The sequence below is a fragment of the Helianthus annuus genome, chromosome 1 (assembly GCF_002127325.2).
Source record: "Helianthus annuus cultivar XRQ/B chromosome 1, HanXRQr2.0-SUNRISE, whole genome shotgun sequence".
NCBI classification, from domain to species: Eukaryota; Viridiplantae; Streptophyta; class Magnoliopsida; order Asterales; family Asteraceae; genus Helianthus; species Helianthus annuus.
In genome coordinates, this window is record NC_035433.2 from 145,572,681 (window position 1) to 145,644,769 (window position 72,089).

The window sequence follows — 72,089 nt, forward strand, 5'->3', positions numbered from 1 at the left end:
TTAAAACTTTTACATTGGATAGCCCAATGTTTAACTTATTGATACACTTTTTCACTTTATTATTTTAATCGTACATTTTCAAAATTTTGTGTAACAGGGAGGTGATTTATACACCACTAAATATGATTGTACATATTTAGTGATGAAAATATAATATTACCTGAAGTTAGTTTTAAAAGACCTTTTGTTTGTTTTGTGTATACTTGGTGTAAATAAATGAATCATGTAGTAAAAGTTGTAAATGTTATTTGAAAATCATATGTTGTAACTTGTAAGCGTAAACGGTTGACTATGTTAATATTATCTTTTTATAACAAACTGAAGACCAAATTTAACCTTTCAAGTCGATGAGAGAAAAAACTTTCAGCAAAGAGAAATCTTCCCTCCTCCATTTCCACCAAGGATAATAATTATATTTTTTGAAAACCGTAAGCCTAAACCTCCTTCCCCAAAATTCTCCCCCCAAATTCAAACCCCTACAATCTAACCCCACGTCTTCCCTCCTCCATTTCCACCACTTCCCACATTCAATCTTTCAACCTGCCATTTGCCACACTCCATTGCAGCCCTAATTCTCAAAAAAATTCACCCCTCAAACGCCCCTCTCCAGCCAACTGTTCCGACGCCTCAACCCCTCAGACGCCGGCCTTCGTCACCCCTCAAACGACATCTCCAGTTCCGAAACCACATCTAAGAGGTGATGAAAACCCTTAACCTTCTGTTTGATAAATTTTATTATTTATATGTTTGGGTCTTACATTTGATGTGGTTGAGGGTATAAACATAAATATAGTTTGTGGTCCAGATTCTTGTTTGTATTGCACGTGTAGTTTTATTCGGAATATGATTTTTAGTGTATTGCACGTGTAGTTTATTCGAAAAAAAATATATATTTATTCGAGCAAAAAGTACTTCAGATGAAAACAATTACTTCAGAACCTGGACCCATGGAGCACTTTGTTCCTCTTCTTGGAACGCTATAATGTTTTGTTTTCGAGCCGAGCCAGCTCGTTTTTTAATCGAGCTGAGCTCGACTCGTGGCTTAGCTCAACGGCTCGACTCGTGGCTTGGCTTGACGGCTCGAATCGTGGCTCGGCTCGACGACTCGACCATAGAATATTTTTCAAGTAAAGTCAAGGTAGCAAGACAACACATCGAGTAGGTTGGGTAACAAAAACTTATTGGTATGGGCCGCAAACACCTTTTTGTCGATTTTTGAAGCTCTTTATTTGCAATGTATATTGAGCATGACTACAAAACCCAATAATAGCTATATCAATTTAAATAAAGTAACTCTTTCAACAACTTTAAACCTGTTTGGCTTATTCCTTTTTCAGCTGAATTCTTTCTATTCGACTCATTCTAGATATCTAATCGTCCAATTTTAAGTGAATTAAAAACACAAACCTTATGATTCGTTAGATTTCTGATGCCGGCCCCCAATACCGCCATGCTTCTGAAATGAAAAAAACGAAAAGTTAATGTAGTATATGTATATATGTATTTGATCTTTTTTGTCGAAAAGCTCTAATAAAGTCAACTTTTTTCTTATGTATGTGAACTTTAGGTATGGCAAGAAAACAATCTCAAGAAGATACCCGAGAACTAGGAAAAGATACAAAGAAAGCAAAACGCGGACGTGGGATTGCTTGTTTCTCAAAGAAGATACCCGAGCACAGGAGGCATATATATTTTGATAGAAATAACAAACCATATGGTGACCTGCTTTCAAGAGTGAGGTCATGGTATGGGATGATGGTTCAACATATCTTCCCAGTTCATATTCAGATGGAAGACCAGGAGGACGAATACTTTGATCGTCTATGGTTGGAGACTAAGGTACGTATTATACTTTAACATGTTAGAAATCTAAAATAGCTATAAATTAAATTTTTTTGCCCAACCCAGAGAATAGAACTTTATTCACAAACAAAGACACAACACAGACCCTTAGCAAGCTGCTAAGGGACACCCAAACAGACACTTATGTCCGCACTCTCCCGGTTTTCCAGGTCCAACCCATAGTTGTCAAAAGCGCAAAAGGCGCGTGCCTAGGCGCTCGGGCTCAGCGAGGCGCGCCTATAGCGCCTGGTGGTAGCTTAGGCGCAAAAATGGATTTTTTTTTTGTAAAAACTGTGCTCAGGCGCAAAAGGCGCGCGCCTAGGCGCTCGGGCGCAGCGAGGCGAGCCGAAGCTGAATATCCAATTGATGTTGATGGAAGTTTTGATGACTTTGATGATGCTCTTGATGATTGATGGTGAACTATAAATTTAAATGTTTTAGTAACCGCAAACGTTTGTGTAAGTCCTAGTAACTTTTGGTATCACTACGTGTGTATAAGTCCTATACTTTTGCTACTAACTATTAGCTACATGATCTTAAATGGCATATATAATAGTTTTTTTTTTTATATATATCTGAAATCTTATTTATTTTCCAAGCATAACATATTTTTTATATTTTATTTCTCTATATGCGCTTTTCTTAAAAAAGCCCACGCTTTTTTGCGCCTTGCGCCTAGGCTCCGGGCGAGGCCGATGCGCCTGGCCTGCGCCTTGCGTCTTTGACAACATATGCACTTGACAGTAACCTGAAGCATACATAATATTTGTGTATGTATGCAACTGACAGAAACCTGATGTATATGTAACATGTGCATAAGTTTATTTAACAAATAAGTTGAAAAACAGTTGGCAAGTGACAAAGTTATCAAACTTCCTGGTTGCCGTGTTCAAAACATGCTTACTTTGCTTTTATAATTAGTCTGTGTCTCACTGCGGATTGATTCAACGCTGCGTGTTGCTTTAAATGAATAAGGGTCATCCATCTGTAAGCTCATTTGTCTAAATGAGAACCCATCTCTCATCGCTGGTTGCTTTCATTTCTTTGGGTTCTTCCAGCTTTAAGAACATGAAGTGACAATCTTTACTTAATCCGGTTCAACCGTGTTTGTTTAAAAACCGTACGGTTTGTTGTAGCGCGTTTCAGTTGAACCAGTTCGGTCTTAATAAGAACACTGCTTTGTATTTATTAGATCTGACAGTTTTTACCCATTTGCTTTTTAACTTGTTGATTTGGGTTTAAATCATTGCCACAGTTCTTATATCTCCACCACCACTTAGCGATAAGACCTAAGTTTAAATCTCTGATGCTTATTATGTTTTACACCGTGTTTTCTAAATTTTAGAAATATTGGAAGATTACTACCGATGAACCTAGAGAGTATATGAGGAGTTGGGCTATAAGACTTGGCACCAACTTTAGATCTCGACTTGTTAGAGATTATGTAAAGGAAGGACTAAATGCTTGTGACACATATCCATTTATTAATGGTGATCATTGGGATGAATTTGTTGAAATAAAGACTAGCAAGAAATTTCTGGTATGTTTATTATTATTATTTTTTTTTGTTATAAATATTATTATGTGTATACACTTGCAAGTAATGAATAACATTTTGTTTATTTGTGTGAAGGAACGAAGCAAGAAAGCAAAAGCTAGTGCTGCCATGAACAAACACGTGCCCCATACGGGACGAGGCGGGTGGGATCTTATTGAAAAAAAGAAACATATTATATTGCCTCAACTGGAATCAGTATACAAAGAAATTAGAAGTATTCAAAACTCACGTTCAAAGTTGTATTTAGCCGGTAGAGCCAAATATAACATAGAAACCCAGTTGTATGAACTTGAAGATGATGCATATTTGGAGGCTCGTAATTTGGTAAATGATTGTGTTATATAATTATATAAAATCGATTTTGCTTGATTTGTTAATATTATATTAGATTGTTTTAACAAATTTTATAGCTTGAAAAGGAACAAGAGATGATGGCAGATGGAAGTTATTATAAAAATAAATCAGACCCGCTAGTTCAAGTTCTTGGACCTGAGCACCCCGGACGAGCACGAACAGTATCCGGGTTTATAGGTAATGACTATGTCTGTGTATATATATGTTGAATATATTTATAGAAATTGATGCTTTTGTATTGAGTTGTAGGTCATACTAGGGTTCATGGAGGTCTATATAAAAATGTGAGCCAAGACTCGATACCACTAGTAGACACGAGGCCAACCTTTTGTGGCTCTAGCTATGGGTCTAATGGACGAGTCCACTATCCACCAATCATGGTAATACATTTTTTTGCTAAATTTAAATGTTATATATATATATATATATATATATATATATACTAAAAACGTTGAATGATTTTGCAGAGTCACACCGAATGTGAGTTGTTAATGAATATGGCTGATAGGTTAGAGACGGTGGCTTATGGTATGGCATGGCCTAGCATGTCAACGATGATAGATTCTAGCCCAATATCCGAGGGTTGTGTCAAGGTGGAAGTGGATGATATTGTTGATAAACATAAGAAGTCGGAAGTTTATTCAGTCACCAAAACAAGTGAAATTAAATTGGTTGAAGATTTGGTTCTTCGATATGTTCAATGGCCAAGATATGCAATAAAGGTATATATTTTTGTGTATGTATTATAATATAAATATATTTTAGTATATCAATAGTTACTATATATATTTTTTATAAATTGTAGCTTAAGAATGAAGGAAGACAAAGCATGTCACCTAACGCCCCCATTGTGAACTCGAGGCGTGGGTCACAGAGTCATAGAGGCGCCTCACCATTGGTAGCCGACTCAATAATACATGATGATGACACCAGAATGACTCCAGCTTATCATCCATGCTTACAAATGGTAGCTAACCCATTTATTCTTATATCTTTGGTTAATTTAGTTATATTTGTTAGTGTCCTAAAACTTTGTTTGTTATTTTAGATTGGCGAAGATGATCACCAACTTCCAAGTCAACTTCAAATCGAAGATCAAGATCTTTTTAAAGATGGTTTTGTAAATATGGTAAGTTTTCAGAAACTTGTTTATATAACAACTTGTATATATAGATGTATATTTTCTATATACATATATACGTGTATGTGTGTATACATATATTTACCTACTAATGTTTTTATAATGATTTTTAGTTGCAGCAACAAACTGTTACAAATGCTCCCATACAGGTATCCGAACCTGTAAGGGTACCCGAACCTGTACCCGAAACTGTACCCGAACCTGTACCAGCACCCAAACCTGTATCCGTACCCAAACCCAAAAAAGTACGCAAATCCAAACTTGTACCCAAACCCGTATCGGTACCCGTACCTAAACCCGTACTCGCAACTGTACCCAAACCCAAACTCGAACCACATATAAAACTCATAACCGGTTCTCAAGGCGAAACATGGGAGGATCCTAAGTTGAATTCGATCAAGCAGAATTTACGAAACAAAACCGGTCTCATTCGAGACGTAGTTGATAAATTAGACAAACTCTTTAAGCACCGCACTCACATTCGTACTTCTTCACCGCAAGGGATGTATCCCATATCGGTTCAATATCTAATCCCATATTCAGAATTGTTAAACTTATTTCTAAGGCGGTGGCTTGATATTAGCGTAATACATTCGTTTTCCATGTAAGTTGTTTTAATATTGTACAATAACTTTTTAGATATAATTTAATTTACTAACTTTATCATTTATATATATGTATATTAGGTATTTTTTTCTGTCTCCCAATTCCCGGTGTGCATTTTTTGATCCGTACAAAATTTGTGGTGCAAAATGCGAAAGTGATCCGGATGATGTGATAAAACACATCAAAGAGGTATACGAGCATCATGAAGACAAAAGATATTTTCTTGCACCTTATCATGACAAGTAATATACAATTTTCCTCAATACATACACATACACATACACATATATTAAATTGTTCTATATATTTTATTTTTTAGCGATCACTGGAAGCTTTTAATATTTGAACCAACCACTTCAAGCGTATTCATTGTTGATTCAATAAAAAAGGGAAAGTCGGAGGAAAGTTACCTCATTTCAAAGCTAATTCCCAGTGGTTTCGAGAGAACTTTTACATGGACAGTTATCAATGTAAGTTTTCTTTTTTTTCATGTTTTTTTTTCTGGTGTTTAAAATAATTAATTGTGGATTAACTGTAGTGCTACCAACAACCGGGCTCATGGGAATGCGGTTATATGTTGATAAAACACATGTGGGAGTTTGTTGAGACAATTCAACATGACTTTATTAATCGTGTAAGTGTATTTCATATATTTAAGATATATCAGCCTTTTAATTTATTTGTATACATTTAGATATTGTGTTTTATTTGTTTTTCAGAAATGGAATACACAAGAGAAGACTTCGGGTGAGGAAATTGAATCTATGGTCGTAGACTTGATGGAGCGTTGGATTAAGGAGGTGTTTGGGATTCGGACATGAACTCCGTAAAGGTGTCTCAAGGTTAGCTCAAATTCCCCCATTTAATGTTCATTTAGTATAAAAATATGTATTAATACACAATGATCTTACAGTTTTTGTATCCATTTAAGTGAAATTTTAAATCTCTCTTGAGAAATTTGCTATGTTAATATTTTCACCCTGAATATCAATGCATGGGAATTCATGATCAGCCTCAGGTTCTTAGGTGCTGCATGGTAAATGGATATAATAAATTCTTTGTATAAATTCATACTTTTTCATCAACATTACAGGTGCTTTTAATTAACTTTGTTGGATGTAGCAAATTCGACCAGTTTTCTTTTCTTGAAAATTGAAATGGGGTCAAATCCTATATAATGTGTTGTGTATTTGTAAAGTTTAAAGAAAAATTAATGTAAAGTGTTTTGTGCGTTGGTCTAAGCCGATTCGACACCCTAAAGTATATTGTATTGTGCAGTGTTCAGGTTGCAAATGAATTAGGGAGAGGAAATGCCAAAGCAGCCAAATTCTCAATTAAAGTCTTCTTGGGGACTCTTATTGCAGTTGGATTGTTTTTCTTTGTTCTCTGGTTGGTTTGATTTTTGGAAGAAAACTTGCCTACGCGTTCACCACTGATGAAAGAGTTGCAGATACAGTATCAGACCTTTCTTTGCTCCTTTCTTTTTTGGTCGGTTCAGGAAGTTATTGTATGTCAATTTCATCTTTAGAGTTATTTGTATTGTTGAAGTTCTGGAAAACTTTTGCAATATTGTGTTACTTTGAAATCTTAGTATTTTATGTTCTTGGGTTGTATTACATTTGTTCTAATTAATTTTGTTTTTTTTTATTTTTAGACAATTTGTTAATCATTGGAATTTATTGGAAATTTTTAATAAAATTTCCTGAAAATTATATATATATATATATAACGCCAACAGATGCGGTTCTAGAACCCCATCATTTGAGTATATTAGGAATAGCTTTTTTGTTAATATATCAAAAGATGCGGTTCTAGAACCGCATCTCTAAAGCATGTTATGGAAAAGTAGTTTTTTTGTTAATATACCAAAAGATGCGGTTCTATAAAAAAATGCGGTTCTAGAACCGCATCTTTTGGAACCGCATCTCTTGGCATATAGCCAAAAGATGCCTTGCCATAAGATGCGGGTCTAAAACCGCATCTCATAGCCAATTTAACCGCATCTTTTGTTCAAATCTGTACTAGTGTTAGATCTAATGGTTGAGATTCTTTCTTACCTTTCTCACACTTTTGATCTTTTTTACAATAACTCCATATATATATATATATATATATATATATATATATATATATATATATATATATATATATATATATATATATAAACTCATTCAAGACGCTGTCCAGCTCAATAGACAAAATCTGACGTATCAATTTTATAGGAAATTAAAAAAGCTATATGACCCGTATTGAGAGTGTCGAACATGCAAATAATACCCCTTGAAAAAAAGCCACATTTAAAACTATTTGATCCGTACAAGTTATGGGACCAACTTTATATGTATGAAAAGCTTGCGTGGAGATCTGAATTTTCTCATCTTGACCTTCAATTTTAAGTTTTCTCCAATCTGAATAATTTCATATACTAGCAATATTTAGAACTGGGCTATGGTTATGAGAGTAAAGTTACTGATCAGAAATAATGTTGTTTCTTTCTATAAACTTGTATTCCATCTATGTCAATTGAGCACAAATAAGGCTAGACGGTATGGGGTGCGGCCCCGGTTCGTCCTGGGTCGGCGACGGTCCAAACACCGTACCGCCCCCATCCCGTCCCGTCTTCAGCGTCGGCTTCTAGCCGTTTGCGACGAACCAAAGTTGGTGGGCCCTTCCATTTTTGACCGTTGAAAATAAAAAAAAAATTAATTTATAATTCAAAATATACCCACATTCAAACGGCCATAATTCAAAATATACCCAAATTCACTTCCATTTTTATAAATACTCACATCTTTAACCATTTTTTTCACAACTTTTCACCCACTACCACCCCATCTCTCTCACATTTTATAAACCACTCTTCCCTTTTTATAAAAACTCATCATATTTTGTACCATTTTTTACCCGCTACCACCCCATCTCTCGCTAAAAAGTTATCATGGCTTCACCCGTTTCTTCCATTTCTTCAATTTCTTCTATGTCTTCATCGTCTTAGTCCGCGTGGTATTCATCATCTTCGGAAGAGGATGCTATTATGCACAACATGATTATGAACGCGGCTCAGGTGTTCATGGGGGCCGATGAAGGGTCGTCCCAACGGCTAACTAGACGAGCAAAATATAACCGAGACCAAGAAGGTATTTTACTTTTTTTTCCTTATGTTTTATATAGATTTTAAAATGTATTTTATAATTAATTTCATTTATGTTTTGTTCTAAATTTATAGCCGGCCACGATAAACTAGTAGCCGATTATTTTGCCGACGAACCCGTGTACCCAGCCGAGATTTTTCGACGTCGTTTCCGCATGAGTGGTCCACTGTTTTTACGTATTGCAGGCGACATGGCCCAGTCTGATCCGTTTTTTACATTGCGAAACGATGCTAGGGGGCAAAGGGGTTTCAGTAATTTACAAAAATGTACGTCGGCCATTCGCCAACTTGCGTACGGTTTCGCACCCGATGCATTAGACGAGTACATTAGGATGTTTGAAAGAACCGCACGTCGATGTTTGCACAAGTTTTGCCAATGGGTTGTCAAATTGTATAGCAAGCGATACCTACGGAAACCGAACGCAAACGACTTTCAAAAATTATATCAAGCACACGAACGGAGACATGGTTTCCCAGGAATGCTCGGGAGCATTGATTGCATGCACTGGCAGTGGCAGAACTGCCCAGTTGCATGGCAAGGTCAGTATACTAGGGGAGATCAGGGACATCCGACTATCATTCTAGAGGCTGTTGCGTCACAGGATCTCTGGATATGGCATGCTTTTTTTGGTCTACCTGGTTCGCTCAATGACCTTAACATTATATACCAGTCACAGATTTTTGATGATGTAGTGGCGGGTACAGGTCCAGACACAAGCTTTACGGTTTCAGGGGTGGAGTACAGGCGAGGTTACTACCTAGCCGATGGGATATACCCAACGTACTCGACAATCGTTAAAACTATCCCGCACCCGACCGACGACAAAAGAAAAAAGTTTGCAAAGTTTCAAGAGGGCGCAAGAAAAGATATTGAACGGGCTTTTGGTGTTCTACAAAAAAATGGCACATCATTTCACATCCAGCACGTTCGCAAACACCAAGGAGGTTACGACACATTATGTACGCTTGTATCATCCTTCATAACATGATCATTGAAGACGAAGGGAGAGCGATATGCGAGTACGACGAAAACGCGTCTACTGGAAATTCTGTTCCAGTTAGTGAGGAACAACAAGATTTGAACGCCTTCGCTCTACGTAACGAGTACACACATCACAACCTACAAGCGGACTTGGTGGAGTACATTTGGAACAACGCTCCCAACGAACTAGGCCACGACATGGAAGACGAAGATTAGTAGATTATTTTAATATATTAGGATATTTTTTAAGTTTTTTTTTTATTTTTTAAGTCTATGTTTTTTTTTTAATTTATTTTTTTAAGTTTAATTTTTTTTAAGTTTATGTAATGTTTTTTAATATTAATGAAAATATTTTGTTACTTTATTTGTTAAATGTTAAAAAAAATTAGAAGATCAAAAAAAAAAAAAAACATAAAAGTGGTGGAAGACTATGACTAGGACCATCCTCCCATGCCCCCTAGTTTTGGAGGATGATCCATCCTTGGGAGGACTATGACGTGTCGCCTACCTGACGAATCATCCTCCAAGGATGGTCCATCACCATACCTTGTAGTCTAAGTTCATCATAAAAGAATCATGCCAATTACTAAAATCAATAGTAACCTGAACTAATGTACTGAAACTGAAAGATGTCACTTTTTCATCAGCTATAAAGTGGCTCTTTATATATAGTGACACAAAATACATAGTGACACAAAAAGAGTGTAGTGAGTGTAGTGAGTCTAGTGACACAAAATTTTCACATAAAGTATGAGTAAAAGCCAAACTTTGTAAAATGTTTCTAAAATTTAAAATTCAGTGACACTTTGCAATATTGTGCCAATAATGACACCATTCTTGTCATTTATATAATCAACCTAGAGCTTGAAATTAATTTGGCAAACATATTTTTTAAGTTTGAATCATGAAAAGGTTTCCCACCTACTTTCCAAAACATGGAAAACTTTATATAGAAGTAGCTAGTGTAAGGTTATTGTACAAACAGTTAAACATAAAAAAAAATAAATAAATAAAATACAATGTGAGAAGTGAAAAAGAGATTTCTTTTTGAATTTTTTTCCTATCTTATTAATCATGTATTTTAGTCCCAGAATCCAAAAAACCATGATTTTACAATATTAGAGTAATTATGTATTTTTATAGAGTAATTATAATTACCCTATAATAATTACTCTACTACTCTAAAATCACGTTTTTTTATATTTTGGAATTAAACATCATTCTTAAGTAGTAGGGAAAAAATTTCAAAAAAGAAAAAACAATCCCTCCTTCACTTCTCACGTTAAGGGTATTTTGTATTTGGTCTTTCTACACCATACAACTAAGACGCCATCCGTAGTGCAAGGGGGATAGACTACTCCATGTCCGTAGTGCTCGATTGATCGGCAAATACGTTCATGGGCGTGACCCCTTCTCTCTCCTCTCCTCTTACACGGGCGTGCCCTTCCGTATGGCGCCCCTCTCTCTATCTCGCCAGGCCTGTAGGCGACCCTCCTCTCTCTTCCACCCCCACCCCGCAAACGCTTCATTGTAAATGGTCTAGGTACACAACCAAAATTATTTTTGATATTGGCAAAGAAAAACTCCTTAAATATCTACTTTAACGTTAAAGTTGCTTTTTTGGGATAGATACTTCTATTTGATTTTTTTTGGATATCGGCAAAGAAAGGCACCAAATATTAATAATTCAGTTTTCACTAATCTTTATCCACGTTGCTTTTTTTTTTGGCTAGATATTTATGTTATAAAGCAGAAAACGGTTTTATTGTGACATACCTCTTTTTTCTCTTGTACGTCTTGTGTATAATCTTTACTTTTGTAATTATTTAATTACGTGTACTTGGTATGCATAATGACCCCTTAGATCTACCATTAAAGAGAAGATGTCTTTTTTGTGACAGATTGAGTATGTCATTAAAGTGGTATTACTCTTGTAGAAAACAAGTTAGGGGGTTTTACGAGCCAGTCGATTTCCTCCTGGAATGGTTTGGTGCCATCCTCCCAAACTAATAATGGACGGTTGTAATTCCTTCTGAAATATAGATACCTCAGCTATGAAGAGGCATGCCAGTATGCCATTGAGCCCGAATACGCCGTCGTTCAAAAAACAAAAGTTGAACCGCACAATATGGACCAATCTAAGTATCTAACTACAGAGATTTGGACCTATTCTTTAACCAAGGAATTACTATTCTTTACACATTAAAGTAAACTTATTTAGTGCCCATAGAATGAAACTATCAAATATCTTAGGGAAAAGAAATTTGGCTTTGAATTATTGTAATAATTATTAGTAGAATTCTTGTTTACTCTCCTAATTAATCTCCGAATGCTGACAAGGGAGTTTTTCCATATTTATTGGGTGTTCTCCTGAATTGGTTTATAGGCATTATGCCTACTGGAGATGGATATGATCGGGTGGTTCCACTGATGACACGATGATACTCCAGTGGTTCGTCAGCGATCCAAATTTGTCGTTTAAAAAAAAAAAATCTCCAAATAGTAATGAAACCTCCCATACTATACTAGCTAGTAGCTACTAGATTTTGGTGCCTTAAATGTTCAGAAAATGCATACATGCTAGAGTCGTGCATGTGAAAAAGAACCAGTTTTTAATGTTAATGAATAGTCACTAATATCTCATGTTTCTTATTGCCGAAATATTGGTGCTAACGACATGAGAGAAATCATCTGTCATTTGAATATTCATGAAAAAAACTACTGTGTGTACTACACGCTATAACAAGCATTTACTACTATATTTTGTGATAACACATGTATCTAAAATTGATATGATCGGTCGTAGTAAAAACTGAGATTGATTTTAATGCAATTATAAAGTTAGTAATGAAAATTTATCCTATTTGTGTGCCCCTACCCCTAGAATTGGAGACCACATAAACGTTTTTTTTTTTATATATAACTAGGTTATAACCCCGTGTATCACACGGGTTGAATAAATAAATTTTATATACCAAATAATAAAACACTATCTTTTTAAAAGCCTTCTTTATTGCACGTGTTGAAGAAATGTAATTTTATATATTAAATAATAAAATAAGTTATATCCATAAGAACCATATGTATCGTACGTGTTGAATAAATGTAATATTATATACCAAATAATAAAAAAAATTACATCTTTAAAACCATTGTATTACACGGGTTGAATAAATGTAACATTGTTTACCAAATAATAAAAAAATTATATTTTTAAAAACCCCCGTGTATTACATGGGTTGAATAAATATGATTTTATATATCAAATAATAAAAAAAATATTTGAAAAAACTAACGGATTTTTTTATATTTAAAGTAGGATAAGATTGAATATTAATCTGAACTAACAGATTTTTTTATATTTAAAGTATGATAAGATTCAATATTAATCTTTATCTATTTAGTTAATATAAGATTGAAAAATCATATGATTGAATAGGTGGGAGGTTGTATTAGTGATTGTTGAACAAATTAATTAATCGAATTTAGCAGAAACATTTGTGATGTTAGGCGGATTTTTTTTAATTATTTGAAAGTTAATATCAACTTTGGAATTCGTATGAATTCTTATTAGATTTGATTAAATATTATTGATAATAAAAATTTGTATTAGATTAAATTTTAGATTTGATTAAATATTATTAATGATAAGAACTTGTATTAATTTAGATTAAATATTATTATTTTTAGTATTATTAATAATTTTAATCAATTAAATGAGAGAATGACAAGTGTTTCAAAACAGGTTTCTTTTTTTTATAGAGTATAGATATAGATTTATTATTACTAATTTATTTATATATTTTTTTAATAACGTGAAAAAAAACATATCGTATCTTAATTTATTACGAAGGATTAAATGAGATGCTAACATGATAATAATTTGATGGAGTTACTTTATAAGTTTGCTAGCTTGAAAAAAAAAACAAAGAATGGTCACAAAATCGCTTGAAAAAAAAAAACAAAGAATGGTCACAAAATCTCTTCAAAATATATTAGTGAAAAACCTTTTTGCGACTGAAATATTTAGCAAACCAGTCGCAATAACCTTAGCGACAGATTTGTTACTACTTTTTGCGATAGTAAATATTTGTAAACAAACAAACAAACATACCCAGTAAAATTTCACTTGTACTGATGTTAATTTCCGTTTTATGCATGCTTCTTTGGTGAAAAGAATTATGATGCCATGGTTGGTGACGTTACGATATTGTATAATCGTTCGCGGTATGTGGAGTTCACGCAACCGTTTATCGAGTCGGGGCTGTCGAGTATTGAGTGTTCAATGGATCGGTTTTTGGGTTATTCGGTTTCGGGTTCATTCGAATAACCTGAATAATAAGAAAAAAATAAAGGAAATTAATTTTAAAAATAACTAATTTAAAAAAAGTTATTTGTATCTTTTTATAAAAATATATATCATTTGAACTCGAATTTGAATACAATTCAACATTCGAATTTGGATAAGGACATATTCGAATATTTATTACTCAAATTCGAATTCATTATACAAATGAAATCAATTGATAATAAGAATATTAATAATAAGAATTTGTATTAATTTAGATTAAATATTATTATTTTTAGTATTATTAATAATTTTAATCAATTAAATGAGAGAATGACAAGTGTTCCAAAACAGGTTTCTTTTATTATATAGTATAGATTATTTTATAGCTTGAGAATTTAAGGATTAATTTTAGAGTTAACTCTCATTTTCGTCCTTGTAGTTTGTTCATTTATGCCGGTTTAGGTAAATTTCAAATTTGTACAATTTCCGCCCCTGTCATTACTGAAACATACCAGTTCCTTTCAAAAAAAAAAAAAAAAAAAAACTTGAGGTAACTGTCATGTCCTTGTGGTTTGTCCAATGATTCGATTCAACCTTAAGGGGCGTTTGGTTCACGGAATAAATTGGAATTGGAATTTGTATAGGAATTAGAATGTGAAGGAATTGGATTTGGAATTTAAACATTCCAATTGGAATTGGAAATTGTTGGAATTGGAATCTCAATTCCATTTTTGTTGTGTTTGGTTGTCAAATGAATTGGAATCCATCACCCCGGCACCCACAGCCACCAGTTCGGGTCGAAACCAGTATGGGTCGAAACGGTACGAGTTGAAACGGTGCTGGTCGAAATGGTCAAAGATTCCAATGAATTTACTTTAATTCTTTCACATATAGGAAGGATTTTGAATTCCTTTAATTAAAGGAATTTGAAGGAATTCATGCCTAATTCCAATTCCAATTCCATTGTCAACCAAACACATAAAGATTGGAATTGAGATTTCAATTCCATCAAATTCTGTGAACCAAAATCTTAAGAAATGAAAGTCAAATTCCAATTCCCTTAAATTTCATTGAATTCCTGCGAACCAAACGCCCCCTTAGTTTTTATGGACGGAATTGACATGTTTCAAGAATATCAGGGACGGTAATGGTACAAATTTGAAATTTGGCTTGAACTGACATAATTGGAGAAACGACAGAGACGAAAATGACAGTTAACTCTTAATTATATTTCTTTTTTGTTATTGAATATTCGATATGGTATTTTTCTTCTCAATGTGTAACACTTATTTTTTATGACTTTGTAAAATAATCATTACCAAAATGTAAGATATATACTTATTTGTTTTTTTTTTACCAATCTACACTGAGTAAAACAAAATATGCTAATATAATGACAAGAAAGTGAAAATCACAACTAGATAAGCCAACTGCGACCACTTCATTGTTGCGTAAATTTGAAAGAGACATTCCTACGTGGTATCATTTGGGACCATATGTGAGTAATGAGAAGAGAGCCAAAGAGGTAAATAAAGGACTCTATATGTACGTATATAAGTGGACAATACACACGACTATATTGAAGTAAAACAAGGAAAAGTACAGCCAGTTCGTGGTTGATTCATGTGATCGACTTACTCGACAAGCAGTAAGAAGATCATCTACTCTCTCAACATACTTTTCCTCTCTATAATTTACTACCAAAAAACAAATACTTATTCTTACGCCGGAGAGATAACCCCATTCTTGTGACGAGTCTTAATGGTAACTAACGACAGAATGTTGCATCAGGGTAATCTGGCATACAATCAGTCGATATGTTGTCGATGAGAATTCTGCCGCTTATCTGTCCGTAAAAGGGTCATGATAACAATCGTTACTATACCACATAAATCCATCGTTGCTTTCCCCGTTGATGAGCCCCTACTAATATTCATGGAAAAGTACCACTAACAAATTGTTATCGATAGTCGTCAGTCGTCAACAAAACTTTTTTTACTATTAAACATACCATAATCGCTAGTTTCAATTATGGGATTTCCTTAACTATAATCATGACCTAACTTTGTTTACGGTTAATCGGTTATGATTCAGTTTTGGTTAGATTCAGTTATTAACTAAAATTTTCAACTAAAATCAACTTTAGGCCAAAGTTCAAAATTATAAAGCAATAGGCCTACAAAATAAAAATGAACCCACTATGTTAGATCTAGCATGTGTCTTTTTTTAAAAGACAACCAAGACTATATTTTTGTGTTAAACTTAACTATTGATGTCGGATTTTTTTAATAAGGTAATTTTCAACGAAAAAATCACTTAATCCTTGTATGTGGGACAATGGAATTTTCTAATATCGCAGCCTTTATTGGATGTTCATATGCAAATGCATTGAAAATGATTTTCATTGATAAAGTTAAGTAAAATCCATAACTTAAATCTATTCGTTATGCACTAAGTGTATATAAAAGATCACCTCGATTTTTCATCGAAATAAAGGTCATCTACATGAAGATCATTTTGTCAGTAGCATAATTTTATCTTAGCAAAAAAACATCTACATGGTTAGTCTAGAACATACATTTGTTAAATAGACTTAGCATTACCACGTTCAGTTCGGTTTTGGTGATATCAGTTAACCAAAGCTTGATAATCATAACCATAACCAACTGGTCGGTTAAACAAAGCTCAACCATAACCCATTTATTATGTCTGTTATCGGTTAAAGTCGATTCGCTATATCGGTTATAGACATTTTTTAAAACCATGTCCTTCGTAATGGACATTTTTAAAACCATTTCCTCCATAAACAAGAATGGGAGCATTTGCCCATTATGAGAATTGGATTAAAATTAAGATCTACCATTATTTATGTGAAAAAACACCAAGTATATCCTTGAGATAAGGGTCTCATCAAAAAGGTTAATCCATTATCTTTCCTCGATCAATGACTGGGAATGTAATGTGCAAAAAAATAACATCGTGAAGCTCGTTACAAGGAGAAGAGGTGGGGGGTTCTCCTTGTAACCACCTTTCGGCGTGAGAATAAATATCGTTCAAGAACAATAAACGAGTGTACGTGTGTTAAGAGTAAGAGAGCCGATCATTAAACCTATGGTTAAAGGCTGGTATTTATAGCCGAAAAGTGTGGAAAAAGAAATGGGCTGATGAGCTGGACATCGCCAATAAGGAATATCCGGTTTTTCTCTTCTGACACGACCGTTAGTGCTTGCAGAGGGTTAAGACGTTGGCGCATGGCGATTGGTGCCACGTGGCCCGTCAATTGTCCCTGTTATCGAGTCTGTCATCAGTTGTGAAGATCATGAAGCAGCGAATGGTGTACACTAACTGGTTACACGTCGCTGTCCTTTTGTATTTCTTGTCTCCTACACGATTGATCATCGTGGGTGCTGTGAAGGCAGAGCCTGGCGCACACTGGTTGGTTGCAGTTCTAGCCATATGTACTATTTGTACTTGTAGCAGCCGTCATTACATTGCCTACACAGGCGAGGGCTTGCACATTAGCTCTGATGATAGCTAGGTGTTGTGCTGTTAAGTCTGGGTATGGTCCTCTCCGCGCATGTCTTGTACTGCCTTACGCAGGATTTAGGACCATACCTCTTCAACATATCTCTCTAAATTGTGCCTTGGCCTGTCCGACACGGGACTACGGATGTAAATGAGCCAAGTCAAACTTGCCTAAGCTCGCACTCAACTTGTGTAACTTACAAAAGCTCGATTTCAATCTTGGCTTATTTCAAGTTTTTAGCAAAGCAATCTCGATTAGCTCTCAAGCAGCTTATCTCATATACATCCATAGTCAAGACAAACGCAAATAAACATACATATACGATCATTTTATTTAGAACGTGCTGAATTGTTTCGATAAGTTGGAATAGTTTAACGTTATGTTAATCAAAGGCCCCGCATGCTTAAAGGTGATGTGAAGTTCGATGTTGATACAAAGGGACAGACTTTCCGTTAGATATATGACACGAATAAATAAAATTATTGAAGAGCTAGTAAGGGCCCTTGTTAAACTGTGTAGGGTAAGCTTTCATCATTTAAAATACTTGCTTTTCACACCATCGAATTTAATTATTAGGTCAAGAAGACGTTGCAGGTCATGGAGCCAAGGCTTAGGTTTAAACCCATGACACGTAGTGGTGCACCTATTATGGGACCCAAGTAAGAATGAGACCCATATGGTTTGATGCCTAAAAGTTAGACATAAATGCATACCTCTAGTTTCTAGCTATGCAGCATTCGTCAAATTAGTACAAGTCATTTTCCATTAAATTTATATGTCTAGTTGTTTATTTATATTCAAGTTTGAAGGTCACAAATCATAACAGGTTGTTAATTTAATGGTTCTGAGATAATTCACATGGAGGTTTTAATTTTTAGATAATTGAATAATGAAAATTGTTTCAGAAGTTAACTGATAATTTTCACTTCATTTATAGTCTTGAATGACACTCATTAACATATAGTCAACGAAGATGTTACAGCAATGACATAGCTACACTTAAATTTGAAAAATAAATAAATTTGAAAAACAAATACATATTATTGGCCAAGGTAATCCAATCAGAACACAATAACCAGATAAACTTGAAAAATAAATACCTATTATTGGCCAAGGTGATAAACTTGAAAAATAAATACCTATTATTGGCCAAGGTAAATTTGAAAATAATAATACTCTTAAACGGGTTTACAAAGCTCTATTTAAAATAATAATAATAATAATAATAATAATAATAATAATAATAATAAGGCAAATTGGAAAATAATAATCTCATCTTTCTAAAATTGGCCGATAAAAATCCCAAGTCAATTATTAGCCAATAATAATCCGAACTCGTCTAATTTTTTTGTAAAATAGACCGCCATTAAAATAAGCTTAACGGAGTTAAGTTTTTTTTTTCCGAATTACAAACCGATGTTTTAGGGCTTTTGATCAGAAACGAGGATACGAGTCAATTGATGTAAAACTTACCTCAAAATATTGCCCCCAACCCACGAAAACGGTGCTTCAATTCGGGTGTTTAACTTCCAATTAACAAAATTCAAACCATTTCGAATACAATTCCGAGGTAAGTTTTACATCAATCGACTCGTATCCTCGTTCTGATCAAAAGCCCTAAAACATCGGTTTGTAATTCGGAAAAAAAAAACTTAACTCCGTTAAGCTTATTTTAATGGCGATCTATTTTACAAAAAAAATTGGACGAGGTCGGATTATTATTGGCTAATAACTGACTTGAGATTATTATCGGTCAATTTCAGAAAGATGGGATTATTATTTTCCAATTTGCCTAATAATAATAACAATAACAATAACAATAACAACTAAACCTATTCCAACTTAAACGCACAATTATATAAACTACATAGACAGACCATTTAAACTTTAAACAGTTCAAACATAATCAGTTTTATTATATAAACTACATAGACAGACCAAATAAACTTTAAACAATTCAAACATAATCAATTTTATTAATTCAATAACTCTCTAAATTCATCACTTATTACTTTGCAAAATTATCTTCCTTTTTTTCCAGATGTGAATCAGCCCCTTTTTTCTTGGGGTATTGGATTTTAATAATCCCAAGTTTCACTAATTGGCCGGTAATAATCTCAACTTCAAAAATTGCCTACAACAGTCCCAACTTGTAAGATTTTAGCCACCAATGATCCTTTGCTAACTGGGTTATAACCCAGTTAGTTTTCTGCTGACTGAGTTGCTGATGTGGCACCATCACCACCTCCACCCCCACCTCCTCCTCCTCCACTGCCACCAATCATCTCCGACCTCCTGTAATCTTCTCCGCTTCTCAAAAGTTTAAAATTTCCACCATCTACGCAACTCCGGTGACCTGCAACTTATTCCGACGACCTTGTTTACCCCTGAAACCACCAAAGGAGACCACCACTTGTCATCTCCAACCTCTAGTGACCTTCTCCGCTGCTCAAAACTTCAAAATCTTACAAAAAACTAACAGCAAAGGATCATTGGTGGACAAAATCTTACAAGTTGGGACTGTTGTAGGCAATTTTTGAAGTTGGGATTATTACCGGCCAATTAGTGAAACTTGGGATTATTAAAATCCAATACCCCTTTTTTCTTTCTTAAAAACTAACCAAATTAAGCCAACAATTTCCTTTCTAATTTGGATCCCGATACACTCAACCCCAGATCTTCAATTCCCTTCCCCATAATTTCCTGAGAAAATTACTAAATTAGCCAAGAAAAACTTAGACTTATCAAATTAGCCATTTGATGCCTCCTTGGAGCAGGGCATCCCACATTTAATGTGTCCGCCAATGGTGACTTGACACGTGGCAAAAGTAACCTGATACCTCAGCCGCCAGCGCATCCGGGCCAAAAAGTAGGCTGATGCGTCCGGCTAAGCTGCATCCGGAGACAAATGGCTGGCCTGGCTGTGGCTCGTTGAGTGGCTCCTTGGAGGAGCTGTAAGACGCATGGGGCGCATGGGGGGCATCGGTTTCCGTGCTTTTCTTTTTCTTTTTTTATATTTCACATATTCATTTACATTTTTTGTTAATTCAAACCCTTCTACTATATATAATGACGAAAATCAGATATTTTCAACATGTTCTCTCCAAACCAATTTTTATAAAATGCTTATGTCAATGTATCCGGCTTTTGATACTCTCCAAATAAAAATGAAGTTGTTTAACAGTGTTGAAGATGACGTTTTTCTGAGCTTTAGAAGTCCTAGTGTTTATGGGTGACGGGACCTGCCCCGAGTGACGGAAGTGATCTGTCCTCCCATTTTATGGTAGGTGGTTTAACGAAGAAATTCGAAGAACTCACCTATAAAGGGAACGTTGGATCACTTCGTGTTATCGGATTTCCCCGTCCACGGCCTCTACCGCTCCTCTAAGGCCGCCAAATTATTCAAAAACAAAGAGGAATTGGAGACCGAACTTTGTGGAGGAATTGGATCACTTCGTGTTATCGCTTAAAAAATATCTTTTTTAGTCTGTAAATTTTTTTTTTGGTTTATTTTGGTTTGTTTTTTTTATTAGATTTAATTGTTGTATTTAAAGTAAATAAAAAGTTGTATGTTATTTCTTTTATTTTTATTTGACATTTCTATCCATATCTCCATCTATATATTTAAAATTTGGTAACTAGTATACCACTAAAGAAATAATTAGAAGAAATGGATGGTGGTGAGTTTGAACCATCGGGTGATTGCAACCCACCACCATGCTACCGTTCATCGCCACCAGCCTACTGTGCACCGCCACCAGGCTGCCGTGCACCGCCACCATCCTACTGTACACCGCCACCAGGCTGTCGTGCACCGCCACAACCCCACTGTACACCGCCACCAACCCACTATACACCGCCACCAGGCTGCCGTGCAATGCCACCAGGCTACCGTGCACTGCCACCACCCCGTTTAAATCCTAATTTATTCAACCCGCTGCCTCTGAATACTGATGATGAGTGGGACGGTATCACCGATGAAGAAGCAAGCTTTGCTTACGATTGTGCCATGGTTAATTGTATAAAAGCTGCCCGGTCAGAAATGATTGCCAAATCTGGATGCTCGCCGATGCATTCTTTCAGTTTTGAAAGGAACCACGTCCACGACTCACCGTCTACAGATTTACCAATGCCATAACCAATAGGCAAAATCTGATTGTTTCCCTCCTTGCCAACAGCCAAAAACATTGTTCCTTTAAATTCACCCTTCAAGTGGGCTGCATCTATGATGATAAGCGGTCTTAAATTACGGACAAAGCTCCGAATCTGAAAGCAATACGATAATGTTAGATTTTTGTGGAAAAATTTATTTATTGATTTATTTATTTATATTTTACTCTAACATTTAATATAGTCTTTCACTTACCACCGCACCTATGGCCACAAATAACATTTCAAAACGACTTTCAGAATCAGTGCGTATGTGTGTCACTGTTCCTGGATTAGCCTTCTCCAAGTTATAACAATAGACGGGAAGTTCGGCAAAAGAACTTGACGAACTACCTTGAAAAAGTTCTAATGCGTTACATTTCCCACGCCATGCTTGCATGTATGATAAATTGACTTTTTCTTTAATCCTAAAATCCTTTACAATTTCGGTCGAACGGTATATCCGTCCACAATCTTTGAATTGTTCTTTTAATAAGCTACCCACCACCATTGGGTTTGCTTGTCGCATATGTGGATATGTTTGCGTCTTAGAACATATATGTTTGTTGTTAAAATGTTTCATGTAAAAAACATCACAAGATTCCCGACTCGCTGCCTTGAAATTCCACTGGCAATTCTCATCAATACAAGATACTTCGTAACGAGTTTTGGATGATCTGTCTACTTTATACGAAAAACTTTCGGAAAGACACATTTTTCCTAATTCTATTTTCATTTCCTGCTTGTTACGGAAAATATAACATATGTAAAACTGGCTTTTATTTTCAAGAGGACAATTAACATTATCAGTAACTCCAGATTTATATGATGCGTTACATTCATCTTCAGGAAAAACATTTACGTTAAGATCGGGACATTTAAAAAAATTGGAAGAACCCGCAGATGAACCAACACCAAATTCTTGCACCACATATAATTTAAATAACTCATGAGGGTTTCTTTCCGCAATATTGAAAAAAAAAGTAAGATCGGAATCATCAATTATATCAATGGGATCGCTAAAACTTGACATTTTGTAAGATACACGTGTGATGTTTTGAAGACATGTTGACTCACTAAGATTTTTTAAAAATGTGTTGTAAGAAATTGTAGTAGAAGTTTCAAAACCACGTATAACAGAATCTGGTTGGACCACATACTCTAGCCTCCCATCAACGACTTCCCACTTGCCACCACAGTAAACAACAAATCTGACTGCCATATCAATAGAGAAAAAAATATAAAGATAGATATTTTTTTGTAAAAATTTGGAGATGAAATTTTGTAAAATGTTTAGAGTAATGGTATTGGTACCTAGAATCTAATCTAAAAATAGAAACGTGTAATACATCAAATAAATAAAAACGAAAACTAATTTTTTTTTGTCTAAAGCGTCTCGAGACTCCTCCAATGCGTCTGTCAGTACTAAAGAGTCAAAGGTGTACTTTTCTGATTACCGACGCATTACATGCTTCTAAACAAGTCTTCCGTTTGACATGTGTTGCGTCTCAGCCGCATAAGTAGAGGCGTCTATAAACGCATAAATAAACGTTTTAAGATGCATCCGAAAGCTGACAACCGAAGCGTCTGTAGACGCATACGAAGCAGCTATGAAAACGCTGACAAAGGAAGCGTCCATAGACGTATACGAAGCAGTTGTGCAGAGGGGCATCCAAAAGCTGACAAATGGAAGCGTCCTTAGACGTATACGAAGCAGCTGTGAGGGGCATCCAAAAGCTGACAAATGGAAGCGTCTTCTAGACGCATAAGAAGCAGCCGTGAGGGGCATCTAAAAGCTAACAAATGGAAGCGTCTTCTAGACGCCTTGGAAGCGTCTCTGATCGACGCATAAAAACTTGTACCCAGCCAGACGCATCACACTAAGCCAGACGCAAGCTAAAGTGGATGCGTCTCGTAGACGCCTTCGAAGCAGCAGAATTTTTCAGACCCAATCATTGACACACGTGTCGCTTGACTATTCCCTGACGCATCCTTATAACCTGTAGACGCATAACAACTCTCGAAAAATGTGATGCCCTGCTCCAAGGAGGCATCAAATGGCTAATTTGGTAAGTCAAAGTTTTTCTTGGCTAATTTGGTAATTTTCTCTAATTCCCTTGTCATCTTCTCAAGTTCTTTACCACTTTTCAATCTCGTGTTTGACTCATTTGCAAAGGACCACATTGACCCATGTTTCCTACCCGAAAACTCCTACTGTTCACACATGGTTAATTGTAGAGTTGGCTCACCGTCTTTACTTTGAACTATATGTGCTTCTTCACATTCTAATTTAGGTCCTTTTCCTTATTTTGACATTCGTCCACACAATTTTCGTATTTCTCACACCTGTAACACATAACATGCGACTTATCCATATGGCTTAGCATGATGATCAACAATGTTGTTTAGGTTTCCCCTAGCTCAGCCATTCTTGTCACGGCCAAGTCCCTCAGCCGTATGAATTCACATAACAAAGCCCTTTGATGCGATTGTGATCATCTTGTCGAGCAAACAAAAGTCCTCCTTGTTCTTTACTTGGTTTTCCCATGCTCTAATTCTCCGAATGTAAGCCTCTAATCTTCTTATTAACCCATCAAATCACATCGAATCAAGCAATTTCGTATTAAAAGTTTGGAGGTGAGCCTTCTTTGTTTGATCCACATGATCCTAAGTTAACTAGTCGTATCAGAACCACTCTCAAGATGCCAACTACAGTTGGTAAGAGGAGACAAGAAGTTAAACCAACGAAACTACAACTCCTAGTCTACCTGATTAAGTTCTTACCTACAGGGCCATGATTTGTGGGAAGTGGTGTAGGGAAATGACACCTTGCAACTTACAAGAGATACACAAGTTGGAGACTGAGCAAGTGGAACGTGAAGGTAGGAAAAGCCTTTTTCAATCTATAGATAACGGTTGAGAATGAATTACTTGACCATATCAAGGATTCATCCGGTCCAAAGGAAGTTTCGGACACCTAGGAGTTGTTACTGTCAAAGAAGAATGACGCACGACAACACAAAGAGAACACTACAAAAACGGGTACCTTTAGCGGCGCCATGTGTCTCCGCTAAAAGCCCAATAACTTTATGGTTGATGACTTTCGTCTTTTCATTCTATTACTCCTTTTTTTTTTCTATTTTCCTTTTAACGTTATTGCTTCGGTCTTATTTTTTAACCTTACTGTCATTTATGTTGATTTTATGTCTCTTGTCTTGGTTTCCACCTAATCAGTTCTCCTCGTTTCTTGCTATCCTGATGCTAATGATGTTCAACTATATAAAATTAAAATTTATTTTGTTAAGCACTTGTCTCTGGTTTCAAAATAAAAGAATAATAACTAAAAAAATCTTAGAATTATGTTGAACAACTCGACACACCCGTAAACGGGTTTACAAGTCCCTATTTAAAATAAAAATATCCTAAACCCATTCTTACTCAAACACAAATAAATAAACTAATTAAAGACCAATGGGGTGTTTGTTTTTTTTGTGAAAAGCTATTCAGAACCTCTTATGTCTGCCCTGGGCAGAACACACGCAGACGTTTGAGTCTGCAGTGTGTTTGTTTTCTCGAAGACCTTTCATTAATAAATGTCTGCGTGACCTCTTTCTGGTGCAGACATGGATTAATGTCTTCTTGGGTCTGCAGACTCTCTTCTCCTCCACATTTTACAAAAACCCAGCACCTTCTCCTCCATCCTTCTCCCTCCTCCCACCCCCGCCAACCTCCACAGCAACCATCGTCCCCCGCCACCTCCACAGCGCCGTCAACCTGCATCCCCTCAACAGCAACCGTCAACCCCCGCCACCTCCACATAAGTTAAAAAACAAACAGTCTTCTCCCTGCAGACGCAGAGTTTTGGTCCATCTCTTCTGCTACAGATGTCTGCAGATGTGGTCCGTAGATTGCAGACGTTTTACATCTGAAAAATCAAACAACACCCAAGTGTACTTACCTCGTTTAATTCATGATTTGAATGTTTAGAGATATATGGTATGTGTATATCAATTGTTTACAACCAATTTTCTACCTTTGTCTGAAGCAGTCAAGGCCGGTATTAATCTTAACTTAAAGTCTTACCTAACCACTCTCTGGACTTGCATGTAATACATTCATAGTATACTTTTGTGTGATATTCAAAAAATATGTAATTGTAAATATAATCCATTTTGTACATTTTACATTGATAGATTTCTTTTCTATATGTGCACATACAAAAATCTAAGACATATATGCTAAAAAAAGTATTATTTATTATAAGTAAAGTGTTAATTCAAGTTTAGAAAAATGTCCAAAAGTTGAACTTTTCGGTCTGGAAAACTGATATATACATTCAGATGGGACTGTTTTCGTTTTCATTTTCATTTTCATTTCACAAGTTAAAACAAAAATATATATAATATAAATAGAAGAAAACAACTGGTTGATGTTATGGCCATGAGTCCCCATTTGTGAGGCTGCCAAAAACAATGCAGGGTTTTCAGAATTAAGACTTAACAGGGTCCATCCCATTGACAAAAGTGACTATTCATCCCAATATGGGAAAGAAACGTTTGCCTTAATTACTTCTTTTAGTATTAGAATCTTTTAACTAAAATATTAATTTTAATATCCCAATATATCAATATTAGTTAAATTCTTTATCATAGTAATTTTCTTTTAGGAGGTTATCAAATGCAAATGCAAATGCAAATGCAAATTTTCAACAACAATGTGTTAAAATATAAAAGTTATAACCTAACTGTCCTTAGAGACGGAGTTAAAAAATTTCTACATTCAATTGGGGCGGTAATTTTTTACATGACCTGAAATACTAATTGAACCGACATACAAAAAGTAGGTTTTAGGTTGACTGATACGACCCGTTAAAAAACGGGTCGGGTTCAGTTTGACCAGTATTAAAAATAGGTTGTGTTTCGGTTGATCTGTATAGTATTTAGAAAAAAAATTTAGATCATTGTTTTTGTTTTTTTTTTCCATTTTACATGGTTAGTAATGTTACTTATGTCACACCACATTATCTAGTTGTGTCAGTTTTACTCACCGTTAAACACGTTACCGGTAACCTGCTTAAAACCAAACAATGCGCTTATAGCTTGTCAACATGTATGGCCCATTTAAATAAATTGGTTAAACTGGCCGTGTTTGAGTTGACCCGAGTTTATGTGTGTGTGTGTGTGTTAGGATTTAAATTTCAACCCGCAACACCCTAACCCACAACACGTATGAGATTTACTGGGTAGGGTGGTGGTATAACCTAAAAGCTATAAATGAGTTTGATGGATGATCGAAGGCATTTATTTTTTTAATTGCAAGTTTAATTTGTTTCGCCATATACATTTCACAAACACAAAACTGGTATGGTCCAAATGGAGTAATGAATGATTTGTTCAACTGAACCGAAATATCCGAGACCGGCCGATCAAATAATAGTCTGTCTCCGGTCTGTTATCCCCTCTTCCCGGCTAGGATCAAATATACAAAGTCTCATAAAAACAAGAAGTCGTAATTAAGAAGGCTATCAAACGGATTTCAATTGACCTCATTCAGCGGCATTGGAATCATCTCATCAAACTCTACGATGTGAGATTTTAGACAATTTGTTTACATCATTGTATTTTTTGTGACTCATTGTGTCTTTTTTCTTCGACATTGTGTTATATTTTTCGGCATTGTGTTATACTTTGCGATTCATTGTGTCTTTTTTGTACACTTTTTTGTTTTATGAGCATTTGTAGAATAACTTTACCCTAGTCTTAGCTGGTACAATTTGATCCACATCTCATGAACAACCCTAAGAAGCTCAAGTTAAAGAGGTCATGTATACTTTATTGATCCATCTAAACAAGTTAAAGTGGTCATATATACTTTATTGATCCATCTAAAGTTATTGGGTGTGGTTTATATGCATGGCAAGCTCATATATATATGATTAGCTAATCTATAGATTGACACTTCCTCTTCTAGTCCTTTAAATAAAATTCTGTAGAAATTTGAGTTATTTTGTTTTTAAAATGCATGAAACCTTAAGACCTTTTAATTAGATCCCAAAATATCATAGTTAATTAATTTAATATATTTTTATATATAATATAATTTCAAAATTTAAAGTTAAAAGTGACTTTCATCATAATCAATCCTACATTTTTTTTGAAGTACATAATATCAGGAATTTGTTTTCTCTGAATCACGATTATACTTTGCTTTATAGAATGACTAGTCCAATCATCCAACTATCAATATTTAATGAAATTTTTTTTAATGTTGTAAATAATTAAAGAAGGTGAAAAGAAAGTGAACTTGCTTATAATAGACCATAGAAACATGATTTTTCCCCCTTTACTTTACACGGTACTTAAAGAAAACGACCCCATTTGTATACAACCTTGTCTCTCTTTCTCCCTCTCTCTCTCTCTCTCTCTCTCTCTCTCTCTCTCTCATATATGATCTTCTTATAAGTGTATCACTCATTCAGAAATGAAACAATCAAACTAAACTCATTGCCTTATCATCCTAAAAGATCACAAGTTTATCTATACTCATCAAGGTTCACTCATCATTTGTTAAGTGCAACCACAATGAGTGCCGAAAATCCCACTTCTGAACCTGATGATTGCAGCTCAAACTCCATCAACTCACCCTCTTATTCACCTGGCTCAACACAACTTGTTCACAAACCACAAAACCCTAAAAACCGAACCGTTAAGAGAAAACAAGACACAAGCACAAAGCACCCGGTCTATCGCGGTGTTCGCATGCGTAATTGGGGAAAATGGGTGTCAGAAATCCGCGAACCAAGGAAGAAATCAAGGATATGGCTTGGAACATACCGAAACCCTGAAATGGCAGCGCGTGCACACGACGTTGCAGCACTTAGCATCAAGGGTAGCTCGGCTATTATTAATTTTCCGGAACTTGTGGGATTGTTTCCCAGGCCGGTTTCTTCGTCCCCTAGGGACATACAGGCTGCGGCAGCTAAAGCTGCCGCAATGGAAATGGATTTTCCGACGACACTGTCTTGTACACTGTCTAGTACAAGTACAGTGTCGTCAGAAGACTTAGGGGAGATAACTGAGCTTCCGAACCTTGATACAGGTTCGGACTCAGTGGAGTCGAATAAAGAGGTTGTATACATCGACTCAGTGGTGGAGGGGTGGTTGTACCCTCCACAATGGATGGATGATGGTGGAGATGGTGATTGTGGGCTTGTGTCCGGCCAGAAGAATGAGGAGTCTAGTGAGTTTGAATCATTATTGTGGAAATATTAGTAGGTATTATGTGTGGTTTTTTTTTGGCTTTCGATTTATTCTTTTTTTAACCTCTTTAGTTTTTTGCTTTTGAATATTCGTGTCAAAAGTAACATCATTTAGTTATGTATGTTGTTAATATTATGTGGCAAAAAAATAATTAGACCCAAGATAGCATTGTGTCGTTCTCTCACAAAAAACGACGAGTCATGGTCGTTTTACAAATTTTCAACCAATTTATTGCATGGTATATATACATATTATTCGGAGTTAATTTTGTTGGGCGTTCAGAAAAGTAATATATTAATAAAAGGCTAGCCGAAATTTAGATTTTTTTCTTTTCTTATTTTTTGGTGCTATTTATATTTGTTATTATTTGGTGGACTGGTGATTAATAGTGTTGTGACTTGTGGTTCTATCTTTGATTTTTTTGATGGTGTGTTTAGAGATTTAATGGTACTGTTACTGAACAAGACCAACAAATCTCATTATTTGGTGCCATATTTGTTAGTGCTCTATCAAAAAGGCATAAAACACAGCAACAAAAAAATGATTTTGTACTAGTAACATCACCTATGTTATTTTTTTTGAACCGCAAACAATACTTTTATACCACACCAAAAGTTTTTACAGAATACAAATGGTTAGTAAGCTACTAAGCCAACCACCTATTACATCATCACCCTAATGTAGATTAAAATAAAAACAAAAACCTCAATTAAACATAATATACTACTTATCTCGATAATTCAAATCGCATCCAAAATCTCTCCATTTCGTGTTTGCCCTTTTCGTCCTGTCTTTAATCCACACGAATGTAATTGCCTGCATCACCTATGTTATTAATCAATGAATCTACAATTGATGTGATAATTACAATTTACGGGTTATACATATGGAAATGTCTGTTTTATATAAAATTATTTGTGGTCATAGGAGTGTTATTTTTATTGTGGTAAATTTGATTATTAAGATTTAATTGTTTTATTGTACATAATACTTGATGTTACTTTGTAAATGGTAGGTTCTAGTCCTGTGAAAGAAAAGAATAAGGGTTAATAATGGACATATAACTTATGTATTTTAGGTCAAAATGATTTAGCGTTGTTGATAAATAATAATTAAATACATCATAAATATTCAATACTTTTCTAGATGTTCACATTCTTGTGGTGGGGAAGGTGAAGTGACATGAAAAAGAGTTCGGATCTATGGTTAAGTTACTTCTTCGTTAGCATAAGGTACTATTTTATCATGCATAAGCTGATTATTTAGCCTAGAAGTCCATTTTCATTTATTACTTATTTAATTTAATATTTATCAAATAATTGATATTAATAACCGGAACACTAAACTAAATTATATATTTCAGTATTTAAATAAAATAATATCTAATTTAAATTGTATATAGTTATAAAAATAAAAATAGTAATTGTAAATTTAAATCTAATTGTTACGTATTTTTTACCGTTATTTTTTTCACACCTTAATTTCACCTTTACCTTACACTTGCAAGGATTTAAACTCACAACCTCATATTTGTAAGAAGGAACACCATACCACAAAACCAATAGGGCATGAGTTTAATTTTAAGAAATATCAATAAAATAAAAATTAATGTAGTAAATTAAATAATTTTTTGTGCATTATTTAATAATGTATTAGTTAGGAGAAGTTTAGTAAATGAGGACAAATAAAAAAATTTGAGGACGAATAAAAAAATATTGCATAGAGCACACTCTTTATTTAAAGTTTTATAGATAATATAATAGTTATGTAGTGAATTAAATAATTCTACGTGCGTTAAATAATGTATCAATTCAAAGAAGTTTATTAAATGAGGGCAAGTTAGGAAGTGTTACATCGAACACTTATACCTTATGATTCGAAAATAAAGTTTTTGAAATTACAATGTTGTCAAAAAGATGCTTTATAAGGTGATAAATAAATAAATAAATAAATAAATAAATAAATAATAAATGAATTAACGTACAATGCTAGAGAGAGCGTGAAAGATAGAGAGAGATGACTAACATGTAAGCACCACTGGGGTTGGTGAGTGGCTAGACAAAGCCTTTTAATACGCTCTGATGTGAGGTTTTGTACTCAAGTCTCACAAGAGTCAAGAAATTCATTGTTAAAAAAAACTTAACGTGTAAGCGTTTCTATCATGCGAAGTTATCATAATGCGACATGTGGTTTGTGGGCGATGGTATATATCTCTGTGCCATAGTTACGCATATTATTAGACAATTAGACATAGTTACGCTTAAATCACAGAAAAATCCTTATTGTTGTAGAATTAAGTTACATATATGGTTTAGGGTGCTTAAGTTACATATATGCTTTATTATTGTAGGATTAATATGTAAACAATTAAATGATAGAATACAGAAAAATCCTAAATAATAGCTTAAGAACATACATATATTACTAACCTTAGTTGTAGAAATAGATACAAGCACAATTAGTTAGATATTATTCTTAATCATGGAATGAATTTCAAAACAAAAGTTCTACCATTCAAAAAGATCATTAAGCATTGTGTTATGTATAAAGCTATTGAAAAATGATTTATATATGAAACTCTTAGTTACTCTAGAATTAACTATTTGCTTATAAAATCTATTTTAAAAAAAGTTGACAAAACCTTAATTTCAAACCATATATTCTCTAGTTAGCCACCCTAAGTACTTTTAATTAAGTGGAATATAGTAATTTACTAGATTTTTTTTATCAAGAGAATTTCTTTTGGAAAACATAAGTAGTAATTTTCCAAAAGAGTTTGTATTATCAACATAGATATTATCAAGCCCAAATACATATATTTCATTAACTAGCACTTTCCTAATACTTCACGCTACACATAAAAACTTTGCTCCATATTGCCTATAAGGCCTCCATTTTCCGCCACAATACAACCATCATATCATATAATATTTAAGTGATAACATCAAGTCCTCCACTTCAACCCTACAAACCGACCTTTTGATTTTAAACGCAACTACTTAAATTATAAAAACCTCTGAGCCATCTCTCAGTGAAGAACTAAACCAAACTTTTCGATGTTTAACCAATATACATCCCAAGAAATTGTCATTGATGAGTTGAAGAAAAGAGAATACAATCAAATCATCGCTATGAAATCACTACAAGAAAATAGCCATGTAGCAATGACGTCTGTGACGGTGACATGAGTCATCACTATGGGTCTACCTATGTTAACGACACATCGACGCCATAGTTTTTGTTAATATTTTTTTACCAACTATGACCTGTCCAGAAGACTTGTCATTGATGTAGAATGGAAAGAAAATGTGAAAAATGCCCCCAGTTTTATAAAAAGGTTATAGCAACGACGTTTCATCCCTATAATTTAATATATTTATTTTATTGTTTAATATTATATGTAGCTTGGGCAAGAGTTATGAAAAGTTATCCATCGTTCTAAAACCTATCCCGACGATCAATGTTGTAAAAATCATGACTAGTCAGGGACTAATCAACGATTAATCGGTGATCGGTGTTCCACTGATTAATTTTCAATTAATCTGTCCACTAATCGGCAGTCGGTCCAAGCTGGTGTTATTCCGGGCTATTCAGCCCAAGTTAGGTTAAGTCGGCTCTAGTCGGCCCAAAGAAATCAATTAAAATTTGGTCCAAAACATGGTTTAAGCCCGTTTTCCATAACATCGATGCTCATACGATCCCTTCTCTCTCTGGCGTAACTACCTCTTTCTCCGGCTCCGGCGGCGCGTCAGGTAACATCAATCCCTTCTGTCTCCTTCTCTCCTGCTTCATACATTGATTCCTTCACTCTCCTGCTTCTATCACTAAATGTATGTGACTATGTGTTTTGTATTGTATATTTGTATGTAATTATGTAAATACTTGTGAACTTTATTAGTTCTAACTCACAAGAATTCTGAACTAATAAATTTGGTGTATAGTATGCCTTAATTTATGCATCCGCCTCTTGTTTATTTGAGAACTACAACTTTTAATGGCATCTATGGAATTAACTGGCAGTAAAATACTTAAAAGAAACTCCGATAATATTTGATAGGAATACAAAATTTTGGTAGATCCAAATGAATTAGATAGAACTCAATGTAACTTATGTAAAAAGTGTATATCCAAAGTATAAAGATTGGAACAACATATAGTGGGCATATCGAGAAATTTTGTCAAAAATGATCAATTGAGGTTTCAAAATGCTCTTAGTGAGACCCAAAAAAAAGGCTAAACTAAGTAGTGATGAATCTTTAAAAGCCAAGGTGAACATTGGTGATGAAACAGTTGACCTCGGTGATTGTTTTGGAGAGTTGATGGAATCTGATTCTTTTGGTCCTATAAATAGATTTGCAACTTACCATGGTGTCAAAAGAAATCGTAAACAAGGCAATTTTAAGAATACCGGTAGAAAGGAACAATGAATGAATTTAATTAATTGGTCGGAATGTTGGTTTGGATCCCTGAGATTGAATGTTAGAATTCAATGCTTTTGAGAAATCTCAGTATTAAGTGGGGGAGATCCTAATAACTGACCTTTCACTTTGATCGCTTGCTTTGCTTATAACAAAGAAGCAATCCTATTGAGGTGGGTCATCGCCTGTCATGGACTATTGGGTTCCTCTCCGAACAACATATTCCCCCTACATGATATCATAAGATCTCTTTCATTTAATGCATGCTTCCTTATTAAGCAAACCGGCTGCCCATCGTGTCCTTTACTTGCTTCTGTCTTCAACGTCATTTGAGGTATTAAATACGACTGAGAATTCACATTGTTTAATCCTATGTCAGAACAGTGACCCAGGCACGTTGGATGTGGGCAGAATGATCGATATCTTTGACTAAGTCTTGATGTAGTTGTCGTGGGCTAATCAAAAGTATTTATTTTAAACTTAAATACCAATACAAGTACGGGTAAGCAAGGTCGTATCCGCAGAGATTTGTGGTCGGAACAATGACTCAGACACGTTGAATGTGGGCAGAATGATCAACATCTTTGATTAAGTCTTGATGTAGCTGTCATGGGCTAATCAAAAGTATTTATTTCCGCATGGAATTTGTGGTAAGTGTAGAAGAATTTAACTAAGAACTACCATTCTCTAATTGGGGTTTGTTTTTTTGTTGTAGAAAAAACACAATATGTCACGAAAAGTGTTAATAAAATGAGAAGAAGTAACCCCCACCCGGAATCCCGATTGCTTGTTTAACACAAACACCATTTACTGATTCGAACACACCACATAGACATCGCCTTGGAATTAATGAATTTGATTAAGTATTAGTGACTGTTTTTAAATAAACTATAACAACCTAACAATTCGTTTGATTATACTAATTACCCACCAATTTACCAACCCGCTAATAACGCAAGGAAATCGCCAATACGATTGATAAATGACAAACAATTCAAATATAATAAACGTTTACCAAGAAAGCAACACAAATGGTCAAGAGTACCAGTTACAAGAATCAGAAAAAAACAAGTTTAATGTGAAAAACCTAGCAATCCATCATCTGGGGGAAGTCACGAAGAGTTTAGCCTCGTATGTTCATCATCACAGCTTCAGATCTTGATTTGGAAAATGCACATGAAGAAATCAGAAGGAATCGATGTTGGAACCCTAAGATCGCCCTTATGCAGCCTCTGAGTCGTCTAGGGGTGAATAATTGTGAATTAACTTAGTCCCCAAGCTTAATTAGGTGAAAACCTAATTTTCCTGATTTTGCACTTCCCTGTGCGTCTCAGGGGATCCTCTTCTCTCTCCCGTGACACGCGGGAGAGAAACTTTTCTAGAAAATTGTTTTGGCCATAACTTTCTCGTTGCAACTATGTTTCCTTCGCTGTTTTCGTCTACGTCTTTGTAATTCCATCCTCTATCATGTCATCTTCTTAATTTTTCAATTGCACTTCATTAATCTTCTCCATTTATGCTCCTTTTTAACCTCTTTTCACACAAACGCCAGCAAAACCCATTCGCATTAAGTACCAGTTAAAATACTTACAAAAAACACAATAAAACTAAGACCTATACAAAATATACATATAAATAACGTGTTTTCAACCATGCATCAAGTCTTTGCTTTGTGTGGAGGGAACTGTCTTTGGCCTAAGCTCAGTACTTCTAGTAAAAGGCAATGGGCCGAGATGAGGGAGCCTGTTAGGTGACCCTCGTCATCAGGTTTATTATAAGTTATTTGGGAATCTTTTAGCTTATTATTTATAGTGTTGAACTTTAGTAAAAATTTTAGTATATGTGTATTGTGTTTTTTAGTACACGTTAAGATTCAAGAAGAATTCACCAAAATGCAAACTGAAGTTGGTGGTTTGCCGGTTGATGAGGTTGAATGTCAATGGTGTGCCCTCGGGGAAAGGCGTTGTTGGAAACGGGTCATTGGGCAAAAAGTTAAAAATGTATGCCCGATTTTTCGTATATATCTACCTCACAATATAGTGAAATGCAAGAAAACATTCGTTGAACGAATGAACAAATGTAATGGATGCAAGAAATATAAATCAACTAAATGGTGCAAATTCTAACAAACAACTGACAACATGAGTTGCTGAGTCAAAAGTCTGGTTGAAATGATGAAAGTGAAGATGATTCTTAATTAGTTTGGTGTATTTGAACTATTTTATAATCATTTTAAAATATAACGATTTATGATAATTTGTATTAGAACGAACGTTATTCAAACTATGAAATTTTACAGTTTTGCTTTTGTTATTAGCTGTTGATTTACAGTTTTGTTATTATAACCGGTCTTCGAAAAACCTAGAAAATTACAACAAAAAATATTAAGTCTACACCCTAGAAAAAAAAATCGTCGCTATATAGGTCAGAACCAGTTTAATAAAGATTTTTTTTTATCTCAAAAAAATATACTAGGATGACAGGAAGTGACAGGAACAGACATTAATTTTTCGAGGAATCATAATTTTCGAGGTTTGCTGGTCGCCGGGGCACATTCATGAGTCGTTGGGGGGAGGGGCGCTTGCCCGGGGGGGGGGGGGGTGCTTGTTCTCGGTCATCATTGGGGCACTTGGGCTGTTATGTGCTCGCGACAAGGGGGTCCCTACAGTGATGAATTGTTAATTAAGGCGCATGGGTTAAACTTATTCCCTATCGAACAAGATTAGGGATGTTGGAGAAGATTATTTTTTTCCTAGGAATAAACGAATGAAGGTGGGTGGGGTTAAACTTAACGAGAAAATGACTAAGATGCCTATCAAATGACAGATACATGGGTTAAACTTAATCAGGAAATTGACGTTGTTAAAGATCTGGATACAAATGAATCAACGGATAAAACTTGTGGAGGTTAATTGATGTTTTTAATGGTTTGGAGGAAATGGTTATTTTTGTCAAACTGGGTATATAACGGATACATTGAATAACATAATAGGAACAACAAACCCGTACCACGTAAACTATCCTTTGTCTTCTAATTAGAATGAGTTTGAATATAGAAGATTTGGCTTTATTGAAAATGTAAGAATCAATGACGAATAGTTAACGTCCTTATTCGATCTCTTTGATAAAATCATCACTTCTACCATGTGACAACTAACTTAAAGACAAATCTAAGGGTATCACTGCAGTCTGAGATAAATCCAAGATCTTACTTCATTCTAACAAAGGATGATGGCTTGCCTTTGCTTACTCATCAAAGCATATCAACCAAAAATTAGATGCTTTGTTATGAGATCTTTGTCCTTGTAAAGAAATTAATGTTGCATATTAATTTCATACTTTTTTTACAGGATATTGAATTTAAATAACCACAACTTTCATCAATTGGTTGATAACACTCTCAACTTTCGATGTGTATCAAACTACTCCTAACTTCCAACTTATTGGCCGATAGCACTCCCAAACTAACACAAATTTGCTAACATCAGTTGTCACGTCACCAAACCAGTGTCACGTCATCAAAAAGGCCAAGTCAGATGACACGTTAGCTGCCAGATCATCAAAAAGCCAAGTCAGACGACCCGTCAGCTCACAAGTCATCAAAAATTCAACTTCAGATGCCACATCACCACAAAAGTGCCACATAAGCAAAAAAACTAATTGGGTTAGGGTTCAGTTAGTTTGTGAGTGCTATCGGTCAATAAATCAAAAGTTGGGAGTGGTGTGGTATAAACCGAAAGTTGAGAGTGATATCGGGCAATTGATAAAAGGTGCGAGGTTATGTAAATTTAATATCTTTTTTTAGTAATTAATGTTAAAAATTTATAAATGGCGTAAGCATATGAATATAACTTTATCATCAATATATAACAATGTTTTTGTTCAAATAATGTAACACTACAACACTTTTTTATTACTTTTTTCTTACAAAAGATCCAAAATTTTTCTGATATTGGCATTGATGACAAATTGACTACTACTAAATTTGAAGTTTTCTTTTAAAATTTTAAAATGGGATCGCTGGCAATGGCTGTCACAAAACATAATAAAACCAAATGTAGTTTGTATATTATGTGGACATGAGAAAAACCTCATAAATATAAAACTTTACCCACCTAACAAGGCATCTCCCCCTATCAAATCATTGCTAGCTTATAACACCAAAGTACCCGTGAGGACGTGACCCATTTTTTGTCATGTTTTTCATTGAGTTTTAATAAGAAATGACCGATCAAGTGTTGTAAATTAGTTTTATCAAAGTATATGGTATTGATCTCTAGCATTTTACATCCGAAAGTCCTGCATTCGATTGTAAAATAGTTGTTAGGCGATTAGCACAGACGGTTGAGTTGTTGGTAGAATTTAACGTACACTCGTAAGGTTTAATATGGTTTTGAAAATTTTGCTTTTTCAATAGCCATATCCAAACGGTTGAGGGATTCCACATGTGCCAACGTCTCTCTTTCTTTGCCCCAAACCCCACAATAGCGCAGTCGAGCCACCTCTCCATGCCCCCTCTAGTGTCCCACTATGGTGGTGTGCACGCCTATCGTCCCGCCGAGGTGGTACCTTCCACATCCCTTCAAAGCCCATAACTCACAGTCTTAAATATGTAATTTTGTAATGTTGGCATAGTGTGGTTTCTTTTATAAACCTACGCAATGGGTTAAGTGTGTCTCCATCATGTGTTTTTGTGTATTGTGTCTTTCTGTTTTTATAATTGATTTTGTCTGTTTTTTTTTTATATTTAGATTTTTATGATAATAATATTACTATATATTATTAGTATATCTATGTTATCAATAATTAACTGATAAACAATAGTAAATAATATATTACATCATGACAACCAAATGAGGTAAATAAGAAATACATCCATCTTTCAATTAACTCAAGATCGACATTGAGGGTTTTTTTAACAAAAATCTTTTACACCTAAATAATGCATAACCTTGTATATGTAAGGATTTAAATCCATATTATTTTTATTATCACTATACCATTAGGTTATGTGTATATTTAGAGTAATTTGTTATCTTATATTTGATCAAAGTAACAATACATTGTTAAGTCCATCTAGAAAACACTACTTTATAATAGCAATTTATTATCATTTGTTATATATTTTTTGTGAAAGTTTTACTAGTAGATCTATTATTGCAAAGAATAACTTAATTTTTTCTATACATTATATATATATATACATATATGGTAAGGTTAATGTAAAAATGATATTTTTCCTACAAAGTATAAGAAGTCTACGTAAACATGGTGTTCTAAATTTAAAGTATGGTATTTTATATTCTTTTTATATGGTATAACATAGAAAAACATCAAACACAACAATTCATAACACAATCATATGTATTCTAGCCATTTAATTTAAAACACATTGTTTAATTCATTTGCATGATGTTTTAGATTTCATGCCCAGAATACATTAATTTGTGTTTTAAATTGTTGCATTTGGTGTTTTTCTATATAATACAATGCTAAAAGAATATAAAATATCATATTGAAAATTTAAAACACCAGTCCTACATAGTATACTTTGTAGGAAACATGTCCATTTATATTATTTTGGATATCAGATATATACTTTATCTAACCTTCTGATCATTGGTTCCCAATTAAAACTTGCCAAATTTAAAAGCTTAAAAACGTGGTTTTGATGACTATACATGCAAAAAGAGTAACCATACTATCATTAAAAAAAACACTCAATTAGTTTTTTTCCCCATATGAACATCATTATCCCAAAAAAGAATATATAGGTTTAGCCATGAATCAAAATTCCAATTATACCATGAGCAAAGCTTATATCTCCCTAGAAAAATAATATTAAATTCACGTAGTAAATCCGGTTTTTATCCAAGGACAAATAACACTTTTAGATGTCTTTCTTGTTTGAAGAAATTGCCCTAATAAAGCCAAGACATAGGGGTGTGTCCTATGGTCCAGCCCCATATGATTGATGTACACGAAAACAAGGGTTAACTTTTTTCTCTAAAACATCATAAAGGGTAACTTCATTTCAAGACTTTTTTTACAACTTTACAACAACCCTAAACATCAACAGACAGTAAAATCTTTTTGGAACCCATAGTCACAGCACTCCCTATGGTACCATAGGGAATTACAAGTTTAGCAAATGAAATTCATCATATCCACAGAAAACAATGAGAAAAAGAAAAGCAATCAAAAGTTTTACACCAAATTAGGGAAGTGTACTTTGCTATATCTGTTTTTGCCATGCCCTGAATATATAGAAAAAGAATGCTTTCAACCCTACCCAAATCCTCATAAAGATTATTTTTAATTTTTAAAAGTTTCAAACTTTCAAAGATATTAGGAAACTTGCATGTCGTTGTCATCATTATACTCCAGAAAATCTCACCAATAACAAAGCAAATAGAGATGCTGCTTCCAGTGAGACTCCCGGCTCGATAGTAGTTTTGCACCAAAAGCCTTGGACATAAGACACATAACACTCAGCAATCGGGACTAAGACCGATTAGTGCATGTACCCTTTTGTCTTTCAGCTATCAACGCCACCACATGATGGATAATTAACCGTCCTCAGCTTTTAACGTTATTTTCACGAAATTAGTAAAATAACGTTATATGCGCATACTGCAAGCGGTCGCAATTTGGAAACTTGCATGTGATAATTATTGTAAATGTGAAATACGTTTATTTGTTTTTAAGTACTTTTCGACGATTATATATAAGTAACATACATATAAGTTGTTTATACTGTGAATCTTTTGACTCACCTTCATATTAGCCAAAAACTGGTGCCATTTATGCAAAGCTAGCCGTTCACCAAAAAAATGTATGCAAAGCTGTTTAAGAAAGTGTCATGAACTAAATATCGTTTACTATTATACATGATAATGACAAAGTACATGTGTATCGGTATTGGTACTATTAGAACCATTATTGATATTCGTTTACTATAGTTTTCAATCAATGGTACTATTAGACTAATGTCGACTTATTTTTTAAGTTTTCATATTGAGTGTCGGTGCCATATCGACAGTGTAATGAACCAAACCAATATTGACTGGATTCCCAGTCCCACCATTAACGTTATTTTTACCATTGTGTTTACGTCTACATTTATAATTTATTAAAAATCGGATCGCCCTGCCACGGAGCGCGGGTGTAACCCACTAGCTGATTTGTAATTAGAAACATGTAATTAGAAACAAGGTTACTTTACAGGAGAAGGAGCACTAGGGCAAAGTTGCATTTATTGGTGTTAGTCAGAGACTTCTTTACAAGTGTTGACTTATAATGTTTTTGTTTTACATGTCGGTATATTAAATTTTGCATTGCTGCATGCCAGCCGTAGATTATATGGTCCAATCGGGACCTCGTCTAGCTAATCATGTCCCAAGCCAAAGCATCTCTCAATTCACACATTTAAGGTTATGCAGTTAAGTCTCCTTAAATAAATACATGTAATAAGAGGACCCGGGGCACCTCAGTTATTTGCCGTGATGAAGTTTATAACGCGTTTTAACACCGGCGCCGCCCCTATGAAACACGCGTTTTACATATAACGCGTCAAATGGAGCACGCGTTTTCAAAACTGAAAATGGAACGATTGTGGGTAAAAATTAGTGAGTGATGGAATTTGTACAAGTGATGACCATTTCCAGCAAAAAAGGGTGTGAGTGATGGAAATAATGGTTGATGACATGGCAGAACCTGATTGGATGTTGTAAGTGATGGAATGGTTAGTGAGTTATTCCACCCCTAGTCCCCTAAAGACTACAAAAGTTGGTGATAACTTGATCTTTCAGTATAACTTTTTTTTTTTAAAATTAAACTTCACTAAAACAAAACCTTCGACCCAAACGGGCAAAAGGCCAAACACAAACAAGATCCTCGATCCAAACGGGTAAAGGGCAAAAAACAATTACAACATATACATCGGATAGATACATCACTCCTTCCAACTAATATATTTAGATGAAGATCTATTTTTAACTCAAGCGTAACCCCTTGATTTAATCTCCATCACAATTTCTTGCGGGCTTCTTCTAATTTGATTGAAGACCAACTCATTCCTACCTTTCTAGATACACCAAACTGAAGTTATAACCAAACCGAGCATAACCTTTTTAGCTTTCTTTCCAAAATGGTAGGAATTATGGATATCCTGTAAGTCTGTGAAGGCGAAGGCGAAGAATGGCGAAATATTACACCAAGCACTGACAGCCGCCCAAACCCTACTAGCCATCGAACATGCCGTGAATAAGTGATCCACCGATTCCTCATACTCGTCGCAGAAAGGACACAAAATCTATGATAAATCCACATTCCTTTTTTTTAAGTTAACTCTAGTAGCAAGTCTATCCAGGTTACCTCTCCAAGCCATTATATTACATTTTAGAGGAATCCATTTGCACCACTAAAAAATTGGGAGAGGGCTAACTCCCCTATCTTTTACGAGAGCCTTTTTCACCGAGTTCACCGAGAACCCATGTTGTTTATCAACTTCCAAATACCATGAATCAATCTTCTTGGACAGTCTCACTAAGTTGATAACACCTTGACATTCCTGCCATTCCTTTAGTTCGATATCCGTTTTGGGCTGTCTGACCCAATTCCATGTAAGCCCATCAATTTCTCGGTCTATGTCCATTCTGTCCACCACCCTGCAAAAATTACACCTTTCTAGAACAAATAGATGAGGCCACCTTTCCATAAAAGGATAATCTTCCACCTAGGTGTCTAGCCAGAATCGAATATCCTTGTCGTTCCCCACTTTACCCAAAATTATCCGGTTTAAACCCTTCCAGTTAAGTTTTATTTTTGAAATCTTTGAGTATAACTCATTCAAGAATCATATGGTTAATGATGAACTGAACTGGTGTTGTTTGATCCAACTAGTTAGAATTATTTGGGTTCAATATTTGCTAAGATGTTAGAATTTGTGTATATAGCATTTTAAAATTGAAGATATATCATATGTCGCAATTTTCTCCGGTGCAACGGCCAGGCCCCTTCCAACTTTTTTGGAGGTTCAAGACGAAATGAAATTTTAGGGCCTTTTTCCTTCTTTGATTGTTATAAACGATACTTATTTATCCATGTGTGGAACCAAACAAAAATCTAACACAAAAATAACAGAGAATGGTTTTCTTGTATAAGTAGTCAAACAAATCTAAAACAATAAATTTTCACTAATATTAATAGTTAGCATATTAATTTTCTTTTAAGTGGGATCCCTATTTTTTGGAGGCCATAGGCCTAAGGTTGGGGTTACTTGTACTATAGGCCCGACCCTGGCAAAGGCAGTTGGAGGAGGCAATAACAAGTAAATAGTGACGATAAAAAGGTGGTACTTACCCAATTGAGCTAGTTTTAATTAGAACTAGATTGTTTTCCGCGCGTTGCGGCGGTACGGTATCGCGGGCATTTGAGCAGTATCGGGTAGGTTCGTTATAGCACTGATATGAGATATGCATTCCATATAGAAATCAACACATGTTTTATATGGACCGAAAGGAAAAAAACGAACACCATTACGGACAACATTGTTGTTCAAATAGTGTCAATCAGTTTAGATCGTCATGGTATTGGTAATGATATTCGTTTATCATCGCAGACAGAGGTGTATAAATGAAATTTATCGAAACCAGAAACCATAAAAATGAATACAAGTACATATACCAATGTTGCTCGATAGGATACATCGGTTTATAAAAAGCAAAAACAATAAAAATAAGTAGCGGTACTTATGCCGATGTTGTTCGGTAGGTTTCGGTTTGGTTAACTACGGTAGCATCACAAAATTCATTACCGAACATAAACCATACAAATGAGTACATGTACAGGTACTGATGTTGTTTGGCACGGTATAATATCAATACGATTTCAATTTAATTAAAACAAAATTAATATAATAAATACCGGTTGATCGAAAATAAGAACAATATAAATAAATATCGGTACTGATACATATATTATGCAGTCGGTTTCGGTTCTTTTTTGGTACGATGGTGGGACAATATTCGTTTTCAATAATATTTATACTGCAATGTTGAAAAAGAAAAACAACCAGTTTCAGTTCGGTATAATACGATAGTAGCATTATCCGTTTTCAATCAATTTATATCGCAAAGTTGAATAAATAAATAAAGAACGCAAGTTATTAGGAAAATAATCAAAATGTATGATAAATAAAAGAGTAAATTACAAAGTTCGTCCTTTATGTATGTCATATATTACAAAGTATGTCCTTTATCTTTAATAAGCTCAGAAAACATACTCAATGTTTATAAACCCTTACAAATTATGTCCTTTAGTCATAACACAATTAGTTTTCATGGTTAAAGTTGACTAAGCCAACCCCACATAAGGGTATTTTAGTCATTTTATCCTAAATATTATAATAAATAATCATAAACCCAATAAATAAAATAATTTTAGAATTATATATGTGTATATAGTTATAAACATATACAGATAATGTCTTCTCCCTCTCTCTCTTTCTAATTATCCTACCCCCACAACCACAACCCACCTGCCACCGCCACCGCCACCACCACCGCCACCGATCTGCCACTACCACCACTTCACCTGCAAGTTTACTCTGCTCCAAACCAGTTTTCCGGCAAGTTCCAAACCAGTTTTCCGTTGAGTATCAAACCACCACCTGACTCATCTTTAGAATTCCTCATGAAACACAATTTCCTCAAACACTAGTGCTCCTCAGTTAAATCCTACTTAACAAATCAAATAAATCCCCCAGATCTTATCCGAATTATGCACACCACCGAGACATCTAAATCAGAAATCCAACAAGCAGCTTATAAATAATAGTCTTTTAATCAAGTTAAGTTCGATTGATCACCATAAACAACACGAAATCAAATGAAATTAAACTAAATCAAGAAATATGTACAGAGGCAACTAAATTGGAATAAAAAACCTTCAAAATTGCGGACTGTGAGTTATCTACCAGATCATGGAGCTTATTCGCTGTTTTATTATCGAACGGGCGTCCAGTTTCTCCAATCGAAATCACTTCTCGTTGCAGATCTGTTGAAATGTCTACGGAATTTGTTGAATTTGTGTGGTCGTTGCCTAATTCGCCGTTTGGGTTGAATGCCGGTGGATTTGTTACGGTTAGTTCTGCTGTTTGTAGAGATTTGCAGCGGTGAATTCGAGTGGAGGTTTGAAGGTTTTTCTGTGTTCGAAGATGATGCGAGAGTATGTGAGGAAGAGGGGTGTGGGAGAATGTTGAGGTTACGTATACTAGAAAGCGGAGACGATTGTGGCTGAATGCTTTCGGTAATAGATCTGTGTTTTGTTGAAGAAAATTATACGCATTATTGTTAATGTTTATGGATGTTGATGTTTATATAATTGGTTGACTATGTTACAACGAAAGCGGATCGAGCAGAGGTGGTGGTGCTGGCATTTTTCCGGTGAGGTGAGGTGGTAGTGCTGGCGTTTTTCCGATGAGGTGAGGTGGTTGGTGAAAGGAGGAGGTGGGGAAGATGAAGAGGGTGGGTGGTGGGTCCCATATAAAATTTTAAATACTAATTATGTATCTTTTAACTTTTTAGTTATTTATTAGCAGTAAGGGTAATTAAGTCATTTCACACCCACTTAATAATGAAAAATAACTAAGTTAGGGGTAAAGGACATAATCTGTAGGGATTTGCAAACATCGAGTACGTTTTTTGTATTTTTTTAAAGATAAAGGACACACTTTGTAATCTAGTGTAAACATAAAGGATGATTTTTGTAATTTACTCTAAATAAAATATTATTAAAAAACTGAAACAATTATTTAAATAATTTAAAATCACTATCTATGAAGACTTTGTTTTAATTATATTATATATATTGATTTATTAAACCAAATTGCTTATGATTACTGTTTTTGAATTTTAAAATACTGTTTCAGTTTTTTTAATAATATTTAATTTACAATATATATATATATATATATATAGAGAGAGAGAGAGAGAAAGTGTATTGTACAAAATGGCTTAACGTACGCTACGTACGCGATGTGAAATCGCATGTTATAAAATAGCATGGATGAAATCGCATGTGATAATTTTGATGAAATCGCATGTTGTTTTTTTGTAACAATTCCACATGTGATAATTTTGATGAAATCGCATGTTGGTTTTTTGTAACAATTTCGCATGTGGTAATTTTGATGAAATCGCATGTTAAAAAACCAACATGCGATTTCAATGTGGGATGAAAATCTGACGGTTGAGATGATCGCGTACGTATTGTATGATAAAGACTCTTGTACGTTAACCTAACTCTCTCTCTCTCTCTCTCTCTATATATATATATATATATATATATATATATATATTTATATATATATATATATATATATGGGAGGTTCATTTGAGAAGAATCTTCTTAAAAGAAGAAAAAATGAATTAATATAGACCTTATATTTTTTTGATCAATGTTGTGAATCAAGATATCATTTTTGTCCACTTTTAATTAATGTTATAATTACTAACGGTAGTATAGACATTTTGATGTAGAATATTAATTAATATTTTAAAAAGTTACTCAAGTCTTATTAATGCAACCATAAATTCCTTCTTCACCATCATTAATGTATTGGCTCTTACACAAATTTTATTAGAAGTGACAAAATTATTTGAAAAATTTGTGTCCTACACATATTTTATTATGAGTCGTAAAATTATTTAAAAGTGTCTGAGTCCTACACATTCTGTATCCTACACCAAAATATTGTTTTAATGGTGTACGAAGCGTTGAAAATGTAAGATCATGTGCAGGATTGTTTTTATTGTGTAAGGTACACAATTATTTTATAAGATAGGCTCATTAAATAATTAGAGTTTATTAATTTTAATAGCAAAAATAAATAATAGACTCATTAAATGATTTGTTCAAATTACATTTGTATCATTTTTTCTTTTTATTCTTAATTTTTAATTCTTCTCATTTGAACTCTTCATTATATAATATATATATATATATATATAGGTAAAGGATCCTGTAAAAAAGACTAAAAGTGTGAGAAGGATAAGAAAGAACCTACACCATTAGATTTTTGATCTAATGGTTTAGATTAATAGGGACCAAATTGTAAAATTTGTTTTATTTTTGGACTGAATTGAAAATTATAGGGGTAATAAAGTCTTTTAGATCTATTCAAAATAGGTAACTGTAATCAAAATCCCTATAATCTCTCTCTCTCTCTCCAATCGCACTACCTCTTTCTCTCTCTTTCTTCTTGAGTAGCGAAGAAGATGCATTTTGATCTGAACCAGCGACGGTTGGGTTTCCGGTGTGAAGGGTGGTGATCGGAGAATGAAGAAGACGACTGAGGACGAAGGCCGACGACGGGCGATGTTGATGTCCGATGGGGAATTACGGTCCGGCGCCAGCGATGTTGATGTCCGATGTTGATGTCCGACGGGCGATGTTGATGTCCGATGTTTGATGTCCGACGGGCGATGTTGATTTCCGGCAGCAGTGGTAGGACAATTATTGGTGGTGCAGCAGTGGTGGTGCCGGAAGTGGCAGTGGTGGTGCCGGAAGTGAAGAAGATGATACAGATGTGTTGTTTTTTTCTTTTACTGAATGGTGTTATTTTTGTGTACTGAATGGTGTTTTTTTCTTTTCTGAATGGTGTTTTTTTTTTCTTAATGGTGTTTTTTTACTGAATGGTGTTATATTCTTGTACTGAATGGTGTTTATTTTATTTACTGCTGAATGGTGTTTTTTTGTGCTGAATGGTGTTTTTTGTGCTGAACGGTGTTAAATTTTGTGCTGAATGATGTTATTTTTGTGTGAATGGTGTTTTTTGTGCTGAATGGTGTTATGTTTTGTGCTGAATGACGTTTTTTTTGTGTGAATGGTGTTTTTTTTGTGCTGAATGGTGTTATATTTGTGTTGAATGGTGTTATATTTTTTTCTGAATTGTGTTATATTTAAAACACCATGTATGAACATGCTCTGAATGGTGTTATATTTATGGACGGTTATAATTCCTTAAATTAAGGATTTTCTCTCTCCAAATCCTTAAATCAAGGATTACCATATTTAAATTTGTTAATGCATTTACAATCCTACCCTTTTCAATTAATTTTAATCTAATGGTTGAGATTCTTTCTTACCTTTCTCACACTTTTGGTCTTTTTTACAATAACTCCACCCTATATATATATATATATATATATATATATATATATATATATATATATATATATATATATATATATATATATATATATATATAACGCTATTCATGAGCAATTTGTTTTAATATGTATAAAATATAATATAATATAATGCTTTAAAACAATGTACTATTCTTTATGTAGATCCAAATTCACACTTGGTAACCATTATATAATCTGAGTGAATCCAAATTGAACCAATTGTAAATAGTTGAGTTAATAGCCAAAATGGTCCTTGAGGTTTGCTCACTTTTGCCACTTTAGTCCAAAATCCAAATTTTTTAAATCTGGGTCCCCGAGGTTTGCATTTTGTTGCCATTTTAGTCCAAATTTCAAAAAAAGTCTAATTTTGTCAGGATTTCTTACTAAATTTTATCTTCTTCCTCATTTCTCATAAGGGCAAAATTGTCATTATAGATTATTATAAACTAATTTATATTAAAAAAAACCCTCTTTAAATAACCCTAATCAATCGATGAAATTGGGGAACGGAGTTTAATCGACTTACTGGCTTAGGTTTGTTGCAATGATGGAATCGACGACCTGGGTTTTGTGTGGTCCATGATGTGCGAAGCTGCATCGGAGCTCCACATGTGCATACCACCATTGTTGATGCAGGTATGAGGAAGAAGATGATGGGGGAAGGTGAGAGTGTTTTGATCGATTGATTAGGGTTATTTAAAGAGGCTTTTTTTTATTTTTTTTAATATAAATTAATTTATAATAATCTATAATGACAATTTTACCCTTATGAGAAATGAGGAAGAAGACAAAATTCAATAAGAAATCCTGACAAAATTAGATTTTTTTTGAAATTTGGACTAAAATGGCAACAAAATGCAAACCTCAGGGACCCAGATTTAAAAAAAAAATAGATTTTGGACTGAAGTGGCAAAAGTGAGCAAACCTCAGGGACTATTTTGGCTATTAACTCTAAATAGTTTTATCCAAATCAACCCATATGGGATATCTTGAACGGACTTACTATATAGAGTACATGGTCAAATGACCTATATATTATTTTTGTGTGTAACGTATATTACAGTTTTCAAAAAACCCTCAAGGATTCTTATAACCTTCAAGATTTTTGAACTTACATAGCTCAAACTATACGTGTTGTATATGTAAACCCAGTGAAAAGAAAAAAATGAGATTGTAGTTCTGTTAAGGATTTTATTTATTCTTTTTAAATGGTTATTAAACAACCAGAACCTAAAAAGCTTATTGTATATATCAGTTTTACTGGTGATAAGTGTAAGTTAATACCGTATATTTGACCCGACCTAAACCGAAAATTCGGGTGTCGGGTAAGAGCTATCAAAACACGAAAAAACTGACATTGCACAAAAAATATAAAGTATTGTTCTTTAAAAAAAGAGTTAAATGTCATTTTAGTTCCTGTGGTTTGAGTTATATTGCGAGTTTAGTCCAAAAGTTTCATTTTTCACCTGTGGGTCCAAAAAGATTTTACTGTTACCATTTTAGTCAACTGAGTTAACTTCATCCATTTTTCTGTTAACAAGAAGGCCAATTCGGTCATTTGGCCGAATTGCCCTTCTAGTTAACAGAAGTACATAAAAAATGACCGAATTGGCCTTCTCATTAACAGAAAAATGGATGAAGTTAACCCAGTGGACTAAAATGGTAACGGTGAAACCTTTTTGGACCCACAAGAGATAAATAAAATCTTTAGACTAAACTTAAAAAATTTAACTCTTAAAAAAAGGAATGTTTCGATGATTTATTTAGGGTTTAGATAGGTACAAAGGATATGTATGTAAATTGCCACATTGTTGCAAAAGTTTAATGGGCCAAGCCCAATAAAGTCTCAAATTTGAAATCAAAGTCCATGCAAATAATGTGCAGGACTTAACTTGCATAGTATATGCGTCGATATACTATTACGATTACATTTGATGCATATTTGATCAAAATATGAATGTTATGAACTCTTTAATTTACCTCCAAACCTTATCAAATATTTGATAAGAATATGAAAGTTATGAACTCTTTAATTTACCGACTTAGGAGCATTATTAAAATTTTTAGAAATTTGTGAATCCTTTTTCTCTCAATACATATAAAGATCTTATATTAGAAGAATTACGGTTGTGACTCGGGTACGTATATCAATTTCATGGCGACAGGCAGTCGCGTTAAATCAATCACCGAAATGTCAACAATACATTGTAAGTTGTAAGTACCATTATGATGGGTTAGACATACACGGGGATGGGTACTTGGAGTAAATGAAACTCGTTACCGAACAATTGCCCACATTTGTAATATTAGACACAACGTTGAAATTGAGCTAGACGCAATGTTGTTGCAACTTTTAACATACCCGATTTGTCACATAGAGCATTAAACATTTACAAAACGTCGTATTTAACCAAATATATAATAATACCACACTTAAATTAAAGTAAGTGGCTAAATTATATATTGTGTTATAATTTTAACCTGGCGCAACATATCCATTATCTTATGCGGCAAATATATTTTTGTTGCGCATAGTCAAAAACTGTTGCGCCGATGAAGCAGGGTGTGCTATGTGGAAGCTTCTGGTTGGCTGAAATAATTTTTAACCAAAGCCAAGAAAACGATATTTTTGCAAAAGGAAAAAGTCAAGACTATTTTTTTCTGAAGAAGAGTTATGTCGGTCCGTTGATTGATAGATGTCAATAGATGTCGTTAAATCTGACCTTTAGAAATTAAATCATTAGAAGCCATTTTGTCATGTTAACTTGTGAGGCTACACTCGACATAATGACGTTGAGTTTCATGGACTACAGGAGACAACATAGGAGGAAAAGCAAACAATGAGATGATGTGAATGCAAGTGCATAGGGACTCTTTATAAAGCAGACTACACATGGGAAGTGTGTCTTCATAAAGGTTAGTCGTTTTATCTATATATAAGAAAATTGTCTTGCTATAAATGGAACAGTGGGACACTATACAAACATCTAATATGTTACATTTTCTAGACATGTAAGTTGAACCTATCGAAATCATGCACCAATTCTTTTAGAAAATGGCAAGGAAGATTTGATTTTTTTATTTATTTTCCATTTATCCTGATGTAGGTTATTCTTTTATTTATGTTCCTAGGTTTAGGTATATAATCTTGTGTATTAATAAAATATAATATTATATACCGAATAATAAAAAAAATGTTTTAATTTTTTTGTGTATTGTACGTGTATTACCACTAGTACAAAAGTGATCAAATGATACACGGGTTGTAACACCCCCAAAATTTCACCTGCGGAAACCCCGCGAGGCGTGTTACGCATCAGAGTTCGAGCCACCAATCACATTGAACCAATGATAAATTTTTTAAATAAGTCATTACATTATTTTACCAAAATAAGTTGTCAACATAATATTGATTCTCAAAAATTGTGTAGCGGAAGCATGTAATAAGTTGTTTAGCAATTGTTTCATAATAACGCATAAAACCAATGTATCAAATGTAATTCAAACTAAGAGCTTCGATCCATGACTACTCCAGCACTCCCAGATAGCAAGCTTCCCCGTTCCAAATACTTAACGACCTGCGAGCATGTAACACGTGTATCAGACAAAGCTGGCGAGTTCACAGTTTTAGAAAATGTTTATTACCCGTTGTGTGAAAAACCGTTCAATAACCAATGCAAGTAATATTGTTAATATCTCAATTCCGAACAATGACGGCTCCTGAATACACGACTGCCCTTCCCACGTACTCCTATCTAGTACTGGGCCAGACTGGGTCATTAGTTCACCTCCGTCCTCTACAGGCACGGGGTGAGGGTGCCAAACCTAAGTAGCGCTACTAACTAATACCCGATGAGGGACTTACAAATGATGATAGGTGAGAATATTAACCAATATACTCGTTTTTACCCAAAGACTCATTCCCCCCATGGAATACCCACTGACTGTCCCCAACCACTGGGACGCATGCTCGAATGTAGTGAACTCACCTTTGGTTTGCTCGGTAAGACTAGTTACGTGTTCAGTTGCTCAAAATAATCCTAACATAATTACCGATATAATTAGACTCATGCACCAACATCCACTAATTAAAACAAGTTATAAACATAGGCTGATCACTTTGTGGCATGTATGACATAATAGTTCATGTAAGTTCACATCACAGGTAGTTCACGTAATGCATAATAAGTACTCACACCACAAGTGATCACGTATCGCAGTCATAACTGACTATTAACACTTGACAGCTCGTTAAATTATTATAGTTATTTACCTAATGTCTCATGTCACACATACAACTAACGGGTGACTTCAGGTACCATACGAGGCCCTTAACCCGACATACGAAACCCAGGCCCGAATCTGTCCCAGCCCGCAACCCCCTTATGCGTTTCGTGTTTCAGCCCATGGCCCACCTAAACCTACCACCCGGTCCGGCCCAATGTATCAAACCCAATTCAAACAAAACATACGATTGAATGGTGTGGTTTAATCAAAGAGTGCAGCCCAAAAACTAGTAGACCGTTAACATTGTGTTACCCATTGACTGAGGCCCAACCGGTGCTGCGTCAAACCGTGCGACCCAGCACGAGTTAGAGTATGTACGTACCCAACCTGAATGGCCTGCGGATCAGTTGTGCAGCCCGAACTTGAGTCCGACTGGGGTTGTGCGATTTATCTAAATTAGCGGCACAGTTTAAAAGATTTACATGTGAGGCCCAAGTACGTAGTGTAATCCTGAATTAGTTCCAAATCCCACTGCCCAACTCCCAATTCACAACTTTACTTCATTATTCGTTTATTTAGATTAAACATCATCACTAATGAGAACTAGATTTACGTGAATTCCCATAGCCCACAAACTGTTTGTATGTCATTGTGTTAACTTTCACCATTAACCATTCCTATTCAAGTCAACATTCAATTTAACTGTAAACAAATCATGTATAAACATCACCAAATAATCATGTGACCTGACCAAGGACGTTGTATCACGCAAACCATCGAACCATATTATCATGCATTACTGATTTTATACATCACCATTCTTCACGAATCCAATGAATTCCCATTCAATTATTTTATTACTAGAGCCTTAATTATAACCAAACCTATATCGACCATAATTAATTCGAGACGATTTACTCAACAACACTTCTCCCCCAAACAATCAGTTCGTCAAGTAGTATATCAGTATCATTATCAAGCTGGGTTAAGGTTCACCTAGATCACTTATCACTATCTAACACATACGAACCCTAGTATTATATATCACCGGGTTTACTTACAACAAGATTAGAATATCATTGAGTAGATTGGGATCACGTAAACACCAGTTTTTATGCAACCATAATACAAGATCACTATCACCAAGTTGTGCCTACCAAATAGACTAATCACGTCATAACTGGTTACATGAATCATGAGACCATATTAACACTTACATCACAATCAATATTCTGATTTATCAATATTCATATAACAATTAAACAAAGATGATAAACTAACCAAGAGTTCGACCAAAGAAGGTGGTGCCTCGATGAGGGGATCTGCTGCCGTGGACTTCAATGGACGAGAAAGAGAGTGTTTAGGGTTTGCGATGATGTGAATGTTAACTAATGAGAACCATGTACAATTTCTTATGTGTGCGTGGGCTGTGATGATTACTCGGCCCAAGAAACTTATCATAATTCATGTGATTAATGTTGTGGGCCTCAATATAAAAACCATTCAGAAGTGCATTAATATTATCGGCTAGTGGGATTGGAATTAGAAGTTCCATGTGAATATGTGATTTTTACAAGATTGTCGGCCACATACACAAAATTCATACGTTGTCATCAGTCAAAATCTATTCCATTTATTTCATTTACCAAAGTCATCGGCCCACTTAGAATTTTGGTGCAATCATAATTTGGGTTTGTGAATTTGAAAGTTATATATAGTGTGTTATCAATTGAATAAAATTGGCAGCCCATGCTGATCAGATTGCATTGCTAGACATAGTTATCATTTGATCAGCCATGTGATTGTGGCGGCCCAAATAATCAAGTGCGCATTGTGATTTGTTAGTGTGGCCCAATTGAAGTCGGGGTGTAGAGTTGAGTCCATTCGAAGCCCATATTACATGGCCCATACGATCAAATTCATTCAATAGTGCTCGGGTTGTCACATCATCCCCAACTTGAAAGAAATTTCGTCCCGAAATTTGACAGGTAAGCACAAAGAAGTGAAATGACAAATCAAGATTGCTACGAATTTTGCTCAGGTGCCACATCATCCCCAACTTGAAAGGAATTTCGTCTCGAAATTCGCCGGTTGCGTCAACGTTTGATTCAGCAGTTTAAGTTCCAATGAACTCTCACGATTGGAATTCGACCACGCTAACGAATCTTGGTGTCCTAGTCCATGATTTCAGTAGATCCCTCAACAACAGCAACTTGTCATTAATCTCAAACTCTAACAAGGGTATCACAAGCGTTTCATCGGACAGCCACTACCTTAGATTTGAGACATAAATGATATCATGCACGTTACCCAATTCGTTGGGGAAATCAAGTTTGTAGGTTACGCTACCGATTCTTCCCAGACTGTTGAATGGTCCATCGTGACTTCAGTTAAGCTCGCCATGCTTCCCAAGCATTCCACACCCTCCCAGGGTGAGACTTTCAACCTAATACGATCGCCTACAGCGATCTTCCAGCGTTTCCCAAGTTTATCAGCTTTCCTGACGGTCACGCGTTGCCGCCAATCGACTCCCGATCCGACCAACCTTCCCAAGAGTTTCGAGTACCAGTCCTAGACCAGTAATTAAGTTGTCAACCATCTCAGTCTATCAAGAAGGTTGCCATTATTGTCTACGTAATGCCTCAATAGAGCTGTCTGGTTACCCAAATGATAACTACCGTAGTAGTACCCAACCACCGGTAAGGGCCCTTCCAATTTGTACCAAAGCCAGTCACACACATGCTCGCAGCATGTCTTCGAGTGCCAGGAAAGTTCGTTTTCTCTGATCGTTTGCCCAACGGCGATAAGCAATGCTCTGGTCCTGACGTGAGCCAAGGGTGTTGTGTATTGCCTGACATAAATCATGCATAGATCAAATTCCAAGGTAACAGGAGTTGGCACCTCGTGCCTAAAAGCCGCCTCTCTCAAAGGAACATTCACAGTTGTGAAGACTTGTTAGTTTCCTTGATTGCAAGAAAGTGTGCGGGTAACGTGAGACCATCAACGATCACCTAGGTGATATGGTTTCTGTTTCGAGTTGTAAGGAAACTAGTGACAGAATCGATGTCAGTCTGTTCTCATTTCCCTATGGGTGTTTCGGTTGTTGTTACTCCACCTTGACTTTCCCACAAGTCAAACATCATTCACAAACATAGCTAGGTGGGCTTCCCTGCCCGATCACCAGTACTAGATTTATAAATCCCAATATCTCTCATCAAAATCCAGACGATCAGAATGTCGAGACCGTGTGCCTTGCTCAACACGAGTCCCCTAAAGTTGTCGTATAACGAGACCCACATTCGCTCCATGGGGTAGTGAATATCGTGTGTCCTGCCAACGGTTGCTTTTCCACACCCCCCATGGGTTTAACTAGAAAATCCTCTTCCTTCAGTGCTTCGATTTGGACAGGGCAAATATGATCGTGTAGGCTAGAGTCGATGATGAGCAGCAAGCTCATACGCGTTTAGGTCCGATAGTCGAAATCATTTGAAAGTTCCTTCCAGCGATGCCATCACACGTTTAGCTCTTTCAGAAACAAGGGTACACGGGAGGCCCCCTTGTGATCGGTCTAAGTAGTGCATTAGATGAACGGCGTAGTGGTTAAGTTCCTTGCTTCCAAACTTTAAAGCCCAGGTTCGAGTCATCATGGTATACCGCCAAATAATCGGTTCCCTCGGATAGAAGTGATGCTTAGTGCATTGCAGGGTAGGGTTTCAACAGCTGAATACACGTCCTCCTGTTGTGTCTTCCACGAACACAGCACCTCGCAATACTAAAGAGATTTAAGTTGCGCGATCCTCGAGAATCCTGTGATGAATCTGCTATAGCATCTAATGAGACCAAGAAATTGCTGCATCCTCAAAGGAATATCTGGTGTCGATCAGTTTGTATTCCCACTTCGTTGGTTACATGCTCAAATGCATCTCTCGAATCTAGATGTTACACTAAACAAGACTTCGCACGTAATGGCTCCTCCCTCGGAAACCCTAAAATAAGATACGGGTGTCGTCTACGATGTTCCTTCCTCCTGAAAATGATTCAACACGTTGTCAATAAGCATATTCGGTTCATGTGATCCATGCAGCTGCCGGTGTGATGGTTGACCCAGAGGTTTTGGAATGCAACGTCGCAATGGCCGCCCTGCGTCTGGTATGCCGTTGTAGGAACATTCTCCCCTTTGGACTCCTATCTAATGATAGTTCATTTGTCATTCAATCCTCGAATGGAAGCTCGACCCCCCTCAACTGGTCGTCAAGTTGTCAATATATGGTCGCGGCAAACGGTTCTCTACTGTCACCTTATTGAGTTCTTGCAAATCAGTACACATACCAAAAGGCTTATCTTCATGGGTATAACCGGGGCTCCCCAAAGCGAAAAGCTAGGTCCGACAAAACTCTTGTCCAACAGCTCCTGTTGTTGGTTAGACAGCTCTTTCAACCCTCCTGGTGCAAGACGGTAAGAGTGCGTGTAGTCAGGGCTGCCTCTGGCGCGAGATCAGACTGATATTTTGCCTAACATTTGTGGAAGGAAGCCCGAAAGTTCCGTGGGTAGCACACCGAAAGGAATCACGAATGGTTTGTGGATCCTTGATCCTCTGTCTCCTTAGCCCTAACGTCAGTAACGGTTGCTAGTATAGTGGAGTAATCCCTCTGTAGACACTTCTGACCTTCATAGCTGAGATGGCGCTATCCTTTGCACCACTCTGACGCTTTAGAGTAAATAACAATTCTCCACACAAGGTCTTCTCCTCACTGGTGTATCTGCGCGATCTCTAGATAATTAGTCCACACTAACTACTGTATTGTAACCATCAGGGGTAGTAGAAGGAAGATCGATGTTGGACGCCAGTCCCCCAAGGTCGAGTTTGCATCCCAACGAACATATAAGGCTTCATTTGACTTGCATCAGCCGACACCACAACTGGTTCGGTTTCAAGGAGCATCAGGGTTAAACGGAACAGGGACGAAGCAAATAGCTACTCATCTAACCTATCGCGTTGCTATTACGTATGGTATAGCCTATGCCAATACTAAATGTCCTTCCATGAGCTTCATTTCCAGTGTTGTTTTCGTCACGAGAATTTCCAGTACTGTCATCGTTCCCTTGGTTGTCGTCACCTTCGTTTCCATACTGTAAGCTATGATCACGAGTACCTTGATGTTGCCGCGACCGTTGCCTCTAATATTGTTGCCTGTAATGGTGTCCTGCGTCCTTTCACCAACAAGGTCCATCCTTTCACATTTCATGCCACGTCCTAAGACACTACTCATGGTGTTGGAATTTACACATCCCACACTAAGATCTGTTGTCATTGCTAAAGTCCAAATTGGTTTGTAACAGTTGACCCCCCCCCCCACGAGTCGCTGTCCAGTGTTAAAAACTTAGATTGAAGTCAGTTCGCTGGTGTTCGTTGCTGGTAATCGGGGTCGTCCAAATACTGAAGTCGGTAGGAAACTACACTCATCCTTTTGTCCATCATTCCAGCAAGTGATTCGAATTATTCCCAGTGTGTTTCAAGAGTGTTGCAAAAGTGATCGCACTTCGAGGTTTAGAGCGTTAATGCGTTGGGTCCAAACAAATGAAGATAAGTGAGGAAGGTAATAACCATTCATTCGACGCTACCACATCCAACTCAGGGACGTTCGCACAAGCACCTAGCATTCTACACAGTTTGCTAGGCGTTCTGATGAGTGTTCAGGCAATGTTTGTTAACATCGAGGTTCGTAAATGTTTGATGAGAAGTGAAAAGTTCGTGTACACAATATGGGGGTAAGGATGCTTGGTACATTCCGTACCAGCTTGATAGGCTGCTAAAGCCTCAGCCACGCGGGTGTTGATTAGGTCGGTCAACTCAGCCTGAGTCATGGTGATGTTGCCACATCCGTGTCCTCGTCCACTCATGTTTCTATAGTTGGGAATAAACCGATTTAGAGGTCGAAACGAGATGAGAGTCAAGTATCATACTGATATTTACGTACTACCAAGTTCACACATAGTAGGGCAGAACCCTCCTCACGCTCGATAAGTCTCACTGGGACTTGCATGCACCCCGCGTTATTATTAAGTGTGCACCCATAATAATAAGGCAATTTGCATGCTTATCTCAGTGCTTCTTAGCTCGCGCTCAAAGTTTCCCCCGTTCAAACAACACAACAGATGATATCACAGGTCTATGGCTCGCATGAGTCGATGTGTGGGGTCACGCTATCAAGTCACTATGGTGCCAATTGTTTCAGTTCATATACGTTGTGAGTGTATGACTGTTAAACAAGTAATGTATAAAGTGAGAGAGAAACGAACCTTGCAATCTGGAGCTGAGTGTCATAATCGATTTTCGAAGTTGTTCGGTTATAGTCTGGTTTTATAAAACGTTTTAAAACCTAGTTCACTATAACCAGTGGCTCTGATACCAACTGTAACACCCCCAAAATTTCACCTGCGGAAACCCCGCGAGGCGTGTTACGCATCAGAGTTCGAGCCACCAATCACATTGAACCAATGATAAATTTTTTAAATAAGTCATTACATTATTTTACCAAAATAAGTTGTCAACATAATATTGATTCTCAAAAATTGTGTAGCGGAAGCATGTAATAAGTTGTTTAGCAATTGTTTCATAATAACGCATAAAACCAATGTATCAAATGTAATTCAAACTAAGAGCTTCGATCCATGACTACTCCAGCACTCCCAGATAGCAAGCTTCCCCGTTCCAAATACTTAACGACCTGCGAGCATGTAACACGTGTATCAGACAAAGCTGGCGAGTTCACAGTTTTAGAAAATGTTTATTACCCGTTGTGTGAAAAACCGTTCAATAACCAATGCAAGTAATATTGTTAATATCTCAATTCCGAACAATGACGGCTCCTGAATACACGACTGCCCTTCCCACGTACTCCTATCTAGTACTGGGCCAGACTGGGTCATTAGTTCACCTCCGTCCTCTACAGGCACGGGGTGAGGGTGCCAAACCTAAGTAGCGCTACTAACTAATACCCGATGAGGGACTTACAAATGATGATAGGTGAGAATATTAACCAATATACTCGTTTTTACCCAAAGACTCATTCCCCCCATGGAATACCCACTGACTGTCCCCAACCACTGGGACGCATGCTCGAATGTAGTGAACTCACCTTTGGTTTGCTCGGTAAGACTAGTTACGTGTTCAGTTGCTCAAAATAATCCTAACATAATTACCGATATAATTAGACTCATGCACCAACATCCACTAATTAAAACAAGTTATAAACATAGGCTGATCACTTTGTGGCATGTATGACATAATAGTTCATGTAAGTTCACATCACAGGTAGTTCACGTAATGCATAATAAGTACTCACACCACAAGTGATCACGTATCGCAGTCATAACTGACTATTAACACTTGACAGCTCGTTAAATTATTATAGTTATTTACCTAATGTCTCATGTCACACATACAACTAACGGGTGACTTCAGGTACCATACGAGGCCCTTAACCCGACATACGAAACCCAGGCCCGAATCTGTCCCAGCCCGCAACCCCCTTATGCGTTTCGTGTTTCAGCCCATGGCCCACCTAAACCTACCACCCGGTCCGGCCCAATGTATCAAACCCAATTCAAACAAAACATACGATTGAATGGTGTGGTTTAATCAAAGAGTGCAGCCCAAAAACTAGTAGACCGTTAACATTGTGTTACCCATTGACTGAGGCCCAACCGGTGCTGCGTCAAACCGTGCGACCCAGCACGAGTTAGAGTATGTACGTACCCAACCTGAATGGCCTGCGGATCAGTTGTGCAGCCCGAACTTGAGTCCGACTGGGGTTGTGCGATTTATCTAAATTAGCGGCACAGTTTAAAAGATTTACATGTGAGGCCCAAGTACGTAGTGTAATCCTGAATTAGTTCCAAATCCCACTGCCCAACTCCCAATTCACAACTTTACTTCATTATTCGTTTATTTAGATTAAACATCATCACTAATGAGAACTAGATTTACGTGAATTCCCATAGCCCACAAACTGTTTGTATGTCATTGTGTTAACTTTCACCATTAACCATTCCTATTCAAGTCAACATTCAATTTAACTGTAAACAAATCATGTATAAACATCACCAAATAATCATGTGACCTGACCGAGGACGTTGTATCACGCAAACCATCGAACCATATTATCATGCATTACTGATTTTATACATCACCATTCTTCACGAATCTAATGAATTCCCATTCAATTATTTTATTACTAGAGCCTTAATTATAACCAAACCTATATCGACCATAATTAATTCGAGACGATTTACTCAACAACACTTCTCCCCCAAACAATCAGTTCGTCAAGTAGTATATCAGTATCATTATCAAGCTGGGTTAAGGTTCACCTAGATCACTTATCACTATCTAACACATACGAACCCTAGTATTATATATCACCGGGTTTACTTACAACAAGATTAGAATATCATTGAGTAGATTGGGATCACGTAAACACCAGTTTTTATGCAACCATAATACAAGATCACTATCACCAAGTTGTGCCTACCAAATAGACTAATCACGTCATAACTGGTTACATGAATCATGAGACCATATTAACACTTACATCACAATCAATATTCTGATTTATCAATATTCATATAACAATTAAACAAAGATGATAAACTAACCAAGAGTTCGACCAAAGAAGGTGGTGCCTCGATGAGGGGATCTGCTGCCGTGGACTTCAATGGACGAGAAAGAGAGTGTTTAGGGTTTGCGATGATGTGAATGTTAACTAATGAGAACCATGTACAATTTCTTATGTGTGCGTGGGCTGTGATGATTACTCGGCCCAAGAAACTTATCATAATTCATGTGATTAATGTTGTGGGCCTCAATATAAAAACCATTCAGAAGTGCATTAATATTATCGGCTAGTGGGATTGGAATTAGAAGTTCCATGTGAATATGTGATTTTTACAAGATTGTCGGCCACATACACAAAATTCATACGTTGTCATCAGTCAAAATCTATTCCATTTATTTCATTTACCAAAGTCATCGGCCCACTTAGAATTTTGGTGCAATCATAATTTGGGTTTGTGAATTTGAAAGTTATATATAGTGTGTTATCAATTGAATAAAATTGGCAGCCCATGCTGATCAGATTGCATTGCTAGACATAGTTATCATTTGATCAGCCATGTGATTGTGGCGGCCCAAATAATCAAGTGCGCATTGTGATTTGTTAGTGTGGCCCAATTGAAGTCGGAGTGTAGAGTTGAGTCCATTCGAAGCCCATATTACATGGCCCATACGATCAAATTCATTCAATAGTGCTCGGGTTGTCACACGGGTAAAATGAATGTGAGATGCGATTCTAGACCCACATCTTTTGACAATTTAAGCAAAAACTACTTTTCCCCCTCTTGGTGTTTAGGGTTGAGTTATAATACAAAGTATTTAAAAATAAGAAGGGTAAGAAGCTATCAAAGAATGACAAGTGTCCTAGGAGGAATTAAATGGAAAGGGTAATTTTGTCTACAAGAGTAAAGAGAATATGCACATGCAAGTCACATGTTATTTTCCCCCCAATTTTTAAATGTCCATAACTTTTTATACATCATTTGTTTTTTAAAAAATTATACCATAAAATCGAGCGTTTTTTATCTTTAATATGAGTACCATATTGTTGTATTTTTCAAAAAAAAAAAATCAAAAACCCAGTTGCATATTACACAATGGACATGATGTAAAACACAATGTAAAGTAGATCAAAAACACAATCAATGACAACAGATAAAGACACAATGGACAACATACTAAAACACAATGACCATAACGTATAACAAAATGGCGATAACATGTAACACAATAAGTATCAGACTAAATAAAAACACAATTGATGACAACAGATAAAAGACACAATTAATGACAGAAGATAAAAAACACAATGGAGAGCAGATTAAGAAACAATGGAAAACAAACTAAAAACACAATACACAACAAACTAAAACACAATGAACAAAGATAACAAAAAAATTGAAAAAATTATTAAAACACAATGGACAACATATTAAAACACAATGAATAACATATTAAACACAATGACCTGAACTAATAACACAATTTATAGAAAACCCAAATATAACATTATCTTCATTGTGTCATATATTGTGTTATAGGTTCTTATAAAAACGCAATGGATAGAAACCAAATTAACATTGTGTTATAGGTTTTGATAATAACACAATGGACATGATGTAAAACACAACATAAAGTAGATCAAAAACACAATCAATGACAACAGATAAAGACACAATGGACAACATACTAAAACACAATGACTATAACGTATAACACAATGGCGATAACATATAACACAATAAGTATCAGACTAAATAAAAACACAATTGATGACAACAGATAAAAGACACAATGGAGAGCAGATGAAGACACAATGGAAAACAAACTAAAAACACAATACACAACAAACTAAAACACAATAAACAAAGATAATAAAAAAATTGAACAAATTATTAAAACACAATGGACAACATATTAAAACACAATGAATAACATATTAAACGCAATGACCTGAACTAATAATACAATTTATAGAAAACCCAGATATAACACCATCTTCATTGTGTCATATATTGTTTTATAGGTTCTTATAAAAACGCAATGGATAGAACCCAAATTAACATTGTGTTATAGATTTTGATAATAACATAATGTATAAAAACTCTACTGACCAAAACCCAGTTAAAAGACACAATGACCTGAAAACAATAACACAATGCAAAAAAACCCAGTAAAAATGAAATTTTTTATTTTATTTTTATATGATAATATGGTGCTCATATTAAAGATAAAAAACGCTCGTTATTATGGTGAAATTGTTTTTTTAAAAAAAATATGGTATGAAAAAGTTATGCACGTTTTGAATCGATGGGGGAATTGGCATGTGCTTTGCATGTGGAGAGAGAAAATCCATAAATATAGAATTCCCTTTATACCCTTCTATTAAAATCTTTTCCCTACAACTAATCTCAACCCTCCAAATCTAAGATCAATGGACTAAAATCCTTCTTTTCTTATTTATTTTATCCTTTGTATTTGATCCTAACCCTTGGTGTTTAAGCTAAAAAATGTAGTTTTCTTTTTCGGTTCAATTTCTAGAAAATTTTATTAAAATATTCCCCTTATAAACAAATTATTTAAATATGAATATAAAATACACAAAAAAAATTAAATTAAAACCAATATACATCATCAAAGAATATTAATTACAAAGGTTTCAAACTAAAACAAATTACAAAAGTTTAAAGTAACACAAATACATTAATCTCTAATACATTAATCTCTATAGATAAAAGTGATATGCAATAACTTCCCGAACCGATGTCGTCCCCAGTCCAACGTCTTCAATTCATATTTGCAACTGGAACCGTAGAAATTACCTAACAAAACATCCTAAATGATCTTCATTAACAAAAAACATAGCATGAACAACCCTAGTTGACCACCATTGTTCTAATCGATCTATCAATCATCCTAATAGACCACTAATCTTCCTAAAGAACCTTCATTGACACTAATGTAGCATGAACAACCCTGTTGACCATTTCTAGCGTAATTGGTCCATCAATCATCCTAATGGACCATTGATCATACTTAACGCCCTTTATTGGCGAAAAATGGAGTATGAACAACACTAGTTGACCACCATTGTCCCTAATTGACCTATCGGTCATCCTGAAAAGACCTTCATTGACAAAAATGTAGCATGAACAAACTTAGTTGATAATCATTGCTACATGTTTAAACAACATGCATGTGATCGCCTCTGTATGTTCAAACCTTTCTCTATTAACATTAAACGATACGTCGATACATACACATATACATACACTAACACATACACATACACACACATAATACATAAAAATAAATATGTATCTGTATACACAATAAATGAGTAAATAAAAAAATAAATATTTGTAATCATAAAAATATACTTTGTTTATCATAAGAAAGTTATATACTTATTATTATTTATCTACTATAAATAAGCAATATTTTGATGCATAAACTTGTTGTACTCTATACAAAGGGTGGTTTTCAAAAAAAATATATGATGTTATACTTTTATTATATTATATAATATCAATTAGGAACATTTGTAAGCATCAAAGCTTGTACCTTATGCTTAACATTTATTTGAATTGTTGTTAAATTCAAAGTATGTAGGAATAGAATTTAAATTAAACTAGTTAATATTATATATGAAAACCTTTTTTTATATTTTGTTATTTAGTATCATTAATAAAAAAAAATCAATCATACTTATATAGTTAGTATTTACCTATTTTTATTAGTTTATATTTATTAATCAATACTAGTATTTAATTAATACTTAATTTTTTTATTATTAGTTTTATATTTACTACTGTTATATAAGAAGAGGCATGGTCCCAAACCACGTATGGACACGTGTCAACGGAAGCACACCACTCTCAATTTGCGATCTCGCCTTACGAAGACATCTAGAAGATTCTGGAAAGAAACGCCTGGCGACAGGATAATGCTCCTAGCAGACAGGAAAAGACGACAGGTGGCACAAATGGCGAGGCGCCAACACCAGTCGCAAGATCTTCATGGGACAGACCGACAACCGGTACAAAAGGACTCCGAGCTGGAGCGAATAACCATACGCTACGTCACCTCCAGTACACGACCAAGCCTGGTTGCGTCAGAAGAGACATAATGGATATTCTTCCTGGTCGGACAACTGGCAAACAACAGTCAGCTGGCAGTCCTTCTCCTTTACAATTCACCGGCTATAAATAGAAGGCTCAACCTCCAGGTTTAAGGATCAGATCTCTTACTCTCTCACTTTATACACACACTTATCCTCAAAACGATTACTTATTCTCACGCCGGAGGGTGGTTACAAGGATAACCCCCATCTTCTCCTCCTTGTAGCGAGTCACCGGTGTTGTTCGTTTTGAAGGATCCAAAGGAGAATTCGGTCATTTGTCGAGTGGAGGAAGGAGATTGAACCAACATGCACGAGACGATCCGACTAAGTAGCTTAGTGCTATCTAGTGTTTCTTCAGAACCGCATCTTTTGGTCCCATGATTTTTTTTTTCAAAACACCCATAAGATGCAGTTAGAGAGGGGAACTGCATCTTGGAAAACACCCATGGCATCTTTTGGTTACTTATTTACTAGTGTACATAATGGAATATAGTGTAATTTGTTAACACACACAAACATCAAGATACATCTTTATAAAAAATGATTTTAACGTGACAATTATAAATTTTGTCAAGTTAATTTTTAAAACATTTTTTTCAACTAAGTATTAATTTGTTTTTATGTATTTGATCTTTTAGCATAGTTAAGTTCGTTTAAATTGTAATTATAAAAATATAAATATATAAGTACATTTTAAAAATTAAGAAATGTAAGTTAACTATCCTTAGTTAAAAATAAGTTATAGTTAAATTTGTATTGGATATCTATAAATATATTATTTTTAGCATTATTATTAACAAAAAGAGTCACATAGAAAACTAATTTTCTAATGCTCTAGAATAATACTAGCCTAAGACCCCGCGAGCTTCACGGGTGGCTAAACACCAACTAAACACATAAAATAATTTAAACGTAGAAGCGTTAAAGTGTGATTTGTTAAGCCTAATATTTTGAGACAGTTGAGCACGTCCCAATAGTACATCTACATAATGTTCGTTACAAATTAAGTTTTTGTCAACTAAACCTTCATGATGTTTTCATGATGTCTTCTTTAACTCCACTATCGCATTCATCCTCTGACATTATCAATTCCAATCAGGATGACTTAGAATTTAAAGCTCTATTGCTAGATTATTAAAAAGAGTTAAATTACTGTTTTCGTCCATGTGGTTTGTCAAAAATCACTATTTCAGCCCATTAATTTAAAACGATTTCAGTCCTTGTGGTTTCACTTTCGTAACCATTTCAGTCCACCTCGTAACCATTTCAGTCCCTGTACTTACAGAATAAATGGATTAAAATGGTTACGAAAGTGAAACCACGGGGAGTGAAAATGGTCACGAAAGTGAAACCACACGAACTGAAATCACAATTTTTAAACTAATGGACTGAAATAGTGATTTTTAACAAACCACAGGACGAAACAGTAATTAACTCAAAAGAGTTAATTATTGTTTTATATACATGAAATTAATTTGAAAAAAATAGATTCTTACTTAAGTGTAAGAACAACTCAAACGGGTTCTTAGAGATATCAACTGGTTGGCTACCCTCCAACACTTGATTTGCTATAAATCCCTTTTACTGTTATAGAAAAAAAATAAGGTTATAATCCGGAAATTTTTCAGGTAGGAAAATTTAATTTATAACAAATAAAAGTATAAAAATAACACTTTAACATCTAAAGTATCATCTTTTCCTTTTTTCCATCATAAATTTTTAATTGGTTTCTTAAACTTTTTCTTGTTGTAAAGAGCCATAAAAACATACAAAAGCAAGAATGTAAAGTAAACGTCTATATTTAGAGCATTTACATTGGAACCTCTCTTCTATATTATATAGAGAAAATAATAGAGGAAACAACAAAAATACCATCACATTGGAATTTCTATAATAGAAAATAATTAAAGTAAAGTACACCTCTATATTTATAGGGTCACATACATTCAACCCTCAATATTATTATTCTGAGTGTGTAATATCTAATATGATTTTGAAAAGCTTCATTTATACCATAGCCTCACCAATTTTGAAAAGACCCATTTTTAAAAAAAGACTCATTTCATCACAACCTGTTTTAATCGAGTTAATCACAGGTTATCCTCTAAATATCTTTTGACATCTATACATAAAATAAATACAAACAAACTAATCATAAGTCCGTCTTTAAACAATTTTTCAAAGTTTACCTACTTGAGCAATTAGAGATAAATATAAAGCAAATCACCCGTTAGGTAAAAACGGTTGAAATTGCGTTTTTTTTTTCAGTAAACCAAACTTTATTAATCACCAAAAGAGGCATACAAACAACAATTAAGCTTCCAAAAAAAAAAACACACTAAGATACATCCAAAATACTCTTACCCCATTACACATCCAATCACTTTAAAAAAATTATCTATAAACATACACTAACCAAAGTCTAAACCAGAGAAAGTGGACCAGATTGAGAGATTGACGCCTATCGATCTGTTAATCATCCACCAGAGAGTAGCCTCCTTAATGTCTTGCACTATTTTAGTTTGAAAAGCATCGACCCCTTTGAAGATCTTATCATTTATCCTAAACCATAGCCTTCATACTGTCATGAGAAATACAATATAAATCGGCATTTTTTTTCGTGTGCGTATCCAGACTAATTCTACATACACAAACCTTCCAACATATTGATTTATCGAAGATACGTGAAACAAACAAAAGACAGGAAGAGAAGCTTTTATATTTTTTTATATCATACCTGTAATCATTTTATAAATAATGCTATACAAAATTACAGGAAGAGGAACTGTTATAGTTATTTTTTTATAAGATCAATCATAATGCTATACACACCTTGTCGTAGCTTAAACACATTTCTTCAGATTATGGCCCAATTTGATCAGATTCTAAAAAACGAAGAAAGATTATCATGAGATACTGTAAAACTGGGGTTTACGATGTAAACCATAAAAATAACAAATGAATTTAGATGATTAGCCTTGCAGAAAACCCAAATCGGGAAAGTTTACCTGAATCATCAACGAAAAAAAATCAGACTTAGATTGGGTTACTCAGGCGGATATTAATCACTTGAATAAGATCGGGTATCAAACATAAGAGCACACATGAGTTGATTAATGGAACAAAATGGTGAGGAGAAAAATATACATCAGTGAATCGAATAGAGATCAATTTCCCATAGGATCCCTTTTAAGATATATAGATATATAGATATAGATAAAGAACGGTGCAAGATATACCTTTCCTTCAACTTCTCATAGGATCCCATTCAAGAGTTCCTTGTAGGGGAAGGAGTCTGAAAGAAGCTCATCACCTAAAATTACAAAACACAATTTGAATTAGATATGCAACTCGAGTACAAAAACAATAGTCGAAGAAGACTCGAAGCATCCCTAAAATTACAAATAATATAGTCAAAGCATCTCATAAAAAACATCAAGATTTCAAAGCGTTCAAAATTTAAAATCAAACACAATAATGGTTTACTTCAAAATATAAATTTAAAATAATGATTGACTTCAAAATTTAAAATCTGAAAATAAATCACTAATATCCAATCCCGTAAATCAAGCAAACTTATTAGGAAAGTCTAACTTTTCAAATTTAAATCCAATTTACAGATTCGACATTTAAAATCAAACACATTAATGGCAAACTTTCAAATTTAAATTTAAAATAATAATTGACTTCGAAATTGAAAATTTAAAATCAAACACAATAATGGTTTACTTCAAAATTTAAATTTAAAATAATGATTGACTTCAAAATTTAAAATTTAAAATTTAAAATCTGAAAATCAAATCACTAATATCCAATCGCGTAAATCAAGCAAACTTATTAGGAAAGTCGAACCTCGCCAAGCAAAACCAACCGACATAGAAACAAACTCATAAGAGAGGGAAAAAATATAAAACAAACAAAATGAGGGGTTTCAAAAAACGTAAATGAATTTATTTATAGAAACACTACAAATTTTCCGGAAATTAATACAATACCAAATTTATTAGTAACTAAAAAATACAGCCAAAATTAAATGAGCATAAAGTATGAAACCAAACATTATACCGGATAAAAAATAGGAAAAAAAAACAATAAAACTAAAATTTTTGATTAACATGTCCGACGAAGTTTAATAGTCCGGCAATGGCATAAAATTTAGGGTTAACCATGAAAAAATAAAAAAAAAACAAAACAAAAGAATCATTAATACATATTAATACAATACAAAATTTATTAGAAAAAAAAACAAAGATTTTCAAATTTCAAAAAATATCATAGTTTGATTTGCTAAAAAAACAAAATAACTTAAAAATTATAGAGATTAGCATAAATGATGAAAACTATCATTATACCGGATCGAAAAACACCAAAAAAAACGATAATATTAAACTCACCTCTTGTGTTCGAAGAAGATTCAGACTCCTGCAATTGCATAAAAATTAGGGTTTATCATGAAAAAACAAAAAATAAAATAAAAAAAATCAGCAAGAGCATCACTCTTTCAAAAACATCAAGAATAGATCCATTAATAAGATTAGATTCGAAAATTTTAAATCATTATCAGCAACACAAAAATACAGAAAAATAATTAAAAAAAAGTGCGATTAAGCATTTAAAATACATAACAATCTAATCTAGTTTACATACCTGCAGAATAAGTGGAATGATCTACAAAAAAAGAAGAAGAACAAATTCTGAGAAACTTGAAAATTAATGTGATTGTTGAAAATTATGGAAACTAACACAAAATTTGGAAGCAATTAAAACTTTAATATAAGTTATCTTGATAAATTTGGAAATACGTTACAATTTAGACAACTTTGATAAGTATTCATAATTGAAATAAATTTCAAAAATTCAAATTTTGAAATAATCAGTCAAAACAATTTACCTAAATAGTTAAATATTATTCAAACTTAAATTCAAAACCAATGAGGTTAATATATTCATAATATAATCAATATCTAAATGATTGTGAAAAAAAAATTCAATCACAAAAAATACAGAAAAATGATTAAAAAAAAGTGCGATTAAGCATTTAAAATACATAACAATCTAACCTAGTTTACATACCTGCAGAATAAGTGGAATGATCAACAAAAAAAAGAAGAAGAACAAATTCTGAGAAACTTGAAAATTAATGTGATTGTCGAAAATTATGGAAACTAACACAAAATTTGGACACAATTAAAACTTTAATATAAGTTATCTTGATAAATTTGGAAATACGTTACAATTTAGACAACTTTAATAAGTATCCATAATTGATATAAATTTCAAAAATTCAAATTTTGAAATAATCAGTCAAAATAATTTACCTAAATAGTTAAATATTATTCAAACTTAAATTCAAAACCAATGAGGTTAATATATTCATAATATAATCAATATCTAAATGATTGTGAAAAAACAATCAATCACAAAAAATACAGAAAAATGATTAAAAAAGTGCGATTAAGCATTTAAAATACATAACAATCTAATCTAGTTTACATTCCTGCAGAATAAGTGGAATGATCTACAAAAAAAAAAAGAACAAATTATGAGAAACTTGAAAATTAATGTTATTATCGAAAATTATGGAAACTAACACAAAATTTGGAAGCAATTAAAACTTTAATATAAGTTATCTTGACAAATTTGGAAATACGTTACAATTTAGACAACTTTGATAAGTATCCATAATTGATATAAATTTCAAAAATTCAAATTTTGAAATAATCAGTCAAAACAATTTACCTAAATAATTAAATATTATTCAAACTTAAATTCAAAACCAATGAGGTTAATATATTCATAATATAATCAATATCTAAATGTTTGTGACATAAAAAATCAATCACAAAAAATACAGAAAAATGATTAAAAAAGTGCGATTAAGCATTTAAAATACATAACAATCTAATCTAGTTTACATACCTGCAGAATAAGTGGGATGATCTACAAAAAAAGAAAAAGAACAAATTCTGAGAAACTTGAAAATTAATGTGATTGTCGAAAATTATGGAAACTAACACAAAATTTGGAAGCAATTAAAACTTTAATATAAGTTATTTTGATAAATTTGGAAATACATTACAATTTAGACAAATTTGATAAGTATCCATAATTGATATAAATTTTAAAAATTCAAATCTTGAAATAATCAGTCAACACAATTTACCTAAATAGTTAAATATTATTCAAACTTAAATTCAAAACCAATAAGGTTAATATATTCATAATATAATCAATATCTAAATGATTGTGAAAAAAAATCAATCACAAAAAATACAGAAAATGATTAAAAAAAAGTGCGATTAAGCATTTAAAATACCTAACAATCTAATCTAGTTTACATACCTACAGAATAAGTGGAACGATCTACAAAAAAAATAAGAAGAACAGATTCTGAAAAACTTGAAAATTAATGTGATTGTCGAAAATTATGGAAACTAACACAAAATTTGAAAACAATTAAAACTTTAATATACGTTATCTTGATAAATTTGGAAATACGTTACAATTTAGACAACTTTGATAAGTATCCATAATTGATATAAATTTCAAAAATTCAAATTTTGAAATAATCAGTCAAAACAATTTACCTAAAGAACGATAAAGAAGACTCAAAATAACACCAAATCTATGGAAAACGAACCTACTTGCAATCGATTGGAAGAATGATCAGCTCTCTAAAGGACCTGTTGTCAACAAAGACATCACAATTTTAAGGATTTAAATAGAGGATGATGGATGAAACATTGCTTAAGCTTAAACAATAAGCTGTACTATAACCTTTCTGGTATGCCAAATCATCACTCCCAATTGTTGAACTGTAATAGTGTCAGCAAACAACGTCACCTCTGACAATTGCTCAAAATCTACTTCAATACGTGAATTTAATCGGAAAACCTAAAGATGAACATATGATATAGAACATCAAACAGGAAGCGGAATTATCAAACATGAATCGATACTTAAAGAATTGTTACCTATTTGTTTAATCGTTTGGAGAAGACAGTGATGGATCCCATCTTTCAAAAAGCACCAAATCTTGAAAAGTATCACAGAAGCACTCAAGAAATGAATATAGGTATTGATGAATGCATAAGTTAGAAATCACTGAAACCCTATGAAGAGGCGGCGGCTAGGTCTTCCAGACACCAACAACGCCGCAAAAAGAAAATTGAAAACACGGATACATACCTTATACGCCGCATAATAAGGACTGGTTGCTTCCACTCGCGATTGAAGATGAAGAAATCTAGGGTTCAGGAGATTGCAAATAACATATTAAAGATCGATAGATGATATCTAGGGTTTAAGGAAGAAATAGATAGTGTTTAACAATGACAAAGAAAAATCAAAGAGGGAAAAGAAAAATAACATACCTATGTTTTTCGAAGATCAATCGATGAAGAAGGAAGAACCGGATGCAGGAGATGGGTATTAGGGTTTTGGAGTGAAGTGAAACGTATTAAAGAAACTAAGTAGGATGGTTTTGGCGGAAAAAGCAAAAAAAAAAGTGGTCTAAGCAAATGTCACATGGCAAGTAATAGCTTAAGCTAATGCCATGTGGCTTAAGCTTGTTTTGCTTTATTAGTAGTAGATGATTACATATCCCTAAGAGTTTATTGGGTAGTATAGATAGATACTGATACATCATACATA

At 34.6% G+C, this 72,089-nt stretch overlaps 1 protein-coding gene and 1 long non-coding RNA gene across 2 annotated transcripts; both read left to right on the forward strand.

Annotated features, from left to right (window-relative positions):
• Positions 1-5,877: 5,877 nt before the first annotated feature.
• On the forward strand, positions 5,878-7,133 carry LOC110940887. Its single transcript, XR_002593634.2, has 4 exons — positions 5,878-5,971; positions 6,040-6,135; positions 6,221-6,343; positions 6,780-7,133. It is a non-coding gene; the product is annotated as an uncharacterized LOC110940887 (long non-coding RNA).
• Positions 7,134-27,992: 20,859 nt separating this feature from the next.
• LOC110883453 (ethylene-responsive transcription factor TINY) lies at positions 27,993-29,058 on the forward strand. The gene has a single exon (XM_022131201.2). The coding sequence runs from the start codon at positions 28,182-28,184 to the stop codon at positions 28,869-28,871; it is 690 nt and encodes a 229-aa protein (XP_021986893.1). The 5' UTR covers positions 27,993-28,181; the 3' UTR covers positions 28,872-29,058.
• The last annotated feature ends 43,031 nt before the right edge of the window (positions 29,059-72,089 follow it).

Coding starts and splice junctions, on each gene's coding strand:
- LOC110883453 (XM_022131201.2), top strand. CDS start 28,182: ATGAGTGCCGAAAATCCCACTTCTGAACCTGATGATTGCAGCTCAAAC.